The sequence below is a fragment of the Neolamprologus brichardi genome, chromosome 22, assembly GCF_056152115.1.
Source record: "Neolamprologus brichardi isolate AB-2024 chromosome 22, ASM5615211v1, whole genome shotgun sequence".
NCBI lineage: Eukaryota > Metazoa > Chordata > Actinopteri > Cichliformes > Cichlidae > Neolamprologus > Neolamprologus brichardi.
This window is the reverse complement of record NC_142124.1, coordinates 34344410-34416498: the sequence shown is the minus strand read 5'-3', so window position 1 is coordinate 34416498 and position 72089 is coordinate 34344410. Positions and strand designations below refer to the sequence as shown.

Genomic DNA, 72089 nt, shown 5'->3' with positions numbered 1-72089 from the left:
GTCCACACTTTTCCCGTCAGTTGTTCGTCTGTCCTGCTCACATCTCCAATGGTTGTACACGTTGTCATTAACTTCACTCCACAGCAGCTAAAACACCGGTGTCGGCACATAAGGATGCTGTCATCAACCACGTTGATTAGCTGCGTATATACGAATGTGAATCACATCATTGGCTGGACTTTGGGATAAGGTGGCATCGTTCTGATCCCATACAGGAGCAGCCAGTCACTGACTAACACTGCAGAACAGAATTGTTAAAGTTTAATTTTAATTTCAATTCATGTTTGATTTTTTTGTGTGTGCAACACAGATTTTCTGTGTGCAGAGACGTGCCAGCAGTGCACAATTGCAGACGTGCACAGCTTAGAGGGAACATCAGTGTGGACGTAGCCTCAAACCTACCTTTAATTCCTACAGTATGCTCCAATGTATTCAATAAAATATTGTGGTCAACCGTATCAAACACTGAGTTGAGCTGAGAGAGACAAGCACAGAGATGAGTGCACAGTCAGAAGGCATAGGGAGATCATTGGTAACCTTCACTAATCGGCTCTGTAGTGGAACGAGTTGTGAAAGCTGACAGAAACTCTTCATCTTCATCACTTACAACAATCAGCTACTACACTGATTGGCCTATAATTAGTTAAGAATGCTGAGTCAGGTGATGGCTGTTTAAGTAACTATTTAATACTGCTGCATTAAAATCATGTGGTATGTAAACCATTCATACAAATAGCATTAATATGCTATTAATGGCTCGTGGCTCAAGAGTTGGGAGTTCGTCTTGTAATCGGAAGGTTGTCGGGGTTTTTTTTTCTTTTTTATGAAGGTTGTTGGCGGCTGTGGCTACAATGTAGCTGCCATCACCAGCGTGTGAATGTGTGGATGATTGTGTATAGTGTAAAGCGCTTTGGGGTCCTTAGGACCAAGTAAAGCGCTACACAAATACAGACCATTTACCATTTAATATATTTAAAATGGAAGCATTAACAGTAGGACCAGGAAAGGGCTCTAATATTTATGCTGATGGTTTGGAGGAAGTGATTACTGAAATAAACCCAGAAAGATCAGTCAGAGATAAAAACTAAATAAATATCAATCGCACTGAAAGTAGTTGTACATCAGTCCATTAGAGCAAGCAAGGCGAGCAGTGCTTGCAGAGCAGCGTGCGATCTGCACTTCATATGAAACACAGCCAGCATTAGCAAGTAAACAAACTTTAATGGCTTGGCATCATAACAGAGGGGTTTCCTCTTGCTAACTGCCGTGGCCAACATGTGTGATGTGGCAAAGCGTGAAGAAGTAACTCCAATGATACACTAAGGAAAGCAGTACCTGTGGTGGAGAGGGGCCAGCAGCTCTGACCATGGCCAGTGTAATAAAACATGGACATTGACCAGGTGCTGGTTAGACGCCACCTTCAGATTAGCATCTAAGTCTGAATGTGATACGTTTAAGCAGCTTGTTCGTCAACACTAAATCTTTATTTCCATTTTCTCTGTAGATAGTGACAGTTAACCATGATGCACGCTGATCAAGCTTTTTATATCAGCTGATTTGTTTGTTAATATTTTAATATGCTTGTTGAAAACTCAAGTCGACGTAGGTCTGTTTTTCAGAGATATGTGGTCCTCACATTACAGCCACCACAAACATGTGATTTATAGACTATGATGCTGCAAATTAAAAACAAATACCACCCTGGGAGGCCACTTCCAGGCTGTACTCGGCACAGCGTTTCCTTTAATAGGCAGGAACATGTAGGGACGTCTGTATATACTGAGTGTATGGTTATTACTTTAATATGTGACTAATACATTTTTCAGGTAAATTGGCTATAAATGCTAATGTTAGTAAGAGTTTATTGCTTCACCCTCATATCATATCACCCTATTAGAGCACTTCGCTCTCGCTCTGCAGGCCTACTTGTTGTTCCTAGAGTATTTAAAAGTAGAATGGGAGGCAGAGCCTTCAGTTTTCAGGCCCCTCTTCTGTGGAACCAGCTTCCAGTTTGGATTCAGGAGACAGACACTATCTCTACTTTCAAGATTAGGCTTCAAACTTTCCTTTTTGCTAAAGCATATAGTTAGGGCTGGACCAGGTGACCCTGAATCCTCCCTTAGTTATGCTGCAATAGACGTAGGCTGCCGGGGATTCCCATGATGCACTGGGTGTTTCTTCTTCACTCACTATGTATTAACAGACCTCTCTGCATTGAATCATATCTGTTATTAACCTCTGTCTCTCTTCCACAGCATGTCTTTATCCTGTCTTCCTTATCTCACCCCAACCAATCACAGCAGATGGCCCCGCCCCTCCCTGAGCCTGGTTCTGCTGGAGGTTTCTTCCTGTTAAAAGGGAGTTTTTCCTTCCCACTGTCACCAAAGTGCTGCTCATAGGGGGTCATATGATTGTTGGGTTTTTCTCTGTATCTATGAAGCGCCTTGAGGCGACTTTTGTTGTGATTTGGCGCTATATAAATAAAGTTGAATTGAATTGAATTGAATCAGCTCATCTGTACCAATGCTGCCTGTTTTTATTTCTGGTAATCCTTTTAGAAACTCGAATATTAAAAGTAATATGTAATAAAGAATAAAGAATGGACTCCTTTTAGAGTCAAGTAGAGAACCAGCCAGAGCACACACTCATAATACAACTACATGTGTGTTACTTGTGATTATGACTTCATTTGCTAGTTATTATGTCAAACTATGATGTCTGGGTGACCATCACAGCAAATCCTAAAAATGTGAAAAATATCCGGTCCCTGTAACTAATATGTATTCTGATTACAGTCTTGATATCACACAGCTGGAGACGTGCTTACAATATCAATCTCAGTGAATCACTTGAATCTGCACTTTTGTGGTATTTTGTGAGCAGTTATGACATCACTCATGTTTGCCCAGTTTGATCTTCACTCCACCAACACCAACACTTTCACTCAAAGCTTTTCCATCATCTGATGTAGTTTTCATCGATCTGTTTTCTCTCCTTCTTGTTTAACCATCTCAACATGGACTCAACACGAGAACAGCCAGCAGTGCAGTGTGGCTACAGACAGAACTGCACTGACTGTGTCTGTATAACATAATACATTCAAGTTTAAGAAAACCTGAGCTTATTTACTTATTTTTGTGTCTGTTTTTTCTCATCGTAGAAACCTTAGTTAATTTCTGTTGTTACACGTACAGGCGACACTCAGCTGGAGCCACTCGCTTCAGCACTGGCTAACCGTTCCTTTAACCTTAACTAGTAATGACTTAACAAAATTTTAACCATTAGAGAAACAAATGATTCAGAACCTCACAGACAGAATAGTAGTATAGTAATAGTATGTACAGATACTTTTAATACTATTGATATTTATTTAGATTCTTTTTCTCCAATTGATCTGAATTGACCATCACAGCGCAGAAACAGCTTTAGTGAAGGTTACAAATGATCTTCTTCTGGCCTCTGACAGTGGACTCATCTCTGTGCTTGTCCTGCTTGACCTCAGTGCAGCGTTCGATACTGTCGACCAGTGTTGGTCAAGTTACTTGAAAAAAGTCATCAGTAACTGATTACTGATTACTTCCCCAAAAAAGTATTTTTTTTCTTTACTGATTACTTATTTTCAAAAGTAATTAGTTACTTAGTTACTTTTTAAAAACACGATTTACAACCTGAATAGGTGATAAAGTGATAGATCTTTCAGCCCAATTCTACTTTTTCTACATAATCATCATACAAAATGTAATCAAATGAAAAAGTCTCTTTTTAAAACTTGTTTTATTAGTTTTAATCTTTTAACTTTATGCATCAAACAAATATTTAATTATCTGCAACATTCTCTGACTGGAAGAAATTAGTTTAACATTTAAACCTATTTTCTGCACATTCCAGCACATAAAATATTTTTTGTGTGTTTACACTCAGTCTTTCAAATAGATGCAAGTAAAACACAGCAGAAAATAAATAAAGTCAAAGACTAGCGGTCCTGTTGCTCTATTTTCACCTGTAAAGCAGGAGTGGGGTAGGCGGAGGTTTACCCTGGTGCAGGTGTGCCGCGGTCAGTGGAAGAATCCGCGAGTTTCTCTGTGAGTTTCCCATTACGTCGTAGCTACTCGGTGCTTGTTTGGAAGTTTAGGGGTTTTTACTGTAAAAAGAAGTTTTCTTCCCACGCACAACGGACACTAATGTTTTTGTCACTTTTTATGGAATCAAACTCAAAGTAAGGTCAGTACTTCCACGCTTTAAACGCTGCACGCTCATACTCTCTCTGCACTCGATATATGATCCATTGTTGATCTGCACACAGCTGTTGTCACGAACGCCGCACTCGCTTACGTCACTGTCATGAGACATTCTCGCAAAAAAATCACGGTTTTAGTAATGCAGTAACGCAGCGTTCCTACGGGAAAGTAATGGTAATCTAATTACCGTTTTTGCAATAGTAATCCCTTACTTTACTCGTTACTTGAAAAAAATAATCGGATTACAGTAACGCGTTACTGCCCATCTCAGCTGTCGACCATAATATCCTATTAGAGCGATTAGAACATGCTGTAGGTATTACAGGTACTGTGCTGCAGTGGTTTGTATCATATCTATCTAATAGACTCCAGTTTGTGCATGTAAATGGAGAGTCCTCTTCACACACTGAGGTTAATTATGGAGTTCCACAGGGTTCAGTGCTAGGACCAATTCTGTTTACATTATACATGCTTCCCTTAGGCAGCATCATTAGAAGACATAGCATACATTTTCACTGCTATGCAGATGACACCCAGCTCTATCTGTCCATGAAGCCAGATAACACACACAACATACTGGTCTTTGTTTGTTAGATATTTTTTATTAAGTGGAGGTTTTTAATACTCACACCCAACATACTCAGCTCTGCTGCTCAAACCACAAATGCATTTCCTTTACAAATGTGGCATTTAAATAGAAATTAACAGAGTGGAGCTAATCCACAGATCAGAGGTTACTGCGGGGGGGTGATAGAGTACAGGACAACATTCAAGAGCATCTGCTGAATAGAAGGAGTGAGGCAGGAGTGAGAAGCTGTTAAAATCTTTCACTAAAAACAATCATCTCACTCTGAAATCTGCAGGTTCCAACCACAGGAGGAAACCAGTACAATATACTGCATTCTCATCACTTACTACCAGAGATGGGCAAAAAAGTAATCGGATTACAGTAACGTGTTACTGGAAGTACTGACCTTACTTTGAGTTTGATTCCATAAAAAGTGACAAAAACATTAGTGTCCGTTGTGCGTGGGAAGAAAACTTCTTTTTACAGCAAAAAACCCCCTAAACTTCCAAACAAGCACCGAGTAGCTACGACGTAATGGGAAACTCACAGAGAAACTCGCAGATTCTTCCACTGACCGCTGCACACCTGCACCAGGGTAAACCTCCGCCTACCCCACTCCTGCTTTACAGGTGAAAATAGAGCAACAGGACCGCTAGTCTTTGACTTTATTTATTTTCTGCTGTGTTTTACTTGCATCTATTTGAAAGACTGAGTGTAAACACACAAAATATTTTATTTTATGTGCTGGAATGTGCAGAAAATAGGTTTAAATGTTAAACTAATTTCCAGTCAGAGAATGTTGCAGATAATTAAATTTTTGCTTGATGCATAAAGTTAAAAGATTAAAACTAATAAAACAAGTTTTAAAAAGAGACTTTTCCATTTGATTACATTTTGTATGATGATTATGCAGAAAAAGTAGAATTGGGCTGAAAGATCTATCACTTTATCACCTATTCAGGTTGTAAATCGTGTTTTTAAAAAGTAACTAAGTAACTAAGTAATTAATTACTTTTGAAACTAAGTAATCAGTAAAGTAACGGGGTTACTTTTTGGGGGGAAGTAATCAGTAATTAGTTACTGATTACCTTTTTCAAGTTACTTGACCAACACTGCTTACTACCAACTTAATGTCAGCTACAAGCAACCCCAATAGCAAGACTGGACCCAGTCTCTTTCCTCTCTGCTGGCTCACACAGCAACATCTCTTCTGTTAGGTGTTTCTATTACTCCTCCTCAGACTGTGAAACTGTTTTACCTTTAATCTATGAGATGACAGGAAGAGGAAAAGGAGCACTAACATTGCTTGTTAACAACATGTATGTAAAACTCACTTTACCTAAATGTGTCTTTTATTTTCCTGTAATATCATCAGCAAAGTTAATAAAATATGAATTATATTCTTATACTGATCCAGACACATTTCTGTGAATGAAAAATGAGCTTTCACGTCGTCTGCCTCCCCCACACACGTAACAATCAACTTCAACATCAATTAGCATTCAGAATCTCACAGTGCGCACTGAGCTTGAGCCGCAGATTATTGAGGGGATAATTATTGCCTCGCGGTGCTTTAAAGTCGCCTGTCGACTGACTGACACTTATACATAAACATACATGAACAGTAATTACTAACAACCACATAAAGACACATAAAGAATAAGTGACACTGACGATTAACACACATGCACTCTTCTTTCCGATGCCTTCCAGAGGGCCTGTTTACACCACATTCACAATAATCCATCTCCATTAAGTCGATACAGGGCTCCGTCTCTGGAATTGTCACACTCACTAATTACTCTTAAAGATAATCAGCCCGTGTGGCTGGAGATGCAGCTCCTTTCCATGGCTCCGTCTTCTCGGGGAATGAGAGGTTTAATCTGTGGCGAGATCAGAGCTACTGGGAGCAGGGGAAGGAGGGATGGGAGGTGGATAGAGGGAGGTGGGTGGAAATGAGAAGGAATTTGGGCATCTTAACAAACTCTTAATTACATTCTCTATCCTCCGCTGGTGGCAGGCGTAAATGGCGGTCCCCGGGGAGCCTCTGATCCACTTTCTGATCTGCAGAATGCACAGCCGAGCTGCTGATCAAAAAGATGGAGCAGCCTAGATGCTTCAAACACATGGGACCTTTTTCCAGCGTGGGACTCGTAGCTTGTCATTGAGCGGAAGTTTGAATTGTTGAAATTCATGCTCAAAAAAGAAGAAAAAAACCCTCAGTTCTCTTTAAAGAGATGGAAAAAAGAGAATTTGAAGAGAGACGGGAGTGTTCAGTGGCTCCATGAATTGATAATGAGCATTTTTGCAACGTGCTGTAGGCGTTTGTCCCATATATGAGGCAGAATTCATTGGAGATGACCTCCACCCACATTCTCGCTGTTCTAATATGCCAGGCGCAGCTTTGATGTTGGCCATCAGCTGAATCCCAGGGGAAGCTCTGCTGTAATAAACCACAGCAGTGAGCACATTTCAACACACTCACCAGCAGGAAGACCCATCAGCCCTTCCCCATGGCTCTCTGGGAGCTGCATGAGGTCAGGAGGCCAATGAGAGTGGATCATGTCAGGTTATTGTACTCGTTGTCCTCTGCTGACCACATTTTATCTCCTGCATATGAAGCAAAATTTGATGATAAGAAACTGTGATAAAAGGGTTTTGTTTGTTTTTATGTACAGCCCCATGTGACCATCGCTGACCAGCCCGCATGAAGTCGAAGGGAAATTCAAAAGGTTAAAGCCAGAGCTCATACATGGAGAATGGAAAACAGAGCTTTTGCTGTTGATATAACTTTTCAATTTGTGGCTTTTCAAATTTCCACAGATTCTGTTAATCTGGACATAAATCTTTCAGTGGGAGAAACTGTGACACTGAACCGGACTTTAATTCACTTGTTTAAGACCAAAACAAGCTGGATTCCTTTTACTGAATAAGAAAAAACAAACTGGAAAAGCAGTAGATCAAGTACTACACGCAGAATAGAAATACTAGATGATTCAGAGTTTGTATTTTCAGGGAAGTCGATGAAATCGTGATTGAATCCTGGCATCCTAACTCAACGTCTGCTCGTACCAGTAATGGCTTATAAAGAGAAATGATAAAAATCATTTTAAGGAGAATTTAGTTCACCTCAGTAGTGCCAGTTTGTCATGTGGCCCCTTGGGAAAATTAATTGGCCACCCCTGGTTTTAGAGAGTAGTCTCCTTATTTGGGATAGCAGTATCACTCACTGGCACAAAAGTATCATTGTCTTGCAGGTGTCTGCTCCCACGGCACACATCGAACAGAGACATGAATCACAGTTTGACTATTCAATTAAATTCAATTGAGTTTTATTTATACACTCTCATACCAGGAGTTGCCTCAAGGTGCTTTATATTGTAAGGTTAACCCCTGAAACTGTAAAACCCCAGCAATTAGACAATCTAATAATAATAATAATGGATTTATATAGCGCTTTTCAAGGCACCCAAAGCGCTTTACAATGCCACTATTCATTCACTCTCACATTCACACACTGGTGGAGGCAGCTACAGTTGTAGCCACAGCTGCCCTGGGCCAGACTGACAGAAGCGAGGCTGCCATATAGCGCGATCGGCCCCTCTGGCCAACACCAGTAGGTGAAGAGTCTTGCCCAAGGACACAACGACCAGGACAGAGAGCCCGGGAATCGAACCGGCGACCTTCTGGTTACAGATGTGCTTCCCAACCCCCTGAGCAACAGTGGGAAGGAAAAAAAGGGAGATGGGAGAGAATAATGACAGCATAGGTTTAATTACTCTGGACGTCACTTTAAGGTCTCTTTGGACTGGTTTTCATCCTTGTTCTTGGCTTTGTGTTCTGTAACACTAACTAAGGTTACGGCAGGTTGTGGTTGGGAGAACAACAATGACCATCTGTGCCCCCACCCTATGGATCACCTTGAACCTGAATGGCTGGAGAGCCAGATTCCAGCGGGTGATTCAGGCAAACACCGTCTGGCACTGCTCCATCCACTGGACCAGATGGAGCAGTGCCCCTCTTCTGTGGAACCAGCTTCCAGTTTGGATTCGGGAGACAGACACTATCTCTACTTTTAAGATTAGGCTTAAAACTTTCCTTTTTGCTAAAGCATATAGTTAGGGCTGGACCAGGTGACCCTGAATCCTCCCTTAGTTATGCTGCAATAGACGTAGGCTGCCGGGGGATTCCCATGATGCATTGAGTTTTTCCTTTCCAGTCACCTTTCTCACTCACTATGTGTTAATAGACCTCTCTGCATTGAATCATATCTGTTATTAATCTCTGTCTCTCTTCCACAGCATGTCTTTATCCTGTCTTCCTTCTCTCACCCCAACCAATCACAGCAGATGGCCGCCCCTCCCTGAGCCTGGTTCTGCTGGAGGTTTCTTCCTGTTAAAAGGGAGTTTTTCCTTCCCACTGTCGCCAAAGTGCTGCTCATAGGGGGTCATATGATTGTTGGGTTTTTCTCTGTATCTATGAAGCGCCTTGAGGCGACTTTTGTTGTGATTTGGCGCTATATAAATAAAATTGAATTGAATTGAATAGTTCTGGAGCTCCCTTTCAGGAGGTTGGTTAAGAGATTGCTCAGCTGCAGTTAGTTTGGGACGGGAACGTTGGAGACAAACCTGTGGGAATAACAAGCCAGCCCCATGAACTGCCTCACCTCCATTTTAGTCTTGGGAGTGTATTAGACCATCTCCAGCATACCAGCCAATTCCTTCTTAACTAACTGTCTCTTATGTTCAAGTTACCGAACCAGGGTGAGTTTCAAAATCCTGTGGAGGCCTGGGGCTCCTCTGCACAGCAAATAACAAAGGGTCTAACCACTAATGCCAGTTGCATTCATCCTTGTGAATGAACTTGCAAATTAAAAACTTTAGAGATTTATTCAGTTGCTTCACTAACCTTTTAGTCTGTGTGATGGACACTGGTCCTTTTAAAGTGCAAAACATAAACAAAGTCCCCTGGTTACTATCTGTTTTTGGGACGCCAAGTCAGGAATTGATCCACAACAGCATCTTTGCCACACTCTTTGCAGAAATGCTGCTCAGTGGCACAGTTTTCGATGTTGCATTGCATAATCCACTCAAACTGTGATGTCCACATGCACTCTGGTGAAATTGCTCGGTAAGGTCTACGCCATCACATTCAAACAGGACCTTCAGTAATGGCGATGGAGCCAAAGGCTATCTTGGAATGGGCCATTCTGGGCCAACAGAATTGGGCCATAATTTGCTCCAGAGTTTTATTATATATCGTGGGACCAGCCGTCATGTTACAATGAGCTGCCTGGAAATGTAATTCCTGATGGCTTTTTGGCACCAGCAACTTGGTGAGCTTGTTTCCTGTACAACACTTAGACTCATCCCCTTCCCCGATCCCACGCAGTGTAACTGCTAGAGCCAGAGAGAGAGCTGGTGGTGCAGGAGAGGACCCAGACTGAGCAACCAGGTTCTCCAAAACGTGCATCTGGCACTCAGCCTGTGTCTCTAGCTTCTCAAGTGATCGTTGGTAGGTGGTCGCCTGCTCCTGATGGTTGCCTACCTCACATACCAGCTCTGCGACCATGAGCTCCAACACAACAGCTACATTGGCTGCAGGTCCAGCTGTCGCACTGGAAGTTTGGGCATCACAGTAACATTAATATTACTACAGGTCCAGCACAACAGACACAGGTTATAGTTGGTTGCACGTTTTGCTTTTATTTACATTTTTAGTTATTTTTCGGGCCTCAGTAGCCACGTTCCTTCTGACAGTATGATTGGACGATCACTGAAAGTTGCACCAGCCACACTGCATCACTTTTAAGTTACGAGTAATGTTTAATACACGGGTGTTGAGTAACTACCTCAACACTGATCACAATACGGAAAAAGCTCGACAAATACCTGAACTCTTGAAGTCCTCTGGAGGCCCATTGATGTATCTGTAGCATGAAAATACTCACAACCATGCTGTTGCAGAATCCACCAATAGAATCGATTGGTGGATCTTTTTAAAGCAGATCTAGAGGTAGTCGTAATAATCTGAGAAAAAATGTGTGTTTGCTTTTTGATGTTGGTGGTATTTATATTTTCATCTATTTGGAAACATTTTCTCATGAAACAAACTTGTTCTTTTGTTGTTGTTGTTGTTTTACATATACTGAATGCATACGTTGTAGTGTAATTACAATAGAACATTATTTTCTGTCATAATTTACTTGCAGTTGACTACATCAAACTACAAACTACATCACTGGACTGTGTGATCATTTTCAAAGTACTTCCTCAGGGTGAATGAAGAATTTTAGTCTGCAGTTTTTAGTGACAGTCTTTGCATATTTTCCAGCACCATACACTTTATGTTGATATCAAACGCTAGTACAGAGCTCGCATATCAGCCTACAACCTTTGTCAGATCACAAAATTCCATATTCTGTGAAATATGAGGACATTTCTAAACTAGCTGCAAAGGAAACTGGGAGATTAGGGTGGAAAGTGCATTAGGATGCTGTGGTTGTAAATATATATGAGGATGGAGAGAGGGAGGAGGGTAGGTTTTTAAGTTGCTGTCACCACACTGTCACCGTGTCTGTCAGAACAGATCCATCAAGGCTCTGACACGTCAGGTTTCACATTTGCATGGAGTGCAGCAGGAGCGTGTCCTTATTATGCATCCTGTCTCACACTAACCTTCCTCTACCAGACGAGCTAACTAGCAGCGAGAGAGGCATATTTTATAGAATGAGCTGGAAATGATGGAGAGCTGTTATTGTGTGTGTGTGTGTGTGTGTGCGTGTGTGTGTGTGTGTGTGTGTGTGTCTGTCTGTGTGTGTGTGTGTGTGTGTGTGTGTCTGTCTGTGTGTGTGTGTGTGTGTGTGTGTGTGTGTGTGTGTGTGTGTGTGTGTGTGTGTGTCTGTCTGTGTGTGTGTGTGTGTGCGTGTCTATCTGTCCGTCTGTGTCTCAGTGCCAGGTGCCACCATCTTCCAGGTGTATAAAGATCAGCCATCTAGTCAGCTGAGTTGCCACTAACTATGTATTGCTTTGCATTTTTCTCTGCAGGCTCAGACCTGGATACAGTCATGTGTGCGTCTGTGTGTGCTGCACAGTATGGAGATGCAGATGCAGTCGGTCCCTCGGTGGGAAAGCTTCCACTGGGACAGACACAGCTGTGGCACGGCATCAGGTTGCTAACGAGCCTTATCGCACAGGCCCTAGACTGTGCACACACACACACACACACACACACATGTGCATACACATGCATAGAGGCTGTCGTGCACAAATTCCCTTTTAGTCACAAAACCGAGGTCAGAGGTTTTAAAGTGTCCCACTCTAAGTAATAAATGCAAATATTTCCTCCATTGTTCTTTCACTATATGATTGCATCTGCAACTTCAATAAATTATTTTTATTGTCCTTTCAGTTATATATGAGTCCTTGCATTCACAAAGCTAATGGCTAATCTGTGGAAACAAAACATCAACACTGAGTGAGATGAAGTAAGAAACAAGTGAATATTAAAATTATTATCTTACTGCTGTTATCATAGTTCGTAGACTGACTTTGTGCAAATTGTAAATTCTTCAAGGATAAAGAGATTTTTCCCCCCCAGTGTATCAGGTTCAGTCGCTTTTAGTTTCTAACTTTGACGAAGCAGTGAACTCTCGGCTCGTTTAAAAATTCGCCAATAATCTGAACACTGGTGTCTAATGAGACATGAGTGTGAGAGCAGTTGTCACCCTTTGCCTGTTTCCAAATCTGGAAACAATGGCTTGTATTTATAGTGCAACTCTTACCACAGCTAAAACTGAAAAAGTAAACTAGCTCTATAGCATGCTGGTGTGGTGGTTAGCACCACTGCCTCATAGCGAGAAGGTCCTGTGTTTGCATCCACCATCTGGCCAAGTTAAAGATCCTACAGTAACACAGAGAAAACCCAAACAGTCAGATGCCCTCAAACCTCTCTGAATAACGTGGCTTTTGTTTCTTGTTCCTGGGCTTCTTCCAGTCTATCTGTAACTACAGTTGAATGTAACCTCCCACTCTTTTCTCAGGAGGTTTTTGTACTTGCTCCATTCTTGCCTCAGCACTCCATCTTCTCCTTCTCTCCATTAGAAACTGCTGAAGGTAAATGGACTGGTTCTTATATAGCGCTCTGCTCAATCCTGAGCACTCAAAGCGTTTTACACAACTTGTGCATTCACCCATTCACTCAAGCACATTTTTCTTAGTGCTTTCTAACTTTCTAACAGTCACACACATTCATACTCTGATGGATGCATCCGAGAGCAACTTGGTTAGTATCTTGGCCAAGGATATTTGGCATCCATACTACGGGAAGCCCCCTTCCAATCAGTAGATGACCTGCCACCCAGGTCATCCATACCTACCCTACCCACCCAGCTCGTGAAAAAAAAGTTTAGAGCCACCTGTTTTTGGGTGCCAAGCACAGTATCTACGTCATGGTGGAGATTTCAGGAGACATTTACTGTGGGAGAGCTGGACAGGACTGGTATCTGCTCCTTTGTGAAAGGATGAACAGACAGAGCACTACCAGAGACCTGCAAAGTGACCTCCAGCAGGCACCGGTGTTAATGTCTCTGACCAATCAGAAATAAACACCATGAGGGTGTCCTGAGGGTCAGACGCCCTCTAGTGGACCCTGTGCTCACTGCCTACCATGGAGCCCCATTAGCATTTGCTGTAGTACACCTGAATTGTCAGGTCTACCACTGGAACCCCCCACCTGGCTTTTCACATATGAGAGTGGGCTCACCTTGACCACATGTCACAAAAGTGTGTGGAGAAGCTGCCCGTAACGTTTTTCAACATGCCCTGTCTGTTGGTGGGTCAGTGATGTCTACAGAGACATCCATGGAGAGACAAATTGACCTCTACAGTCTAGGCAACAGCCAAATGACTGCCAATTGGGTATTAGGATGAAATCCTTGGACCTGAGCTTGGAAAGAAAAGTGTCTGGACTTTAAGTTTCTTGAAGACTTTTCATCTGAGAAGCTTCTTCAGTTTTGGGAGCGATTGGTGAAGAGCCCCAGATTTTAAGCCCAATTGGAGTGTCCCTAAGAGGTCCTGGACCCCCTATTGATCCTCTGCCTAATCACAGCGTGGGTCACAATCAGCCAAGGCTTCAGGTGAACCCGTTTGGAGACTTTGCCCCCCCTATCGACCATTTTGAACAGAGGCAGTGGCTTACGACACCAACTGTCTGTCATCTATAATCCAGTTTTCAGATCCCTTCCTTAATGTCTACTCACATCCTGGGCCACCTGTTCTCAGTAAGTCACATGATAGGGTGGGGCTGGGTGATCATTCAGTGGTGCTAGCTTCAGTCATTGTGTAAACGAACTGTTGGAGGGTTGGAAACCTGCAGTCAGCTGAGACTGAAGAAGTCTCCCACTGAAAACATCCTGATGAACAAAACCAGCTTTTTGACATTTACTTACCTGGATGATTGAGCATCAAAACGTCTCACAGTGGGTTCACCTGAAAACTTGAAACTTCGGAAACCTTGGAAAGGAAACGCCAAAAACGCCAAAACACAGACTTAACAATGTGGTGTATGCTGTACAGTGCAGCGAGGAATGCCCAGACCTCTACATTGGAGAAACCAAACAGCCACTTCACAAGCGCATGGCACAACACAGAAGAGCCACCTCCACAGGACAAGATTCAGCTGTCCATCTGCATCTAAAGGTCAAAGGTCACTCTTTCGAGGATGCCAATGTTCACATTTTGGACAGAGAGGACAGATGGTTTGAAAGAGGAGTGAAAGAAGCATCTATGTCCACTGTGAGCGACCATCTTTGAACAGAGGCGGTGGTTTACGACACCAACTCTCTGCCATCTATAATCCAGTTTTGAGATCCCTCCCAGACGCCTTAACGCCCACTCACATCCTGGGCCATCTGACCTCAGGAAATCACATGATAAGGTGGGGCCAGGTTTCACAATGAAATCACCCGAAACCCTGGCTGATTGTGACCCACACCCAGTGTCACACCTTGGCTCAGGCGATTAGAGGATCATCAGGGGTCCTCTTGTCCCTCTGTGGAGGGAAACTCCCACTAGGTTTATATCTGGGACTCTCCACCATTTGACCTTAGAACTGAAGAAGCTTCTCGGATGAGAGGGGAAACGTCTTCAAGCAACTTAAAGAAGTCCAGACGCTTTTCTTTGCAAGCTCCTTAGACCTTGGAAAGGAAAATACCAACATAAGCAAAAACCACATTTTACTGTATATCAGCCTATAACTATATTTTTCAGTCCTTTAAATTTAGAGATTTTAAGATAAGAGTCTACAGTATGAGGATTACCGTCTTTTTGAACTGCAGTTTTTGCCACTTGTTGGCTTCAACACTAGAATCAAAGGTTATTATCCTACAGAGGGCTGAATTCTTAGATACCCCAAAAATCAAACTGAAAAAATAATGTGGCAGATTAGTCAAATTTACTGAAATTTCATTCAAGCAATTCCCAGAGGTATTCAGCATGGTCTGACAATGAGTCCAAGGATTGTCTGCAAAGGTTCTCAATCATCCAGGTCATCAGGAGCTTGAAAAGAAAAACATCTGGATGTTGTGAGCGTGTGCATTGCCTTTTGGACTATTTTAACAGATTACCTGACTAATGTTGAGGCTGTATTATGTGGTAAAACCAAGGTTTTTGTGCTCTGACCTAGAAAGCGTAGAAACATGGTGTACAACTAGACAGTTATTCTGTCTTCCAGTAACACTGGAGCCAGGCACCTCGTGGGTGTTCCAGCCCAGCCCGTTCTCACTCCCGAGGCGTAACATGCCGACGTTTTGTCACGTCCCGCGGCGTTCCTGAGGAACGTGAAAGGAGACCTTCGGCGTTCTTATGGTACGCGGTGGGTTATGGCCGAAATCCAGTGCAATGACACTCCCGCGGTAATAGACGTTCCAGCCCTGTATCCCTAGCCCTAACCATAACCTTTTTCCTGACCATAACCAAGACTTTAATGATGTTAAATAGCGTGTTTCTAAGCGATTTGAAGAAAAAGAGCGAACATGTGTAGATTGAGTCCATACGGTTCTCGTATTTCCTCATTTTTCCGAGGTCGTCATTTAGGATTGTGGTGGGTAGCCGAAAACGTAATATGTTGACAATTTGTCACCTAGCGTAAAATGTTACGCTTTGGGAGTGAGAACGTGTTGTCCAGCCATGTCCTCCTGGGAGGAAGCCCGGAGACCTGATCATCAGCTGGCCTGGGAAACGCTCAATGTTTCTCAGATAAGCTTGTGGAGGTCACCCGTCTTCAGATAAGTTTTTGTCATTAATTTTCAAACAGCGTGCATCATTAATAATGCACGGCACGATGCAACGCGCTTTATAGTTGCGCTTTTTAGTTGCGCTTTTTGTTTTATTGACGTTAATTTGTCATATTTTAATATCACGTGAACATTTTTTGTAGTAACATGTTTTCATATTATATTTGTGCCTTGAGAAAACTGTTGTGTATGGCGCTAAATAAATAAAATTGAAATGAAATGAAGAATTTGTGCTTCAGGTGCTTTAAACTTTCTTTCGTCACTCTAAGGTCATTTCTGGCTCCAAAAAACCCAAAATGCTAATTTTGTAACTTCAAAGGAATCCAAAGTGGGAGTCATCACAGTTACCATTCATACATTCACCTTCATTTATACACTTTCACTATAACATTTTTGACTATTTGGATCAATCAGAGTCAAAATAGGTTCTTTATTTTTGTCAGCTTGTTTTATTGAAAACAAAATAATCACCTAGAAATTCCTCAAACATACTGAATTATTTATAGCATTATAATTTCTGTTATCTTTGCATAATTATTTGTTGACTTGATAATATTAATATTGCATTATTAGTATTAACCCTTTAAGACCTACCATAGAACCAAGTCCGCCAGAGCTTATATTATATGTTTACATGCTGTGGAGCCATTTTTGGGAGCATTTCAAGTTGCTATACATCAATACAACCATCACAGCCTAAATTGTAATAATATGTCTGCATTAAGTGCATAGTAATTACATAAATTGCAAAAAAGTGCAATAAACTACAAAAAAATTGAAAATCGTTTTTGTTTTTTTAACATATATTTCTAGTTAGAGAAATTTAAGAGGCTTATCCCTCAAAACTGTAAATACAACAAAGTTGCACAAAATAGTTTCCCACCACAGGAAATTTATTTTGAGTGCCTTCATAGTTTTATTTTTGAAATACACCAATTTTTATACACTGCAGGAAAAACAAAAATAAATATTATTGTGCAAATTTGCAAAAAAGCAGCATATGCATCAAAATAAACTATTTCCAGCAGTGCAATATGAGTCCTAAGCATCCCAGAAACCACACAGAAAGTCATAAAGTCAAACATAACTTTTAAAAACACCAGTATAGGCTCATGAGGCCCTGATGGTAAAAAACTACATTTCTGTAAAATGACGTCACTTCCGGTTTCGGGCAGGTCATGGCGGACATGCAAAAGTTTGCTCTGACATCTATTTCAATGTAGGAAGTGTTACAAACAGCTGATCGGATCGGCAAAGCGTGTTTCTGGAATATTATGTTTTTGTTGCTGCAAGTGCTTTTTATGCAGTTTTTGCAAAGCTATATGTGGAAGGAAACTGTGACCGAGGACAAGCTGATGGCATAAGATGTAAGTACAACTCCTCCGGTTTCATATGCAAAAAAAATTATTGCGCTAGCTCACGTGGTTGCAGAGCTACCAGGATTTAAAAATAGTTACGCAAAACAGAGCGTGCTGCTCTGACCGGCTTTAAAGGGTTAACATTGTTAATATTCACAGTTAGTCACTGAAATTTGATTTTCCTATATGAGTTCTGTTGGCATCATCAAAAATCTCCAGCCAGTGAATTACTCGTGATCTTATATGACTTTATATTTGATTTTTTTAATCTTGGAAAAGCATGAACACAAACTAGAACTAAATATGTAAAACTAGTCCAATCGAATCACAGAGACACAAAACAAAAAGGATTGTATTTGATGTTGTTTTTTATTTTACAGTCACCAGAAGAGCAGATACATCATTTTAGAAAAGAAATTGATATTTGCAAAAAAATTATAATACAATTTTGTCAATATAGATTATGTACATAACGAAATGTCGTCGAACTGAAATAGCTTTCTACTTCTTCGTCATCAAGGAAACAGAGAAGTGAGGGGTCTGGTCCTCCGTAGACCCAGCTCCCTAACCAATAAATATAAACTGTATATATTATCTGGTGCACTCAGCCAGGCATAGACAATACCAGGGCAAGTTATTTCTCAATAATATTCCCTTAATCAGTTCTTGTACATCACTGTGATACACGCTCGCACACCCACGACAAGCTTGACACAATTGCACACAGGCCAGAGAACAAATTACAGTTGAATTACAACAATGGGCTATCTTAACTCCTGAAAAGGAATGAAAAAATCAAAAGAAATGTGCATGGAAATACCCGTCATTGTCCTTGATCACCAGGGAGAAGTGGCTTTCTGGTCAAAGCTCGCTGGAGCTAGCTGAGTAGCACTTGACATTTGGCCTGATTGAAACAGCCAATTCCAAGCTAGAAAATCTCTTACGGTCTTAGAGATCCTACCTACTCATTCAGCTCTTTTCCTCCCTCTTAGCATCTCTCGATATCCATCTACCTTCCTTCCCTCTCTTGTCCCTATTCTCTCTATCTTGAAGGGGACAGTTGCCAGCACGAGGGCTAGCAATTGCCACCCTTTGCCTGTTTTCCCCACTGCGAACAAAGAAAATAAAATGCACACAAAAGCTCCTATCCACGCTGTACCGAAACAGGACAGACAACTGCACGATCACAGAACAAGCACGAGAAAAGACAACAGCAAAGTAACGCTATGGCCGGGATGGGAGTCTTGTAAAGAGGATTCTTGAAGGACATTGCGAGCATACCGTTTGCCAGCCGCTCTACCTCGTCGCTGGGTACCACCTCTCAAAATACGCCCTGCTTGTGCTTTGTGGGAGGTGGAGAGAATTATGACTTTGTGCCAATGAGCGAATACACACACTTGCATAAATCATCCATCTTGTTTGGCGGTTAATTACTCTTGTTTACCCTCCGAGTAACCTCGGGATGGGGCGGCGTGATAGGAGGGAGCCTGGGAAGAAGAGATAGCACCAAATAGTAATCTGCTGACGGTGTTCATCAGTGAGCAATTCACAGGAGTAAAAGCACATAGTGGGCTTGAACCTGGGTGTTAGTGAATTACACAAGGTTACCTGGGGTCTGAGGACAGCAGCTCCATCAACATGCTGGCCTGACCACACTTGCTCGCTAAGCTATTCTCGGGTCAGTCGGTGAAGGTGCCACGCCGAGGCGATGAGGCACAGGCCAATCAGAGAGCCCCTCAGGATGCACAGCAGGCCGTGATCGTTGCTTATTTCATTATGGGGAAAGCTACATAAATCCACTAAATGGAGAAGAAGAGACACAGAGGGAATATTTGCATTTCTTCTCTCCTATCATCCCCCCTCAATGCCACCCCACTCCCGCCCTCAAAAATCACCCATTTCAATCCCTCCCCCGTTTAGTGCAGAGTGAGTTTAATCATCACTTTTGCCAAAACACATTAAGCCAATGTGTCCAGAGTTGAAGAGAAAGGGGGAGGTTGAAAAACTACAGAGTGGCGCATTAGATTTGCAATAGTGATGCATCACTCTGGCATTACTTTGGAGATTAAAGAAGGGACGTTGCATTTCAGTGCTGAGCGTTGTCCTCCTGTCCTCCTGTGCCGAGCCTGAAACGAAACACCGTTGTGGAGTTCTGGAGTTCCCCTTTTCTATACCTGCAATTTCCCTCTTCTTCTAAAAACCTTTTTTCTTTAAACTTCAAAGCCTTCCCTTGACTTTTAACCCCCGATTTGAGAGCACCTCCCCACTGAAGACATTTATGCAGCTGTTTGATCACGTTCTCAAGTCAAGAACAACGCCTCCTTTAATACTGTAAAGTGGATTGCATACATTAAAGTTAAGCCAACACACAACATGACTTTGCCTGGTCTCTGTGTTACTGCAGTTGTATGAAAAGATGGATATAAAGTGCTTGGAAGCTTAGGGACAGGCAGAATGAGCTTGGGAATAGAGAATAAAAATATAAAAAATGAAAGGCGGCGGGGGGAGGGGTTGCTTTAGCACTGTGCTAACTGGGGGCAGGTTCGATATGGAGACAGAAGGCTTTTAAGAAAGAGAAAGAGCACAACATCGGAGTGTGGGGAGTCCCCAGAAAACAAAATGATGATACAGAATCACAGTCAGTCAGTCAGTCCAAGGCTACAGCCAAACAGCAGCCCCGCCCAGGGAATGAGCTTTCTGGTCACGAGTCTGTATGTATGGGTGTACGTTCACCCTGGCACCCAGCTCTGGTTGCTGTGTGAAGGTGGGGGACATGCAAACGCCCCTAGACTCATGCCCATGCCCATCCCCACTCCCTGGGACAGAGAACCGTCAAAGTTGAAGTCCATGTTTTCTGTATTCATAAAATCACTGAGCAGGATAGAGTCCACATCACAGTCTAGACTATTAGGGACATTCTCCATCTCCAGGTCAGCAGCCATTCTACTCTGGGAGTTTTGAGGTTGGTAACCAGCATTCCCTGACTGGTGATTGTTGGGGTAGAACCCATGCCAGGAGTCAGTCATGCCCTGATGGTGAGCTCCAGGGTAAGGCTGATGACGAGGGTGAGGTGCGGATGCCAGGCGGCAGGGGTCCTGGGGAACACCCATGACGCCAGCAGGGTTCGGGGGCAGAGAAGGGGATGTTGGGAGGTGGGGACGGGGTCCATAGTGGTTAGAGGTCTTGAGACTGTAGGGCTGCAGGATGTCAGTGCTCACTCTCGGGGAAAGAGCCTGGTGGTGAGGCCCGCTATGCATAGGGTTATGAGGGTTGTGGGGATTGTGGTTGTGCATGTGACTCTGCGTGGAGTGAGGGTTGTGATCATGGCTAGGATTTACTTTACTGTGATTGTGATCGTGACTCGAACCGTAGTCGTGAGCCGGGTGGGGCTTGTGACTGCGTGCGTAGTCGAGGCAGGCTTGGTGTTTGTGACCCTGATTGTGGTTCTGATGGTGAGTTGTGTTCTGGTCGTGGTCATTGTGTAGACTTGCATTGCGAGCATGCTCTTGGCTGTGGTTCTGATTGTGGCTGCGATTCTGATTGTGGTTGTGCTGGCTGTGAATGCCATTGGTTCCCTGTGTCATTAATGTGTGTGGTTCCCGTCCTTGGCTCAGGACTGTGTCTTTGTTGCAATATCGAGGACCTCCAGTGAGCAAACTCTGCAGGGCATTGTTCTCTGAGTAGCCCCTCACTGGGCGCTGGAAGCTGACTGGCTTGTTCTCCTGGATGGTCTCCATGGGAGTGTGGTGGCGCAGCATGCCCATAGAAGGCTGTCCGTACATTGGCGCACAGTAGGAGCCCTCTGCCTTGGGTCCAGGCACATAGGGATAACCATTGCATTTAATTTGTGGTGGCTGGGGGTAGCCACTCTCATCTAGACTGATAGCCCCAGTCAGGTCAGTCAGCTGAGGCAACTCCACCGTGGGACAGTGGCCTCCAGTGCCCAAGGCTGGGGAACGCGTGCTAGTGGGGCTTGGGTATATTCTTGGGGAAGCTGAATTGGAAAGCCCACCCTCCTCTGGTTCATCAGCCTCGGCCTCAGCTAGGATTGGAGATAGGCAGCCGCTCAACGTGGAGCCAGAAGATGACGTGCGGGAATGGAGGTCTGTCCAAGTATCGTACTCCTCTCCACCTATGCCCACACCTCCTTTCGCCGCTGGACTGCCGTGCTCTGGGGAGCCTTGCATCGCTGGTCCAGCTGCCTGACCTTGTCCTCGTTGGAGCCCCATGGCCCCTGCTCTCTTCCGGCTGATGCGACCCTTCGTCTTCAGGTAGCGGGTGCCATTGTCTATAGATGCACGTCGCCTCGGTCCCTTTCCCATCTTCCCGCCTTCTGGGTTGAGCATCCACCAGGAACTCTTCCCCGTCCCTTCATTTTGCACCCGGATGAAGCGACTGTGCAGCGACAGATTGTGCCTGATAGAATTCTGCAACAAGAAAGAAAAATAGGAGAAAGGCAGAGAGAGAGAGAAGAAAATTGATAAATGTTAACGCCCAAGGGAACATTTAGGGTTAAATAATCATTTCTTGAGAAAACAAAGTCATTTCGAATTATTTCGGCTAAACTATCGAGGCAGCACTGCGAGTGAGAAAAAAGATGGATAAAGAAAAAGCAGATGGAGGGGTGAGCAAAGAGGGCAGGGAAAGTGAAGGGCCAATCAATATCTCCCTTGACCTGCCTCTCCTCTCCACACGCGCTCAGTGAGTCATAATATGGACATGGGTGCAGCCTCTACATCAAACCATCACCAAGGTTACAGAAATGAATCACACAAGGCAACCCAATCACAGACAGCCCGTATCGATTGCAGGGCCTCCAAATATGAAAGCCTAAGATCCAGCCAGAGAAGAAGAGGGGGGAGGCGGGGGATTTGGCACGAGGTGCTGTGGAAGAGCACCAGAATAAAAAAAGAAACACTACTACAGAGGCCTGGAATAAGTTACAGTGGAAGTAAGTGGGAGGACGGGAGGGACCTGCTCATCTGACCTCTTTTAAAAATCATGGCACAATTAGCACGTAGGTGACCACGGCTTTATAATGAAGTCCTTCTGCAAGTCGCTTGAAATGGAGACGGATGTAGTGACTGTGGGTGGGTGTGGAGCGCTGTGGGGTGGGGGGGAGTGTGCAATAAGCCTCTCCAGACCCCTGTTTAAGTGTCTGAGTGACGGCTGTATAGTTAATCCAGAGCTCTGCAGCAGCATTTGAAACTGGTGCCAACCTGGAGTGAGTTGATGAGATCTAAGCCTGCCTAAAGGAGAGCTTAGCAGGGATACACATCATCTCAGCTGGCCAAGTAAGACTAAGTACAGCATGTTCATCCAAATCTTTCCGGCTTGTGTCATTATTCACACTCGTTCCAGTTTTCCTTTTCTGCCCTCTCTTTCTTCCCTTTGGTTTTTGGGTCTTTTGGGAGCAACAATTCCTGCAAACATCTACCCCGATGCCCGCAATCACACACTTTTCTTTTTCCTCTCAGGAGATATCTATCTATTTCTGCCTTGTTTATTACCTGCACATAGCTCACAATCTCTGTCTCCTGATATCTCGAGCCGTTCTCTATCTTCATTCACTCCCCGTCCCCTGTCCAATTTTCCTGCTCTCAGCCCCATTCATCTCCCTATCTGTGTCCCAGCCTCTCTAGATCCTGACATTGCTCATTTTCTCTCCCTCTCTTATTCTCTCTCTATCCTCCCATCATCTCGCAAAACTTCGGCTACCACCTCTCCTCTATCATTCACTCGCTCATTTATTCATACATGCATATATTCGCATGTAAAAGCAAATATCAACCAGAAACAAACCTAAGGCTAAATATTCAGTGGTGTCTATAGATTCAGCATATGTATAGCACACACACAGTTAACTGGCTGCAAATTGGACAGCACATTATGAAAAGCACAGCATCCAGAACGGCAGGTAATGGGTTTCACAGGAAGAATTCAGGTGTATGTGAGTTTGGGATCAGTCTGTTTTCATTCATGCAGAAGAGCCCACCCATCCCCACGGCGTGACTCCTAACAGGTAATGCTTACCTATCCTCCACTCACATCACGCTGCCGTGACTAGACTCTCCTCACAGATGTGGAAATTGGCTACGAGAGCTGTATTTATGGTTTTTTCCTGCCGTTTCAAAGTGTTCTCTCCAAAACACCAGGTCAACAAAATTGCACAAGCTCAACATTTACCAAAGAAATAGAGCGACTGCACTCCTGCGCCGCAGCTCGCTATGGAGAGCAGACTTAATCAAAGCCAAATTGAACGATGACACCGTGTGAAAGAGGCCACCGGTGGAGGCGACCCGCATCAGGTGATCTGAGAGCGGCACCCTGACAGGTTCCTCCGCAACATGACGGCTCCGGCTGAGCGTAGCCATGGCAACAGAGTAAACCAAAAGAGGCGTAGTGAAGAGAGGGGAGGTGATGGTAAGGAGGAGAAGTGGGGGGAGGAGGCTGATGCTGTTTGATGCTGCAGGCAACTCCAAACAGCCTTTTATCTGAGTCTGTCAGATTCCTGCTCCAATCCACCAGGGAGGCTCAATCACCAGCAGTCCCAAAGCCTCACTACCTGTACCAAGCTGTGATTAGTGTGTGTGTGTGTGTGTGTGTGTGTGTGTGTGTGTGTGTGTGTGTGTGTGTGTGTGTGTGTGTGTGTGTGTGCGCGGTGGGGGAGGGGCTTCTGTGCACCTACAAGAGCAACAATTATGCCACAACAGCCGACTGCTGTTCCCGTTCATGTGGCTGCTTACATATAATGATTCCTGATTGTCATTCATTCTGAAACAATAACAGCACAAAGAGTTAAATCCTGAAATTAACAATTATGTAAACTTACTTCAGCTTCTTGCACCGCGCTGCCTGCATTTTCAAGTTTAGACTTTTTTGTGTAATTCATCAAATGAAACCTCAAATAAAGAAGTGTGTATGTTCTGTTCATCAATAATTGCACACAGGATAATAGATAATAAAGTATCATGTTGATCATTTTTTATATTCAATCATCATTTTATCAGTTGCACAGAGCTGAAACTAAGGCTGTCCTGTAAATGATTTCCCCTACGGTGCAGCGGTGGTCTAATGGTGATAACTCAGCCGATCACTCTGGAGTCTGCTGTTTGTTGTGCTGTTGAAACGTGCAGCACTGATTCATTTATTGGTATTTATGTTTAAATCAGTGTGAGCTAAATAACTGAAGGACTTTTCTCAGCAGCATTTCCCTTTAATCTTTATAAAGTCATCATAAACCGGTGGTCTCATCCCACAAATTAGAACAATTTGAGATATGTTTTTAGCATGGTGTCAATTTAATTTCACTTTATCTACTAGAGGTGGGAATCACCATACATCCCACGATACGATATTATTGCAATTTTTAAAAATATTTTGCGATATTCAGATTCTGTACATAAAGGTAAACTTTATCAATATTCATTTTCTCTAATATCAAAGTCTCACACTCAGTCTTTCTCTCATTTCAGTTTGATTGTTGACAAACTGAACGGTTTGTATTACAGTCTAGTCCAACTTAACTGAATCAACCATCTGGTACAATTATAGCTATTCTGAACTATGCAGTTTATGAAAACTATGCAGCCCCTTCAGCAACTGAAGAATTTGAAAGTAAATTAAAACAAAATATAATTTTACATTAAATAAAAAAGTTTTAAACTTAATTAAAATAAAACATGTCTTAAATTAAAATAAGTAAACTGTCATGTTTATTAAACACATTTGGACAGTGAAGGAATGTCAGGATTCTTGCTCAGAAAAAGGATCAACATGCTCTGAAGTCAGAGCACAAAAACCTTTTTGTAACAAAATATCGATTTCTGCTGTCCCTATATTGATACATTATTAGCAAACAAAATATCACCATGCTACACAGTATCCATTTTTCCCCCACCCCTATTATCTATACAGTACCAAATCTCCTCAAAGCCCTTTATATCGTAAGGCAGACCCTACGATAATAGAGACAAACCCAACAAGCATTTTGGGTCCAACACCTCTCCTTGACACCAAAGGCTCCTGTCTCTGTGGGACCAGCTGTCCAATGTGTTTAATGTCAGACATGTCTTTGACCACACTACACTGGGACTCTGGACAGTCTGCAGGTTATAATGGTAATCACATCTCTATAGCTGGGGTGAAATCCTCAAGTGTAGCCTTTGGCTAGAATAAAAACAAGTAAAAATAGATTCCCAGGCTTATGTGGGCCATAGCTGTGTTTATATTAAGCTGCCAATAAGACTGATCTGACGTGGAGGAGCCCGCTCCCTTTGCTCTCTGCCTTTCTGCTAATGCTGACGGAGATGGACGGCTGCAGAGAGAACAATCACTGAATCTGTCCTCATCTCCACCCTGCTCCTCTACAGGGAATGCACTGCACTGTAGCACAGCTGTATGTTCTACCTAAATACTGAGTATGATCCTGGCACTTCCTTCACTGAATCAGGGAATATCAGTCCAGTTGTTAGCTAATGGTCCATAGACACACAAATCTGTGCGTGCACAGATGTCCTGTTGTTTCCCCGTTAAAAACACAGTTCCAAACAAGTACTTCATATTTCTCTCTGTGAGATTAAATTACAGAAAAGATGTCAAATAGAAGTAGTTCAAACTTCACATACAGCATGAAAACATTAACAGGAGGGGAACATCTGCAGTCAGTGTTGGGAAGGTTACTTTTAAAATGTATTCCATTACAGATTACAGATTACATGCCCCAAAATGTATTCTGTAACGTATTCCGTTACGTTACTCAATGAGAGTAACGTATTCTGAATACTTTGGATTACTTAATATATTATCATGCTGTTTACAACTACATGAATGTACTATTGCTGTGATTTATTACTGTTACTGAAGGTCCGCGGCTCTGAACCGTAGTAAAGGGACCTCTGGCTAATACGGTGGGTTCTGTGTCGGCTCGTAGCTGAAAAATAGCTTTACTTTGTTGTCTGGGTCAACTTTGCTAGCAGAGACAGAGAGAGGCGTTGAAAGGCTGCTCCAACAGAACTTATTGTTTCAGAGGAAAACACGAACACGGTGTACAGTCGAGTCTTAATAGCTTACTTACAGCTGGGCTCGTCAGGCTCTCTTCTTGGCTGCAGTGGTTATTATTATATTTACATGCTTCCAGCTCCCGTTTCTGCTCGATGACAGCTCGTACTTTTCCTTTTTCTCCCTCCCTCGCTCACAGACACATAACGGGTATGGCAGTCCATTCTCCCTGCAGCACGGACTACACTGCCCATGATGCTACATTCTTTAGAGCTATACCTGTAGCATTCTGCCTGTTAGCTTAGCACAACAACAACAACAAGGCCTCTCTCACCCAGGAAACACGCAGAGAGAGAGCGTCACCCTGTAACCATGGCAACCGTAACGCTGCCTGGAACAACAGAACGTAGCTGTCAAACAAAACCCAAACAGTCCTGACCCGCCACAATATGAAACAGGGAAGTACCGCCGTGTAATCCATTTATTTCAACAAAGTAACTGTATTCTAAATACCACCTTTTTAAACGGTAACTGTAACGGAATACAGTTACTCATATTTTGTATTTTAAATACGTAACGGCGGTACATGTATTCCGTTACTCCCCAACACTGTCTACAGATCAGAGATATGTTAGTCAGTGACTCTGGATCAGACTTGTTTTGTCCATTAATGTTTTCAAAAATCTCGCCTACGATTTCTGTGACTGTTGTATTTATGATGGAACAACAACAGACAGAACTGAAGCAGAAGAAACTGATATGATACCTTTGCTTCACAGTGCAAACCAAGCTTTAACAGTACGTTTCCCATGATGCAACAGTAGCATCAAAATCAAAAGCTGACCTACAGAGGACGTCTGTTTAAACAGGCTGATCAGTGCATCCCGTTCTGAACAAATCAAACTGTAACTACTAGGGGTGCAATGATACTCGTATCGATATTGAACCGTTCGATACAGTGCTTTCGGTTCGGTACGCATATGTATCGAACAATACAACATTTTTAATTTATTTTATCAACTTTCCTTCTGACGGTGCTGTCTGTGTTGAGCGCTCAGTGGATCTGCGCTCGACAGTGCAGCCTAGGCGGAGTAGTCGAACACAGATTCACTGAGCGCAGGGCAAGCTAGCAAGACAGAAGTTAAGCTCTCGTTGCAACATGGCAAATTGAACCTCCCCCACCCTCATTCAGATCTGGCGTTTGGAACTATTTTGGTCTTCATGTGACGTATGACCCTGAAGGTAAGCGTGTCATGGAGTAAAGTAAAACAGTATGTCAGATGTGCCACGCAATGCTCAATTACATGAGTGGGAACTAGTGCGTTAGCGCAGTTAGCTCTTTAATGTGTTGATGCTGTCCAGCCCCACACACGGGGCGATCCGCGGTAGCTCGTTAACGGAGATTTGCCGTGTTGTGGCGTTAACGTCATTTCAGATTAACGCTGACAGCACTAGTGGGAACACAACGAATATGACTGCACATTTACTCCGACATCATCCTCGTGCAAAGACAAGTGGAAGCAGACAAAAACAACAAGCACGCATACAAACTTTACCCGAGTCATTTAGACAGCCGTTAGCACATGATTCTCCTTATGGGGACCTGATATGTTTAATATGCTGCTGAGAATATAGCCCAGAAGAAGCGTATAGTAGAGCTTTTATTTTGGAAAGAGACATTTCTCCATAATAAACTCTCTTTTCCAAAGATGAGTGATTTCTCAATCAGATACAGGGCTCGCAAAATCGCTAGCCCAACGTCCCGGGGCTAGCGATTTTTCCAGTCGGGCTGCCCTGCTCTGATCGTCGGCCTATCGTAGGAAGGAAAAATATATGTCAATGCTTTTGCATTCTTTCAGAAATGTAGCTGGGTAATTATGTCATTGGCATCGGTGAGCCACTGTCAATATGTGACATATTGAAATCGCGTTTGAATTTACGCTTGTTTTTTGCTTTCACTTTGCAATCGCGTGAACTGTGTATAGAGAGCGACAGCACTGATTGGTGAGTGATGATAATTTGCGCACCAATTCCTCTGACATCATCTTATCAATCGTTAGCTTACTATGCAAACATGACAAGTGAAATCTCCCACAGCTTAAACATGTGAGAGGTTGATCGCGCAGAGAATCGCTGAGCGTTATGTTAGTGCGTGTGTAAAAGCAGCAGGATATATATTTTAGTTCTGCTGAGCCAAACAAGACAGGTCAGGGTGAAGAAGTGACAGCCAAAGAAAAGCTTACCACAAAACGGAAAGGTTATGACAAATCAGACTATAAGGAAAAAAGAAAGTGCAGCTTTATGGTTTCATGGACAAAAGAATTTCTGTGGCTGCAATATGACGAGCTAAATAACCAGGGCTGCACAGAAGTGGTCCGCAGGTGTCGCTGTCAAAATAAAAACCCGCACAAGATAAGAAGTTGCAACGCGTGTTTGCGTACATAAGATTTTCAGGAGGAGGACAGACATTTGTTTAAAACTCTTAAAGATGTTGAAGAAGCTCCTTTAAGCAATTACTTTGGTGTTCCTCCACCTCCAAAGAAATGTCAGGAGTCCGAACCACAAAAGAAGCGCGTATTCTCGGAAAAGTGGTTGCAGGAGGTGAGCTGGCTTCAAACAAATGATGAACGCACAGAGAGGTGGTGCAGAATGTACCGTGAAAATTTAATAAATGACAAATTAATAAAAAGGCATGAACATTTTTTTTGTATCGAAAAAATATCGAACCGTGACACCAAAGTATCGAACCGAACCGAACCGTGAATTTTGTGTATCGTTGCACCCCTAGTAACTACAGTTTGGCTTCCACAGTGAGCGTGCAGACGATGTCGTCCCTGCAGTCTAAGTCTAGTGCAGTAGATCAGATGATGCTCTCAGACTGCAGCAGGTCATGTCATGCTGCTGCTGTTTTGTCTGCTATGCAGCCACATTTTTTCCTGCAAATAGCATTTTGAAAGCTCAGAAAGCATGCGTCGTCTTCAGCTGCATGCCGACATACTCGGCATGCAGCTGAAGCAATAACAGCAATAACAAAATAACAGCAATAACAGCCATTGCTCAGCAATAACAGAGCGATGGCTAATTTTCTTGATTATTATTATTTCAACCCCCTTGTCCTTCTTCATTCTGGGTGAGCTAGCTAACACTAATTACATGTATTGCAAATTATCCAGTTTGTGTTGCGTAGCAACGCAAATGACTCAACCCATTCTGCTCTCTTCCCTCTTGTTGCCTTTCTAATATTTCTATCAATGAAGCTATACGTGCGTATAGAGAGAAGCCTTGTTAGCTCTGTGGAACAGAAAGTAGCAGCACACAAAGAACAAACATATTTAAACATCTTTGCACGTTAACTCTGTCCGTGCTTTAGATCTGTTATTAAAGCCAACCAGCATTTGTGGTTTGCAAGTGTGGCACATTAAACGAGGCCTCTCAGCATTACTGTCATTCAAATGGATGCTGACTCCTTCATTAAACTGCATTGTTTTTGATGATGAGCAGGCGTCAGAGACAAAGCTGTCCCTAACTTACAGTTCTGATTTGTAAAGCTGGTGATGTGGACTCTCCACTTTGCTTTTGCATCTTTATATTTTAAATATATATTTTTGATGTTGTTCTCATTGTTTTAAATCAAACTTAATATAAAAAAAGTGTTAATGTGGTCGGAGAAAGTCAGGAAAAGACGGCAGAAGAAGAGAAGAGAGCAAAATGAGAAGCAAAGTGATGCAATACATCTGTAAGACACGCAGGCGATTTGTGTCTCTTCTCTCACTCGGTCTTGCTCATAAGTTGGAGCGAGGGAAACCTTTTACATGTCTGCTCCCCGGGGCCTGTAATTTCATTATCTGGCTACAATTGTTATTATTATCTTCAATCTACTGTAATTTCTTTATTTCTCCTCTCTCGTGTCATCCTTTTGTTCGCTCGTCCTCTCTCTGAAGCGCAGCTGCGTTTTGTAAAGGTGTTATAAATTGATCAACAACAACATTAGATGCCACACATGTAAACGCCACCATACGTACGGTGTTTCACAACTCGCCTCGCCGTGCGTGGGCACAGACTTGCACAAGGCGCCCCCACCCCACTCTAAACTGGCAATCATACTTAATCCCTCTCCAGCCTGAGTAATCCCCAACAATCCAGGGCTAATCCTGGTTAATTCTGGGCACTCCTCAGCTGGGTTTCACCCTGAAACCACGGAGACAGGGTGGGGATTGGTCGGATCATGGCGACTGAGGGTGGGCGCACCATTGATAGACATAATTGGTCAGACGGTTATTGGGAGTCGAGAAAAACAAGCACAGGTTTTCGCGGGTCTTCCGAACACATCCGGATTGACCCCGTGCTGTTTGTCGCTGCTCCTGGTAGAAAACATGTTTTTCTCCCGAGCCCACGTTAGCGTCTCCCTGCTAATAAAAGTGTGCTGGTGATTCGCTGCTACTGAAACGTGAGCCGTGTGTGATTTAACACAAGTACCACAGGCAGCACCTACAGTATGAGCCATTCCTCTGCTATAAAAGGCTTCTGAGAAGTCATTAGCCTCTATTCAATCAGCTCTACCTAGCGAAGCTCCTAGCTCAATTCTTCTTAGTGGCTATTGATCCTGATTCCATAATGAAGCACTTAAGACGCCTTGATCAAGCTGCTCCTTAATCTAGCGTTAAGGAGATTGAGACCTTTTCACCCCGTGTCTCAGACAGACTTATTACTCCGGCGCACGGGTACAGTGGCAGCCTCGGGTCTCTTTTAAGCCCCGTTGGTGCAGCAGAGGCAGCGCGAGCACTTTTACTCTCTGCCACTTTGAAAAGCTGTCAATATTCCCGAAGCCAAGAGTGTTAATGAAGCAATGTGTCGGTGACAGGGGATGGATGCTTCAAAAACAAGGAGGCCTTTGCTGTTTGCAGGCTCGACCGTGTGCAGGATGTGAACCGTGGGTATGCGCGTGACAGCAAAGAGGAAACTGATTTACCTAGGGATACCGATACTGGTATCGGTATCGGTATCGATACCGATAGATTGTCATTTCTATTGTAGTTTTTTAGATTGGCCACTAGTGGGCCAATTATTATTTTATTTATTATTTATTTTATAATTTTTTTATATTTTATTATTTATTTAATAATAATTATTTTGTTTGTTTGTTTACAATATGGAGACTCTGCAATAATTTAAAAGTTTATTTTATTCCAAACAGAAGTGTTTATTTATTATTCTGAAAGCTGGAGACAGTGCCAATAGTTCAGTGATATTTTCTTAAATTACAATGTGGAGACTCAGCAATAATTTAACAGAAGTGCTTATTTTTCACTTGAAATTTTTTTGTGGTCATTTTTATTAAGATTTTATTTATTATCGGCAGAGAATAAAATAAAACCTGTCTTCCAATTCATTGCATTTGTGTGTGTGTGTGGTAGAAGTATTGTTTTTTGTACTCTGTATCAGCAAGTACTCAGATCCAAGTATCGGTATCGGTTTGAAAAAATTGGTATCGTTGCATCCCTAGATTTCATTTTTAGATTTAGCTTCAGCTGCGGCGAGACGAGGGAACACAGACGAGTCCAGCTTCTGGACGTTTTTGCTTTTACCTCGCCGTCCCCGCAGGACAGAACGCCTCTTGAAGAGGATTGAACAGAACGTCATGCAGTGGATTTGATAGTCCACACATTTTAAGAAGCCCACCTCTAATTTATAATGCGTCCCACAGCGCGTTCATGCAGACTGTTGCATTTTACATTTCATGCAGTGTCCCATTAGATGTGGTCCAGGGGGTTGTGGGTTGTTCTACGCGCCGTGTTGAGAAGGAGCAGGACGAGGCAAAGCCGTTTGCTCAACCATTATTTATTAATCCATTTCACACAGCCAGGAGTCATTATGCACGGTCCTGTCAATGGGTATCTCTCTATGCCGCGCATTTATTTGATAATAAGCAGGAGTGGGGAAAAAGATAAAAGCACAGACTGCGTTCATTGTGAAGCGTTTTCTGCAGGCGGGGAGACTTAAATGAGAGCAGCCAGGCTCTGTGTAGGAATGGCTCTTGTGTGCTAAGCCTGTCTGGAGGCAATCGATGGAAATTAGTCAACGCTAAAGATTCACTTCCTGTGACTGATGTCACGGGCTGTGCTTGTCTCTTTGAAGGGAAATAAAGAAGTGGGAGGCTGAGGGATTAATGGGGTTGGAGAAGGTGTGAGCAAGCTGAGTTTGGGTGGGAGCTAAGCTGGGAAAAGAGATGCCATTCTTCCCTCTCTTTTCTTGACTGCAGGAAAATAACAGGTCAGAGAGACCAGTGTAACTTTAACGTGTAAGACAATGCGTGGTTGTGCAGCACAGAGCAGAGAGCTAGCAGATTAGTGCAGGAGAAACATCACATAGGAGATCATCGACGTGTGTGTGAAACCTCGTTGAACGTAGACGATGCAAACAACAGTTAAGAAAGGTTTTAATACAGGAGCTGGAAACAAAGCAAGCTGTTCATTTATACACGTCTGTCTCATCGGGCATGTTCTTTGGGTCGTGATGTGAGCAGCCCATCAAACAAGAATCTCTTTCTGTGCTCAGGATGCACCACAGTGTTTACACTGCTAGCAGCAGTTTCCGATGTTCCTGTTGTGGCTGTGACAATTGGATCAGAGTTAGTGTCTCCTGCAGTTGTGCTGAGACTGCCTGAAAGGTGCAGCAGTTAGCTTCTTCTGAAAGTGCAGCCGAGGGACTAGAGCCGGTCCTCAGGCGACAGAAGGCCTTTCACTCCCCCTCACTCCCTGTGGAGCTCCACGAGCTCTAGAGGGGTCTGGTGGGGGGTGGGGTACACTGGGAGAGAAGGGACTAACCTGAGAAAAGGTAGACAAGAAAAGAGCCTGAGGGACTGGGGGCGGACAGCAAGCCCAATTCCCAGCGAAGAGGCCTCTAATTGGAGCTGCCGGCCTGCTGAGGCTCTCCCTCTGCAGAAGGACATAAGGAGCCGAGTGAAGGCGGAGAGCCCGGGGGCGAGAGGAGAGGGCAGATAAAAATAGAGCGGGCAGATTAACGAGCATCTGAAAGCGGGGCAGGGGATCAGAAAATCCTCCCTGCGTGCCAGAGATGCCCAGTTCATGGGCCGGAGCCAGCGCTGTACAGACTGATGCAGCCACAGTGGCGCTTCCTTCCTGTTGGCCGTCCTGACATCACAGGGCGCAAAACCAGCGAGTTTACATTTACATAAAGCACTGTAGGAGTCATCTGTCTGCTCTAAAATGCTCTTTTGATAGTTTAGATATCACATAAGGAAAGCTGCACCGTACAAAAAAATCCTAAAAGAAGAGTAATATCCCAGCAGCCAAAATAATAACAGAAAATAACAGAAAATAACAGAAAATAACAGAAAATAACTTTCTCATGAAAATACGGTTATTTTCAGTAACGACAATACAGTTTGTTGCACTACTTTTACATGGGATTTTTCCTTTTTCACGTGCTTTTAAACATTAAATCAGGAACAATTTAATGTGATTAAACAATGAAATTACCTGTAAACAAGGTCAATGAATGTGGCAATATGAATCATAATACTTAAATGTACAGAAATATACAGTTAACTTAAATAATAATGGATTGCATTCATATCGCGCTTGTTGAGACCCTCAAAGAGCTTTAATTCCCCTCTGACATCACCAGCAGGTGAAGTGTTGCTCAAGGACACAACGACCGAGAGCGTCCGAGCCGGGGCTCGAACCGGCAACCTTCTGATTAAAAGACGAACACCCAACTCTTTGAGCCACGATGGCCCTAAATAACAGTAATAATAATTATTATTATTTGATGTAAAAAAAGTTTATATATTTTTCCACAGCATCACATTTGAATTTAACAGTTCAATCTTTAAAATAACGGACAGATATTTGTGAAATTATGATGCATTTGTGAATTATTTTAACAATCTAAATATGCTCTTGTACAGATACGTTTAAAAAACAAGAAAATGATGTTTTATTACATTTACAGTGATTTTACGTTAATTTACATTTGAAATGTGCATCAATTTTACATCAATTTTACATCAATGCTGTAACTGCAATAAGTTAGTTAATTAACCAATTCGCACTACAACTTGGTTTGCCTCTTACCTGTAATTATTTTTATTTAATTTAATAACTGTACAGTACTCTCTGTTTATAGTAACCATTGTCCTTAATGTAAATATGTAAGAAAAATTGTGTATGTTTCTGTCCTGTGTCCTGTTTGTTTGTATATTTGTCTTTTTGGCTGCTGTTACAACCAAATTTCCCCTTGTGGGACAATTAAAGGATTATTCTATTCTATTCTATTCTATTCTATTCTATTCTAAATGTGAAATCAGTCTATTTATGTGAATTTAATGATGTTCTAGAAGAACAGAACAAAACTGTAAAATACTTTTTAAATACTTTTGTACAGTGTATCTCACCTCTGCAGCGCATACATTTTTATACTGATCATTTTTTAAATGTTTGTATTTGGGGGAGTCACTTCAATCAAACACATATGACTGAATCCTTCTCTGGTTTCATTATGCTAACGTTACATCATCATTACAGATTTCATGAGTTTTGCTTGTGACAAAAATGAGGAAAAATTGATACAAAGAATGAAAACGCCCCACATGATAGTAACAAGAGCACATCACCTCCACAGCTGACTCCTCCCCCCTGAGACACAGCAGGTGTAACCTCGTGACGCCTACGAGAGCCAAAGGAGGAGCTGATAAACTGATCACACCTGCAATCAGGTCTCAGGAGAGCGCCTCCTCCCAGCGCTCAGCAGGTGTGCTGACCCACAGTGAAGAGCTGATTCAGGCTAACGGGGAAAAAAGATCGACTTGGAGAAACAAAGATGGAGGACCCCGCCACACGCTTTCACCGCCTTTCATCGCAAGTGTGAAAAACACAATATTGTAGCCTTGAATAACAAACTCGTATGGAAGAGGTGATGAGCTTTGGAGACGTATGATTCAATCCAAAGTGGCGCTGAAAAGCCACTTGATCGTGACCATGTTACACACTTTATACTGAATATTCATCATTTCTTTGAACAATCGAAGGTGTCGTTGAATATTCAGAGCCCATCACACAACATTAACTGCTTCACCAACATCACCACAATAACGGCCAGTTGCCATTTTGTTGCACTTCTTCCTATTCAGTGATGTTAGCTTTATTATATTACACCTGACAATGACGCACGAGTCCTGCTCACAGTGTTAGTGCAGCCAGGAGCATAAAGATATCTCTTTATATAAAACAAGTCTAACAAATAAATGTAGTATCTGTACGAGATGGTGTAAGAAACTCTGCTGACTGTAGGTGGACTAAACCCTCGTTCAACAAACAGGCTGTGCATTAAGATGGACTTCACCCCGTAAGCCCCGGGTGTTATAGCTATAACCATCCTTTATGTGCAGGCTGGGCTTTCTGTGGATCAGAGGCCTGTCACATCAGCAGCCAAGGAGAGAGAAAATAGCAAAGAAAAACTGTTATGTGTGCCTGATCAACAAATAAATGAGCATTAGACCGTAAATAACAGCTTGGTAAGAGCGATGACACCAAACCTGCTCTAAAAGTTTCATCTATGAGACCAAATCACCTGAAATCACACTCATTTCAGTCCCAGCAGTGCTACACAGCATCACCAGAAAACAGGCCGATGTTCATGCTTTGATACAGGATGGATCAATGACAGCAGTTATTCTGACGCTCAGCCACAGGGACACTCGTGCACTCATTATGGCCCATAGTTACATTTATACAGCGTCCTGTGACGCACAACATGTTGTTGTTTGGTTGTTCATTTATTTCAATCATGTAAACAATACACAAGGTTCAATCTGGCTTCACCTGTTCGGATTCAGCTACATATATTTAATCCCGCCCCCTCGCCATAAGTTAGCGGTTAGTTGCTTCTATGATGTTTGTCTGCTGACCTAAAAATGCAGTTTGTTTGTTGTTTTTTAAACCTTCCAGTAGCTTAAAGCTAACCGAACACTTAGTGAGAACAGAAGAATGAAACAATGAAAAGTCGTGCATGTGTTCAGTATTATTATATATATATGTATATGTATGTATATATATATATATATATATATATATATATATATATATAATTATATATAATAATTATTATATATTATTATATATTATAATATATATATAAATATTATATATATATATATATATATATATATATATATATATATATATATATTTCTTTTCACATCAGCAAACAGCCAATATGATCATGTAGACGTGTACATGCTGATTACTTAGTGAGTAAATGTGCATGAATTATAATAACTCCATAATTCTATATAATAATAATAAATAATAATAAAATAACTATATATAATAAGTACCTGACAGTAGAATTTGATTCAATTAGTCCTTTAGACTCAGATTCAAACCCACCAGATAAGATTTTTTCCCAGTTCACACGGTCACACTCTCCAGTGAGCACGTCTCCTGTCAGACACACTCTGTGGAAATATTTCAATTTTAAAGGGGGAAAATCACACTAAAATATGTGGGACATGTTGACTGAAAGAATAACCAGGGTATCCATTTCTCCTTCGTGGCAGGAAATTGAAGAGACGCGGGGAAAGACGACGAACGTGTCGTCAGACTTTACAAAAGTTGTCATTCTGCTTCATCAGTTGACATCACAGCACTCTGACTGCGTGAATCTCACCCTGCAAACACAAAGCCACACCGACACGCACACACAAACGCACACACATCTCGCGCTCCGCAAGCATGGCATGCTGGGACGGCTCATTACTACAATGCCAAGCTACTAGTTGCTAAGGAGACCTGAGGGAGAGGGAGGGTTCCTGTTTCCATGGTAGCAAGCTCGCATCCTGCCAACTGTCTCCTACCCAGGAGACTCGACCATCGTAGACAGAGAGAGAAAGAGAGACGGGGAAGAAAAAGTGAGGGCAGAAGGGAGTGAGGAGAAAGGCTGGAGGGGTTATGGTGAAGATGTGAGAGCCTGCAAAGATGCCCGTGAGGCTGCGACATGTTGGAGAACCAAAGAGGCCGTTGCATTAATGCAGAGGGGAAAGAGAAGGAGGGAGAGCCTGGGGGGCCGTGTGGATGCAGCTGTGCTCCCATGGCTAACAGGTCGCTGCGTGGCTAAAACACACCTCGATCTAAGCACTGAGAACGACAACAAAACGACACTTTGCAGCCCCTCCTTCAGCTTCCACCTAATGTCACACGTGTCCCGAGGTGAACTGCCCGCCTCCCGGCGTGGAGATCGGACAGAGCTTTTCCACAGAGCCCATCCATCATGGAAAATCTGCTTTTGTGAGAGTGTGCTGTAACGAGCGACGGATGGAGAGAGGGAGAGCATGTGTGAGGGATGAGCAGAGAGAGATTAAACTGATTGGGGAGTGCAGGAAAAGGGCGACGAGGAGGTCGTACGAGGTCAAAGACGAGAGAAGAAGTCCTCAGTCTCAAATTCAAATTAGCTTTATTGGTTTTCAAGGACAGGGAATTGTTTCCATCCTCTGTTTCTCTCCCCCTCCTCCCTCTCCCGCCAGCACATCTCTTTTCTTTTTATTAAATCATTCTTTTCATTGCGCAGGACTGGTTTGTCACTTTGAGGAATACATGTGTGCCCGGGGAACGAGAACTGCAGCAGCCACCATATATTAACACCCAAAGCCTTACAGGCTCCCCACGCTGCAGTGCTGCTACAGTCCTGCATGTTAGTTTGCTTTAGATCAGGGAAGAGACGTTTCTGTGTGAAGCTTCAGAAGCTGAACAGGTTCGCTGTTGGTTTGTCATCAAGATTACACCAAAGTAGGGATGCAACGATACCAATTTTTTCAAACCGATACGATACCGATACTTGGATCTGAGTACTTGCCGATACAGAGTACAAAAACCGATACTTCTACCACACACACACACACACACACACACACACACACACACACACACACACACACACACACAAATACAATGAATTGGAAGACAGGTTTTATTTTATTCTCTGCCGATAAAAAATAAAATCTTAATAAAAATGACCACAAAAAAATTTCAAGTGAAAAATAAGCACTTCTGTTAAATTATTGCAGAGTCTCCACATTGTAATTCAACAAAATATCACTGAACTATTGGCACTAACTCGAGCTTTCAGAATAATAAATAAACACTTCTGTTTGGAATAAAATAAATACAAATTAGGTTTGAGAATAAAATAAACTTTTTAATTGTTGCAGAGTGTCCATATTGTAAACAAACAAACAAAATAACGAAAGTATTTGTCACTGACGAACTCCTCATCTGCCCGTGGATCATCAGTCCACTGTGCCGTTAAACCAAGAACTGACATCGCGCACACACTGCTTGTCTTTACCTCTTCAGAAAGTTTTGGCACCATTATCTCCCTGATGTGTGGGCGGCTGGGAATTTCATATCGCAGCTCGAGTACGCTGAGAAGACGGTGCAATCCTATGTTTTCCACGACCGGCATTGGCTGGTCATCCAGAGCGATAAAATGAGTCGAGCCTCTGTTATTTTAACTGCCCGTGGATTTTCTCTTGACATTTTTCATCGCTTTTCCAAAACCTGAGTTAAAGTTGGCTGTGCCACACTGCTGACATTTTGTTTAGCCTAGCTACAGCAGCCTCCAGTTTCTCTTTTTTATCTGGAGCTGCCAGTCTCACTCGCCTAACCCTGTGCCTGTTTAGTGCAGGATGTCCCCCTAGTGGCCAATCTAAAACACTACAACAGAAATGACAAGCCACCCTCTGATTAATGAAATAAGTTGGTATCGGTTAACTTTTACGAGTATGAGTACACACACATTTTACAGTATCAGCCCCGATACCGATACGGTACGGTACTGGTACCAATACCAGTACTGGTATTGGTACCAGTACAGATACTGGTATCGGTACAGTATCGGTACCAAACCTACCAGGATGGACTCCATGAAACTACCTGCAACAACAAAAATGCCCAAGAGACATGTTTACATTTTTAAATGTAACAAATTATAGCTATAAATGTGTAATCTGACAAAAAGTAAGGGGACAAAGTCAGCTTCTAAAGAAACAGCTGTACCTGTAGAGACTGAACACTAACTGTGAGCAAACCTTAGCAAGAGGTTTGTTCAACAAGCGCATTTGCAAATGCAAATAAATACAAATATAAATGTACTTTTGACTGATTTTATGAGCAAAATTAACTCATTTGATTTATTTTGTCTTGGAAAAAGAAGCATTAAAACATGTAAGTGGTGGATTTCTGGTCTCAGTTTGAGAGCGCTGCAGAATCCTTACACGTGTGCAACATATTCCCACAAACTTCCACACAACATCCAGACATGTAACTGTCCCAGCGACGTGCTGAAGTGTGTGAGCCTCTCAGCCTGTTTCTCATTGTCAGCGCGGCGTCTGTCTCTTTGTCACAGATGCTGGGAAACCAGAAGCCTCATCACCCTCATCTGATCCTCTTCTCTTTACTGACTCTCACCAATACCCCCACACACACAGACACACAGACACACACAGACACACACACAGACACACACAGACACACACACACAGTTTTATTGACTTATTCATGCATGGGTTAGTTTCGGGGGCAGAACTCCTGTCTGCCAGTCTGACAGACAACCAGTGAACCCTTGAGACTCCCCTCCCCATCTTTGTCTGCACACACACACACACACACACACACACACACACACACACACACACACACACATCTCTGTCACACCCCTACCCACCCCACCTCCCGACCCCCGAGTCCCCCTCACCCCGAGCAGGGCACACGGGTTATTTGTAGAGCGACCCAGGTTTATCCTACATCGCTTCCCCTCCCTTCGTCTGTCGTTCTCCACCTCCTCTTCACTTTCGACTTCTCTTTTCTCTCTGCTGGGGAAGGTATGCCCACATTTCCCAGAACAAAGACAGCCCAATTAAGTCAGTTTGAGTTAAGGTCTGTGTGGCAGAGAAGGATCGGAAGCGAGCAAGGTAGAAAGCGACGGCGGAGGAGCGAACGGCAAGCAGAGGGGAAGAGAGAGACGGTCTAACAAACGGGGGAAAGAGGGGGTGAACGAGAAGTGGAAAGAAAGGAAGAAACGAGGCGCGCGACTCACTTTGTAGCGGAAGCGGGTCGACTTTGTTTTTAGTTCCTCCATGGGAGACTATGAAATATTAATAACTGCTCCAGCCATATACTTCAGAGGCCTATGGTAAAACTTAAAGTCTAATGAGACGCCGCTCATGAATTGCTAATGGGGATGCTGCAATGTGTGTTTTTTGTGTGTCTTTGAGTATCTGCACATGTGTGTGTGTGTGAGTGAAGGGAGGAGGGGGGTCAAGTTGGTAACTGAGGGGTGGAGTAAAGCGGAGCTTTCAGTCTTTCAAAGTGCAGACGAGAAACTTCATTAGAGGCTTGAAGTTTTTCCTGCTGCACATCCAAGTGTTTCCTCTGATATTTGGCTTCACTGCTCTCAGCGCAGCTAAAGTTTCAAACCATCCTGTTCATTCAAACAACCAGACTGGCTTGTTTGTAGCCAGGCTTCCTTTAGTCATGGCTGGAGTGGATGTATGTCTGAAGGACAAAAGAAAATAGGTTCAAGAGTTGAACTGGATTTTTTCCAACCGTAGTGTTGGTGTGTTTGTGTGTTTGTGTGTTGGTGTGTTGGTGTGTTTGTGTGTTGGTGTGTTGGTGTGTTGGTGTGTTGGTGTGTTGGTGTGTTGGTGTGTTGGTGTGTTGGTGTGTTGGTGTGTTGGTGTGTTGGTGTGTTTGTGTGTTTGTGTGTTGGTGTGTTGGTGTGTTGGTGTGTTGGTGTGTTGGTGTGTTGGTGTGTTTGTGTGTTTGTGTGTTGGTGTGTTGGTGTGTTTGTGTGTTTGTGTGTTTGTGTGTTGGTGTGTTGGTGTGTTGGTGTGTTGGTGTGTTGGTGTGTTGGTGTGTTTGTGTGTTGGTGTGTTGGTGTGTTGGTGTGTTTGTGTGTTTGTGTGTTTGTGTGTTGGTGTGTTGGTGTGTTGGTGTGTTTGTGTGTTGGTGTGTTTGTGTGTTTGTGTGTTGGTGTGTTGGTGTGTTGGTGTGTTTGTGTGTTGGTGTGTTTGTGTGTTGGTGTGTTTATGTGTTGGTGTGTTTATGTGTTGGTGTGTTGGTGTGTTGGTGTGTTGGTGTGTTTGTGTGTTGGTGTGTTTGTGTGTGATCTGGTTAACAAAAAGAAATTATTTTAGCCAAAGGTTATTCATCTGTTATGTCTGTGAAGGTTCTCAGTCGGTCTTTCCAAGCTCCTTAGATTATTAATCTGTTATAAATCAGTAGAAACTAAATCTCTGGGCATTAGTTACTGTAACAGTTCTGTGTTTTGTACATGTTCATGTTGGGTACATTTTTGTTACTTTAAAACTCTTCTGTCGAGCAGTAAAACCAGCGTGCAGGCTTTGGTTAAACAGGTTTTAACAGCATCATTTATGTGTTTGTTTACATGTTATAGTACAGGTGTAACGTTCGTTTTGATGTTAAGTAAAATTAATTTAAGTGTTTACTAAGTTTATGCTGTTTTCCAACAGAATCATACTGTGACCTCGAACACGTGTTCAAACTGGTACGTTTATTTAAAGTAACCTGTTCCTGTGATGTACGAAACAAAAGTCATATAAACTAATCAGCCATGCTCAGCACGTATCTCACACTTACATTCAGTCGGTCTGAAAATTACCTGTTTGACCTGAAGGGAGAGGTCAGAGGTCAAAGGTGACATGACATTTTAGATCTTTTGTATTGTATTTTCTATACGTCAAGAACGCACATCATAATTATAACAATAAATCCTTCTGCTGCGCTTGAAGCTTCGGTGGATGTGCTCCAACCTGACCCCACTCTACACCCCTACATTATTTGGGGGGAGCAGCTTGTAAAACTGTGGGTGGTGTCGATGTGGATCCTACTTGATCTTTCACTGAAGTCCGTCGCTGTCACTTTGGTGGATTCATGTATCGGCTTATTAAAAGACTAAAGACTGTATTCAGGGCTTATTGCTGATTTATATGTTTTTATTATAATTAAATGCCATTAGCTACAGACGTATACACTTTAACATGTGTTACAAAAGAAGGAGGCTGATTCTGCTAAAACACAACAGGGTGAAAGGTCACTGAAGTCTCTGCTCTACCTGAGAAACTGCCTCGTGTTCCTTTCTCGCACAGATATTCAGTAAAGCGGTGAACTACCCGGCCGAGTCTCAGACCCTCTCTAATCTGTGCCAGAGCCTTGTGTAACCCCCCCACCCCCCACCCCCCACCCTGGCTGAGCATGATGGCAAGCCTGAGCCATCAGCTGGGGGACTGTGGGCTGTGTGCATGCCGGGTCCAGGGGGAGCCCACGGGTGTCACACGGCATCGCAGGTTTGCTCACTGACCTCATTCCTCACCTCACTGAAAGTCCCTCGGCAGGGCGCTGCTGCAGAGCCGAGCATGCTGAGATTATTAAAAATCAAACATGAAGCAGTCAGTGATGTATACACTGGACTGGCCGCAGAGCTGATCGATGCCACACTGGGAGTCTGTGGGAGTGAATTATACTGAATTGATTCAAATGAGCTGTTCTGAACAGATTTCCATATGCATGACTGTTTATTATTAGCAAGAGCCAATTAGAAATTAGGAGTAAGAGCAGCAGGAGAATACGGAGCCAGTGCTGGAGCACACACTGATGAAAGAACGAGATATTCAGTTATTATCTTACTGAGAAACTAGGCTACTTCACCGAGCTTCACTTTGGAGGTGTCGCAAAATCTGTGAAGTGGCAACAATTTATCTGTGAGCACCGCTGAAGTGTTTTCGCCTCGTCGCAGGTTAATGTGTGAATAATAATATATGTGTTATTATTCAGGCTTTTAAGTCGTAACGAAGGTTTCAAACCTGAGGCTGGGACGAGAACGTGAGACTCGCGTGGGACAGACAAGAGGACTCTGTGTGTGAGTAAAAGCAGACTTTAAAAAAAGGTTAAATTAGTGCTAAGATTACTTTACATTATCAGTAAATTCACCTTAGATTTGAATCACTCTGTCAGACTGATAACAGCTGAGCTCTCCATATTTAACATTAGGCAGCATAAAGACTGGTTCAACTGTTGGTCAATGTAAACAACTATAACTATAACACACTATAAACACAATGAGCTGTGTGTTACATGTCTTTGTACATGAACATGTTCACGTGTGTCAAATAAATCCAATAAATCCATTTCAGCTGTCGTCAAACTGCTTTTTGTCAGCCTGACAGAACTGCTCTACATTTTATTATCAGCAGTAGTGTTTATGTGCTGGGACAACCAGAATTATGATTCACACGTTAATCATTAAAACGTGTCATTTAAACATCCACACATGACAGTGCATGACTGAAATAAACGCTCCTATAATACGACATCCTGAAAATGAAAACTTCACCATCAGCACTCACTGTGACGTCTCCTGTGTTTAAAGTATTAAGTCGGAAAAAGCTGATTTTGACTTAATTGATAAATTAATTATAATCGATTATTAAAATTGACAAAATAGACCCGCCTTCAGATGCCTTGATGAAATAAGGGCCTGGATGGCTTTGAACTTTTCACATTTTAATGAGCAGAAAACAGAAGTGATGGTTTTTGGTGGCACTTCTGAGACCACTACTATAGATCTCGGTTCGCTGGCACAGTATATTAAACCAGTCATCACTGATCTGGGAGTTTAAATGGAGGCAGATCTTAAACTTGAAAGCCAGGTCTGTTGTAAGATCTCGCTTTTTTCATTTGAGGAAATTAGTCAAAATAAAGCCCGTCTTATCGAAACAGCTCTTTGAGACAGTAATCCATGCCTTTGTTACTTCTAGGCTGGATTATTGTAACACACTTTATTGTGGGGTTAGTGATGCGTCCATTAGGCGCCTGCAGGTTGTGCAAAATGCTGCAGCACGTCTTTTAAGTGGAACAAAAGCACATTACCCCAATTGTAATTTCACTCCACTGGCTACCTGTACATTTTAGGATTGTTTTTAAAATTCTCTTATTTGCTTTTAAATCTCTTAATGGCCTGCCCCCCCCCCCCCCCCCCCCCCCGCCCCCCCCGCCCCCCCCGCCCCTACCTCTCGGAGCTACTACAACCATATACACCTGCCCGTTCCCTTAGGTCCGCCAATCAGCAGCTCCTTAAGGTACCGAAAACTAAGTATAAATTTAAAGGTGATCGTGCTTTTGCTGTAGTTGTGGAATGATCTACCCATGCATGTTAGGCCTCTTCTCTTTCTGAATTTAAAAGTCTTCTTAAAACATATTTATTCGCTGAAGCTTTTGGCATTGATTAGAGGGGTTGACTCAATTTGTTTTAACATGTTTCAATTTATTTTAGTTTTTTAGTTATTTATTTTATCTCATTTTAACTTTCTTTACTTATGCTATTAGCATGTACAGCACTTTGTGAACTCTGGTTTTATGTTAAAGTGCTTTATAAATAAAGGTGGTATGGTAAAATGAAAAGTTACACATTTACTCTGAGTATTAACCAGCTTCTTCTTCTGCTGTCTGAACAGAAGGTTTTAAAGCTGCTGTTCAGCCGTTCTGTATCAGGTTTGCATGTTTGTGCTGAATCAGTGCGACTGTGTGTTGTTGTCTGTCTCTTTGTGTTGGGCCCACTGACTGAGCTCGTACAGGACTTGCTGTAGTTTTGGTCACCAAGAAGCTGCTGCTGAGAGCACGACTGTGGTGAGCAGCTTGTATGTGGCTCTGGGGTCACTCCTCCATATCTGAGAAGTCATTTTCTGATCCATGAACAATTCCAGCACCAACACAAGCACAGCTCCTCTCGTGCTAAACATGAACTCTTGAACCACGACTAACGCAGCTGCTGAAAGGCTAATCATGTCAAACCCTCACCATGTTTCTAACGTAACAGAAGTATTCCCGTCTCTACTTATATCACATTATTTATATTATTTTATCATCTTTTGTCCCCAGGTGACATAAAAGTGTGGGAATCCCACTGAAATGTGCTGCTTTCTATTCAGTATAATTCAGTCGGTCATGGCAGCGCCAGTAGAATTCAAGTCACATCAAAATACAAAATAAAAAACAGCCAAAGGGAGGCGAGAACCCGCTGTACTACCAGTGCCAGTCCAAGACTGGGTAAATGGGACGGACTGCATCCCAGAGGCTGTCTGACATAACATCAGGGTTAACAACAGCCGCCTTTACCAGTGAAACTGTGCTGCTGGCCAGAGACAATGGAAGAGGAGAGTGACGAGGCGATAAGAGAGGAGGAAGGCTTGTGGAGATGTGAGTAAGGGGGGTAGATGTATCGTGTGAGGGGGGGAGACCAGATGGAAGCATGAGGGGTGGAGTCAAGCTGTTCTCCCACGGTGCAGACAGGAGGAGAAACTGGGAAGTGTAAGCTTGAAGGAATTACTAATCTTACCATGTCAAGTAATATTGTGCAGGTGATGAAAAATGGCTGCGCTGCATGCATAGGATGGAGGAACATAGGGTAACATATAAGACTGGAGGAAGTTGCACATAGTTTCACTACATCTTTGGCAGAAGGTCTGGAAGAGGAGACTGAAAGGTGGGGACAGGGAATGTCGCTAGGCGTGGTACATGTCAGATAGTCGTCTGGCTTTTAGACGTCAGGAGGAGGGAAAGGGGAAAACAGGCTGTAGGTGGCAGGGAAGAGTTACTAGATGACTGGGAAAGGACACCTGTAGAAACTGCCAAGAAGTTTTTGGTGTATCGTCCAGAGGGAAGGAAAGCAGACAGGGAGACCTGGTGGTGGAATGAGGAAATACAAGGAAGTGCTCAAAGGAAGAAGTTAAAGAAAAAGTGTGATAGTCAAGAGTTAACTCGCCCCTCGCTGAGCCTGACTCTGCTGGCGGTTCCTTCCTGTTAAAAGGGAGTTCTTTCTCCCCACAGCTGACAAATGCTTGCTCAGAGGGCCTCAGCTGATTGTTGGGGTTTCTCTGCATTATTGTCTTTGCCATACAATATAAAGTGCCTCGAAGTGACTGTTGTTGTGATTTGGAGCTTTAAAATACAATGTAATTAATAAAAATAAATTAAAATCCAAAATATTTAATATAAAAGTTTAATTGAACTGACAGCGGTGAAGTGCACGGTAGGAGTGACAGATCAGTTGAAGGCGGGGGTGCCATTACATCAAGGATCAGCTCTGAGCTGCTTCTGATTGGCTAATTATTATTATCATAAATTATTATTATTATTATTATTATTATTATTATTATTATTAAAACTGAATTTAACTGGACTGGGAAGAGAGAGTGAAGGTACATGAGTTAAAATCTGTAGGGTCTCCATGCAAAACAATGGAAAGTGCAAAGAGAGGTGATGGAGAGTGGTTGAGGAATATTGGGGTAATGTGTGATAGAAGAAGAGTTTACAAGATGGTAATGAGATCTGTTATTCATACAGAGCCAAATCACAACACCAGCCACCTCAAACTGCTTTATACTGTAAGGTTGACCCCACAGTAACACATAGGACCTCTGTGGGAGTAGAGTCCAGGTAGCTGCTCTGCTCTGCGTTGGCACAAGGCAGTGAAGAAGACAACAATGGGTGAATTATATCCTTTAAGTTCAACCACAGCACTTTCAGAAAGACATCTACTGTGATGACGTCTACTCGCCACTGCTGTGGGATCCATGAGGATGGAGTGAGAAATCAAAGGAAAAGCTCAGGTTGGGCTTTTTGGAAAGCTGAACCTGAGCTGAACCTGTCTTACGCTGCTAACCTCTGTCTGCAAGGTCTGTCTGCATTTCCAGAGGAGGGACAAAGGATACAATGGACAAAGCATGTTGAATATGAGACTGGCAGGCAGGAGGAACAGAGGAAGACCTCAGAGGATGTGGTGAAGGAATGCATGCAGAGGGTTGGTGTGACGGGACACGATGCTGGGATAGGCTGTAGGCAGATGATCCGCTGTGATGTGAATAACATACACATGCTCTATGGTCTGTGTGTTGTCATCTGCTCTACATGTATATCTGCTGGCATGTAACTGAACAAATGGGCTTGATTAGTTAATATAGATCCATTGATCTCACCGTGAGCACTTATTCATGTTGGCGTGCATGTGCACGTGTGTCACACGTGCATGTGCACGTGTGTCACACATGCACAGCACATATGCAGCATTGTGATGTGCAGGAGTTAATTTCTCGTTTTGTGCATGTGTGCGCGCGCGCGTGCATGCGTGTGCGTGTGCGTGTGTGTGTGAGAAGGGGAGCAAGACGAGCAGATTTCCACATGAGTGGGGCTGTCAGTAGGCATCAGTCAGCTAGGCAGCGACAGGCGGAGCAGATCATTAGCAGAGACAGAGAGGGGAAAGTGAAGGAAAATGGAGAAGAGAGAGCGCAGGGAGGGAAGGCCTCAGTGTTACGTCTTCAATATCCATCGTGCCAGAATTACACAAACAGACCTGAGCACTGCTCAGTCACGCAACCGCATCAGTACACCGCCATCCCCTAACTGCCCGCCTATCAGCTCCAGTACTCAAAGCTTAAACTGACATCACATCTGTCAATATCTCCGGGGCGAAGCTGCAAATTGACAGCATTTAAGACGATGCTAATCAATCCAGAACGATACTTTTTCTTGCAAGCTATTGTGAGCATTTTGTAAAATTTGACCCAATAATCTCAATAATCCAACCCATTGTGTTGTGTGAAGCCTTAACTTCCCTCAAACAGATTGAATTCTATGTAATAAGCAAGCAGTGATGCTTTTTTAGCAGTATAGTAAATGTATTATCATCATGCTCTCATTTTAATTTAACCTTATTCAACACCACAGCCAATTAACAACACGGCACAAAGTCGTCTGTGATGCTATAAAACAACCTGCCACAAAGTGAGTGCTTTAAAGACACCTGGAAAAAACACGTATGATGTTTAGTGCAGGCATATTTCAGCAGACTCATTAGCTACCCATTAACAGCATCCTAAAGAGATGGGAATGAAAGCTGCTGGTGTGATCTCATCAATGTAAAATGAGAATCAGTTATGATACATCCTTAATCAAAAAAAAGAAGGGTGCTAACAAACACACTATCACCTCGGGGATGTGTTAACCCACACCTAGCATCCTGGTGACACCCTGTTGCTAACTCTGACAGCGCAAGCCTAAATGTTTGTATTTCCTATCATCTTATCTAACCAGTAATTATTTATCCTCTGCTGTTAAGTGCAAAGGAAAACCTTGTGTAATCCTCTGCTATCCTACATATCACCAGTTTTGCATTTTGTCCTTTTATTGGACCCATAACTCAAACTTTAGCGTTACATCTTGTGGTGACCACCTTCTACTCCAAAGTAGAGCAGAGTTAGACGTTAGCAGGAAGTTAGCTCGCTAGCTTCCACCTAAACATGATATAGCATGTTCTGAGTGAGAGATTTCTGAAAGAATTCAAACGTACAGCTCTGTTATCACTTCCAACATAAATGAAGACAGAAAACTAAACAGCAGTGACGTTTGTAGGGTTACTGAAGTTGGGCTAGCTGGTATTTAATGATATGCTACGTGATTGCTAGCTACACACAGTGTTGCCAACTTAGCGACTTTGTCGCTATATTTAGCAAGTTTTCAGACCCCCTTAGCTACTTTTTTTCTAAAAAGCGACTAGTGACAAATCTGGCGACTTTTTCTGGTGTTATTGGAGACTTATTTATGACAACTTTTTGACATGAAAGCGTGTATCGCTCTTACTCTCAACAAGCAGCGGTGCTGCCGTGGGCACCTCGCCCATGCCAAAGCGCTCACGGGCGGAGGATAGTCCTCCCCCAGCTGCTATCAGGGCAAAAGATGTTCACACCTGTGCGTCCGAACTGCAAATGAATCGCGCAAGAGCGAAGCCGCTGCTCCAGCACTGACTGTAACGCAGTCAGTTCTTCTTTTACTGTGATGCTGTTTTGTGGATCAGGTTTAAAACACACACACACACACAAAGTAACTCCACCAGAGTGCCAATCTCGGGTCACTTTTGCCGGTCCAAGCCCGGGTAAAGAAGCAGGGTTGGAATTGTGACATTAAAAAAACAATAATTGCTAAAATAAATATAATTTGTAGTTCTAAATAAATTCTAAATGCATTTAGGACGTTTTTTACTCACATTATGTGTCTTCCACGATGTTATTTCTCTCTCCAACAACGTAGGTTACAATTATATTAGCATGACCAATTATGCAAATTAGGCGATGACGTCATTTAGCGACTTCTAGCGACTTTTAGGACAGCCAATAGCGATTTTTCTTACTGAGGAGTTGGCAACACTGGCTACACAGCTATGTTAGCATAACATAAACACAGTGAAGCTGGAGGATGAACGCCAACTTTTTTCCACTCGATAAAAGTTAACGTGAAGGTTCCTGATGGTCAGGAACAAATGTAATCGCATGGCAGGATGCTGTAAACGGACCAAACTTCATACGAGGTTAGTCATTAATATACTGCTGCATGGGGCTGTAGCTACACCGTAAGGTTTAAAAACTGAGCTTTAAAATGGACAGTGGTAATAAAAACCTGAGAGAGGGCGACAGTGATCACTGACGGTTTTTAGGGGCTTGTTCAGAATAAATAGAGCACGATACAAAGCATGTTAAAAACAGAACAGCCTTAATAAACACAGAGCAGTTTGGACCCAGAAGCAGGATTCATAAGTCATCACTTAAAGACCGGATAGCTAGAATAAATAAAAAAGCCAGTTTGCACACGTGGTTTTTCTCAGCTTTAAAGATGGCTGTGATGCTTGCAGAGAAAAACTAGTGTTAGCAACACACAGAAGCATGTTCAGAAGCTGGTATTAGCTTTGAGCTAAAGGCTAGAGTACAGCTCTTCTCTGGTAACAACAAATTCATTTAATGGTCTTTAAGTAACTTTTTCAAAGTGTACATTTATCAGATCTAACTTATAGGTGTCTTTTTATTTTGCTGTTAGCTTTACATTTGCTTCACTTTTGAGATGGCAGTAGTGAGAGATGATCATACATAAAGATGATAAAACATTCTGCAGACCCTGTTATTGCAGCCATGGCTCAGTTCATGAAACTTTGCAGAGCAGTTTTTTCTGTTGAAAGCAGAGAAAAATACTCAAAACTACGTCCTAAACAGGTAAATTGTATCAGTCTGCTGTGGATTTGAGTGCAGCTTCTTTGAAAGAGCAGGCTTTTAATCTTTGGCCAGCAGATCTGAATTTCTTTACATGAGCTTGAAGCGACAGCAGGCACAGCAGAGACAGAGAAAGACGGGAGAGTGTCTGGATTAGACAGGAAGCAGGAGGGGAAAACAGAGAGCCAGAAAGGGTGCAGGGTTCATCTGAGGCTAGCTGTCATCACGTGCAGCGTCAGCCATCACATGACCAGAATGCTAAATGCAGAGCTCGGAAACCTGACCTATTTTCATCAAACTGACACAGAAATCCACCGAGAGGCTGTGCTACGCTGCTAACCTCTGCCTGCCTCCTGGACCACCTCCAGCATGCCGTCACACACTTTGCACATAGCATAATGTAAATCTGCTTAGCCTTCATTTTAAGCAGTTTAATGATATTTGAAGAATATTTTACAAAATGACGAGATTTTTCTCACTCATTCCAGATTTTTTCAGTTCACTTCAGTTTTATTTATATGGCACTAAATAACAACAGCAGTCACCTCAAGTACTGAAAGGCTTTTATTGCAATTTGACCAAATATGTCATTAGACTGATGAATATTCAGTCCTCGTTTCGACCCATCTTTGTGCTGACAGCAGGTATTTAGCTCTTTCTCCACCTCGGCTCCGCCTGACATTGTTCACAGACACCTTCCCCAGAGCAGAAACTGTTCTAACAGACATTTTGCAAAGACAATGGCCAATTAATTCTGGTTAAAACACAGCAAATGATCCTGCTCTTAAGACACTAATGGCTTTAATTTTCAACAGGCTTTTATCAGCTATGATCAAAGTGCAATAACAGACATCTTTAATGAAAATGGATTCAATTGCCTGCAAATGAAAGTGAGTTGATTGATGGTGAACATCACCTCGCTGTGACTAAACTACACTGAGAACAATAATTATCACGGGTGAGTGATAGTACAGTAAAATGACAGAGTGGAGCTTTTTACTCTGCTGTAACTATGGCAGGCGTGAATCTGCCTCACAAATGTCAGACTTTTCATCATCCGTCAGTACAAATGTGTTTCTTCTTCCTAAACCGAGCTCCTACAGTGCAGAGACCACGCTACACCATCGGCCGTGGCATTTTGGAGAGACTTTTTTAGGCTTTCTGAACAAAGCAGTTTAGATTTTTTTTAAAACAATAGTATTCATCTTATAGTCTTTTATTTAATCATGATAGAAACATGGCTGGATGAATTGCCATACTGGTCTCTCACCTACTTTAGGTCAGAGTTAAATATATATCTTTGAGCTAAACAGCCTGAGGATGGTTACAAACGGCTCTGATGATCCTTAATGGTTTCAAAATTGTTACTATTTTCAGGTCTATCACTTTCAAAAGTCTAAAATGGCGTTCATGCAACATTCAAGAAGTATGTAGTAGTAGGGAACTACTCCGATGACGGCACGACTTTCATTTTGGAATTCTTTTCCAACCAAGTCCAGAAATGACTCAGCCAATGGTTGTTCACCTCTGATGGGTTTGATGGGGGACTTTGTTTGATCGGTCCACCAGTTTCTCCAGCCTGAAAAACTGCGCGGCCAGTTTGTCCCTATTTAAAAACATGAAACACACGTGTGGGAAACGACTTCTTCTGGTTTAGCCAACAACGACAAAAAGACGCCACACTCAGCAAAGGTTCTGGATTTGAGTTGCATTAATAACAGCGCTTTACCAAACCAGTCATTCACACACTGGTGATGGCAGCTACATTGTAGCCACAGCCACCCTGGGGCGCACTGACAGAGGCGAGGCTGCCGGACACTGGCGCCACCGGGCCCTCTGACCACCACCAGTAGGCAACGGATGAAGTGTCTTGCCCAAGGACACAACGACCGAGATTGACCAAGCCGGGGCTCAAACCGGCAACCTTCCGATTACAAGACGAACTCCCAACTCTTGAGCCACGATCGCTCTCCTTTGTCAAAGCAACGCTGAGGGCGTCAAAACGACTACATGTAAGCGACGTCATCACTGTATTGTGTTGACTGTACGTTCAGACCGAACTAATAGTGAGTGCAGTTCTTTAGGAGGATAGTAGGCACGTTTAAACTTAGCCAAGATGTTTTTCATAATTCTGCTAACTATTGCAAGCTTTTATAAAAGTCACTGCAATAATTTCAGTATTTTCACACAGCATACGTTCTCTAATTCAAAGATAAACAGGTAATGAGTGCGGATTTAGGTTTTTTAGCTTGTTTTCAGAATATCTACATAAAATGTTGTGTTTCAGTGCAGCTATGTTTCAGACCTGTCCTAATTGTAATTATTATAACTTGTTGAATTTTCTGCCGTTTTTCAGTTGGCAGTTTTCTGATTTCCCATAAGTCCTCCTGACTTGCTCCTTCCACGCCAGCAAACGGGCGCAGTGCCGTCATGCTCCAGGTTCAGTTACAGAAGCCAAGACAAGGGCCTTCTGCTGCCCGGTCCATACAAGATGCTCAGTTTACATGTGGAAAAAGGTTTTTTCCTCCTTTCTTTGTGCAGTTAGGGAAAGGAGAAATCTATGATAATAGTTAAATGAGAAACAATCACAAATACATATGTTAGGAAATTGTCATCCACCTGGGATCTACACATACATATTCTCTTACCCTAACCCAGGGGTGTCCATCTCCAGGCCTTGAGGGCTGGTGTCCTGCAGGACCTGGAGTTGTACACCCCTGCCCTAACCCAATACCCAACTTCTCACTGTGGCTGTAGCACGCCATCTACTAATGGGAAGGTTGCTGGTTGGATCCCCAGCTGCTCTGGTCTACATGCCAAATATCATTGGGCAAGATATTGACCCCAAGTTGCTCTCGGTTGCATCCATTGATGTATGAATGTAGATAGAAAGCGCTTGTATGGGTGAACGAGGCGCTCTGAGGTAGAGTATATAAGAACCAGTCCAAATGTGCTCTGTGGGACTGGACTGACATGCAGGTAGAACAGAAATTCTTCAGCGCTTCTGGAAATTTGTGGTGGAGACGCTGTGATCCAAGTTCTCCAGTGTGGTGCTGAGAGCTCCACTCTCCAGAAGCATTAATCACAAGCCCGCTGTCCCCCAACTGATTACCTCCCATCAATCTCAGTTTGCCGAGCCCTCGAACGGGAGAAAGCCTTCACGAAGATCTGATTAAAAATGTAACTGACTCATAACAGGAGAGCACGACCGGTCTCTGAGTCGATGCTCTGTGACAGAACAAAGGCGAGAGCACAACTTATCTGCTCATCTCCAAATGTACGTTCATGTGATTATGCAGAGATCCAGGTCTGATCCCACTGAGGAGACCTGCTGCAACTGGGAGGTCTGGAAGAGAACCAGTAGAGGTCTGTCGGCGTGCGTGCATCTGTGTGTGGTACTGCAGACAGGAGGGGGAGTGACTTTGAGAGTGTCTGAGAGGCACATCCTGCCTGCAATTAAGGTGGAATCAGAGAGAGATCTGTGCTGCCTTGATAATGAGCCTCATCTGAATTATTAACTAGAGCTGTACCCCCTGGACCTGGACTCCCATCAGCCCCAGCCACACCACAACAACAGCAGATGCACACATGTACACACACAGAATCTTCAGATCCATACAAACCTCTATTAAATCCATTTCGGCATGTGCAGGAACTCCAAACTAATCCCATTTGCAAAGAAAATAAGGGCAACACATTACTTGGAGTGGTCCTCGTAAGGCATTATGAGGCATCAAAAGCTCTTATAAACTGAGTGCATAATGATTTATTAAAATTGATGCATAGTATAATGAGTACAATATGCAGAAAGTTGGGGTGAATACTTTATGAGGCAACTCTCTCATTAATCACATTAAAATTTAGTTCAATTTCAGATGCATGATTACATTAGAACGTTTTCTCTGATTCCAGTGGGATCGTAATCAGTTTGATGCTGCTGTGAACTGATGGACTGACTGCACAGTAGCACCCTGTATTATGTTTCGCTATGATGGTAAACCTAAAACTGGTTTTAGTTTTTAACGTCATTATGGGATAATTCACCGACTGGCTGGAAATTTCCTGCCGTTTTCATACAGCTGTGGGTGTTTTAGCGTCTTAATACAGAGCTCTTCATGTCACGTTTCAAAAAAGAAAAATGTCGTTTTGTAATAAACGGAGGAACATTGGTCGCAGTGCATATACACATCACACATCAGCGGTTTGCCAACATTTTCTTCTGGTTTGTATGAAAATTAGAAATTCCAAAAATTTGAAGTCCTGATGACCAAATGAAGCCCTGGCTGAAAATTGAAATACATCTTTAATATGAATATTACTACTACTAATTATACTTATTATTGCTTTTTGCTGACTGTTTACAGCTGTCTAAGCATCGTGAGACACGTGCCTGGAATCAGAACCGTAAAACAATTTAAAAACCAAAACGATTAAATAACCTGTAAAAATATAAAAACAAATACTATATTTAATACTAAATATATTCCAGTATTTCTTGTGTTATCTTGAATTATTTGATCTTTTATTAAAAATCCTGCATGTTGTCTCCACTGTCCCACAGATGCTGGAGGATGAGGAGGGTTTCTTTGTTTTCTTCTTTTCTTGTAGTCTCTTTGTCATTTTTCATACTGTGATTCAGATTTTTTTTCCTTGAGCTATGGTGATTTTTTATTTTTTTTATTTAAAATGATCAATCAAATATTTTGGAAAGTGGCCCCTCTCCTGGTTTCCTCCGTGGACCTCCAACACTGTTATTTAAGTTTCTCCAGTGTGATATTTTCAGTGTTTTTGCTTTAGTGGTGTAGCCTTCTCTCTTAAATTATCATCAACCGCAAAAGAACAAAATTATTCAGCATCTGATAAATCTGACAGTGATTCTGCGTGGGAACTATTTTTCCCCACACATGTGTTAGTAAATCAGGCACATTGTCTCCATGTTTACAAGAAAATGTCACAAACTGATCCAGCTCCAGATCTCCTTCTGTATCTGAACATTTGATTCGTGTAGGAGGAGTAACATTTAAAGAGTAACATTTAAAGAGTAACAGTTAAAGAGTAACATTTAAAGAGTAACAGTTAAAGAGTAACAGTTAAAGAGTAACATTTAAATAGTAACAGTTAAAGAGTAACTGTTAAAGAGTAACATTTAAAGAGTAACTGTTAAAGAGTAACAGTTAAAGAGTAACTGTTAAAGAGTAACATTTAAATAGTAACATTTAAAGAGTAACTGTTAAAGAGTAACATTTAAAGAGTAACAGTTAAAGAGTAACAGTTAAAGAGTAACAGTTAAAGAGTAACATTTAAATAGTAACAGTTAAAGAGTAACTGTTAAAGAGTAACATTTAAAGAGTAACAGTTAAAGAGTAACAGTTAAAGAGTAACTGTTAAAGAGTAACAGTTAAAGAGTAACATTTAAATAGTAACATTTAAAGAGTAACATTTAAAGAGTAACTGTTAAAGAGTAACATTTAAAGAGTAACAGTTAAAGAGTAACAGTTAAAGAGTAACAGTTAAAGAGTAACTGTTAAAGAGTAACATTTAAAGAGTAACATTTAAAGAGTAACAGTTAAAGAGTAACAGTTAAAGAGTAACATTTAAAGAGTAACAGTTAAAGAGTAACAGTTAAAGAGTAACTGTTAAAGAGTAACAGTTAACAGTTAAACACTTTCCTGTTCTTAATTTTCCTCTGATTTTCCTGCCACCCAGGCAGCCGTTGCTCTGCTATTGAAAAACCAGTGCTTTATTTTCCAAGCACCCATGTTTGTATTGGGTCATCAAGCCAGACAGCTGCTGTCCTTATGATAATACATAGACATTAATGGCTGTCTGGAGTGCTAGACATTATAAATGTGAAGATGAATGATCTTTACTGGACTCACTTTCCTTAGTAACACTTAGGGTACATTTACATCTATTTAAATGAAGATGTGTTAATGAACAGATATAACTTTTTTATTGACTTAAGTCACCATCATCATTATTATTGTTATTTTATGTATTTTAATCATGGGATGACCTGACATGTCTGTCCTGCATTAACTGTGTCATCAAGACTTGATAACAAGTGGAACAAATGGCTTTACAAAGCTAAACCTTACTGCTATCATGCAAGAGAAGCTTTGCATGAGGCACATGTGTAAGTTATATGACTGAGTCTCATATCATTAAACCAACGGAAACCAGCAGGAAGGTGAAAAAGGTCAGAACAATCGTAACAACACGTGAACTGAAAACATTGGCTGCTTACAGCAGCAGATGATGATATATAACCACATTTCAAAAAAGCAGCAGCATTGATGAAAGTAGCTAAAGTGAGTAAAATCTCTTCTAAGGTATTGTTAGTAACGCCCCGACTTTACACGCTGCTGTTATCGGACTGTTGTCTGGCGAGGCCTCTGCTCATCATCTGAGCCAGAAACTGGAACATTTTGAAGGTCTGGTAGACAACACAGGGAATGTGTACTGGGTCGGCATTTTACGACACCACCAGGCACGATTCCCAAGATCCGCCTGCCTCGCTGACTGTGCTGTGTCTGGACTCTGTTTTCTCTCTGGAATTTCTGTCTGAAGACAGTTCCTTAACAATTTATTCCAGCTGATTGAAGTGTGAGGGCTGAGAGCAAGCTATTCCAACCACTATGACTCATTTGGGCAGTGAACACCCCGCCTCCACTGCTGGTGCATCCCTTGTTTACATCCCAGTCCTTCTCCAGATTGAAGCGATATCTACTCAGATGCCTTTTGTAGAAACTGACAAGGCAACTGATCCCTTTGGACCAAAATCAGCCTCCTTCCCATTCAGGCCCTCACCAGCTCTTCCCAACTGTTTTCTCTCCATTCACAAGACTGATCAGATGAGTTTACCACAGTCTCAGACTCAACCACCAACCCCCCTCGCCTTCCAAATTCCTCTTCTCGTTTCACGCCCCCAGTTAACCCAGCCCCAGGCCTGCCAACTCCAGAGCTGCCTCTCCTTCTGCTGTGCCTTTGTGATAATAACAATAACTGTGTAGTGGTGCAGAGGGCTTTCTGTTGAGCTAGCGCCAGGCCGGCTGGCACGGGGAACCCTCTAAGCTTGTTTCACCATCTCCAACCAATTCCCCTCTGTCTGGGCTGGCACTGGAGCATCACAGGCATTAAGGCTGCTATCAATGTGCTCAGCAGCAGGGGCCATCAGCACCACTCACGCACTCGCTCTATCTCTTCTCTTTCCACCTCTCTCTTCCTCTCCCACTCAATATGGAATCCAGTTCAAAAAAAGGCTTTAATGGCGAGACAAATAATACCTTGTTCTTCTCTCTTTTCTGCTTTCTCTTTCTCATCTCATCACCTTGTTGTCCTCTATCACCCACAAGTGGATCCTCAGCAGAGCACGGTGACCGTCCTCAGCCTGGGCAGTAATACAGCAAGTGCTTTATGATCCAGATAAAGATTCACTTTTGCTCTCTGTAATCAGGGACACAGATGATAAGCTAATCTAAAGTCAGTTTGACTGTTTTAATGCGGACATTAGTTTGGATTCAAACTGATTTCCAGCAGGTGAAAATGCAGCCCAGAGGAAAGATTCGATGGATGTAATTTGCTTTCTTTTCTTGTCTGCAGGAGTTAAAACATCATTATCAATACTTGTTGTGAGTTCTCTCATAAGTCACCGTGTTAAAGTTTTTCAGTTTAATCTGTGTTACTGGAAGGTCACTGATCCTCGTGTCTACGTGCTTTCAGACAGGATGCTGCATATGGACAGATGACACGATCGTGAGCTACTTTATTAGTTACACCTGTACGTTAGTTACACCTGTACAGTCTAAAGCAGCGGTCTCCAACCACGGACCGGTTTATGCCCGACAATATTTTCATGGACCGGCCTTTAAGGTGTCGCGGATAAATACAACAAAATAAAACTAGTACCAGTACTGAAAAAGAAGATTTATTCATAAAACACGTGAGAAGACCCAGGAAAACCGAGTAAATGATAAAAACGATAACAAAATAACGCTGAAAACCGATAAAAACCCTGAAAACCAAACATTTCACACCTGAGCCTCAACTCTCGCGGCCCGGTACCAAACGACTCACGGACCGGTACCGCTGGTCTAAAGCAACCCAGGTTTGCCTCATTTTATCAAACACTGTTGATTTTACTGAAAAGATTTTGCTTTGGTGTTGACGGCATGGGCTGGAATTTGTTCTTTAAAAAATATATTCTGTTCATATTTAAATAAAAAGAGCCAAACGATACGACTCCACCTTTACAATGGTCCCCAGTGACAAAACTCTAAGATACGTATATCTTCATATTCACTCGCTGGGCCCACCTCCTCATTTTAGGTTTGACAGCGTTTTAGTAGGTAAAGGTGAAGCTTGGACATGAATTGAGCTGCGGTTTGGGGAAGGCCTCGAAGGGGCGACGGCTGCCGGGCCTGGCAGATCCCCACGTACTAAATAGAAAAGAAGAAGTTAAAGAATTGAGAACAAGGAGAGAGGGAGGGGCACGTAAACGAGAATGAAAATGAACAGCTTGCAGAACTGGGGGAGCGTATATAGATGAGACCCGGAAGGAGCGTATTTGGAGGTGTGGCCCTGCTCCTGAAATTCCGATACATTGTCTCCAATTTTCATCAAAGGCTGAAAGATACGAGCTGAGGAGCTTAAACTGAAACAGAATCCAAATTGTGCTGTAATATATATGTAATATATATGTAATATGTATTACATATATATGTAAATATTACATATATGTAATAGATATGTAATAGATATGTAATAGATATGTAATATTTACATATTAGTTACTGTCCTCGGCATCGTACTGTTTTACCCGACCATAACACTGGAAACACAACCCTCTGCTCAACCACGCTGGTATAGTAAACAAACCTTCCCCTACATCACGTCAGGTGTTTAGCAGAGCTACTCCAAATTCAGAAGACCTGGAGCTTGTTCTAACATGAAAAGCATAAATATAACTGCATCCCATTTCAACTAGTCCTAGTACTAGTTATTCTGTGCAACCTGCTTGGCTTTGGTGAAACTTTGTGAGGATTTTTAAAATGTGTCTCATCAGGTTCAGATCAGTTCTAAACACGTATTTGATCTGCGTTCATGTGTAGATTGCTGGGAAAATATGCCTCCCCTAAACTGAGTTCACTCATGAAACTCTACAGTTGTTCTGGTGCTGAATATACCAACGGAAAGAAACACTATAGTCTCTCATGACCAGTCTCTCACGAGAGACAGAAAACAAACATTAATACACATTAAGTTGCTGCTTGTCTTGTGTTCGTGTCATTTTATCGCGGTCTGATTACCACAGGCGTACACCCACAATGAACCTCTAACATGCTTCTTCGTAAAGCCTTCAGGTAGAGTCAGATCGCTGCTGCCTACCTGCCTGCCTGCTGCCCAATCTGTGTGCAGTACAGCCTGCAGACAGGCCACAGCTCAGCACATCCATTCCCACGCAGAGCCACTTGTGAAATGAACATAACAGTGTGTGTGTGTGTGTGTGTGTGTGTGTGTGTGTGTGTGTGTGTGTGTGTGTGTGTGTGTGTGTGTGTGAGACAGAGAGAACGCACCCCCCCCCCTCCCCCGTCACCACCAGCAGCACCGAAACCACCCACAGAACTGAACTCACTTCATACAGCCAAACACAGCCTCCCACCTCAGAGCCAATAACAAACATGGCTGAAACACTTGACCACAATTACTGAGCCACAGTCAGACAAATCCATACATAGTCAGCAGTGCAACCCTGCTGCCACACACACACTGCCTGTGTGTGTGTGACAACAATCACAGAAATCCACATACGTATCATTGGAGACAAGCAGTGTGTGAAAGCATCTGATTGGCTGCTGTGGCCTCAGCACTTCACACTTAAACGAGTGAGTGACACCTCAGCAGCGTTTGTCTGAAGGGTGCACGGGAAGCTGCTGGCCTAGATATGGAGCCGCAGCCCAGTGGCTGAGCAGAAGCTCTCAGACGCGATTACACAACAGCTCTTACAGACTTCTTTTAGCAGCAAGACTTTGATTGGATCTTATTTCCTTCCCACTCGTCCCATTCACCCAGCCAGTCATACACTCCCAACCCCTCAGTGTGAGGGTGTACACATATTCTACTGAAATGTCAGTGCCTGCACGTTTTTATGTATCATACACCTATAAACACACCGCGTCTCTCTCTTACTCTCTTTTGTTGATGAGACTTATTGTGATTGAATCAAGTTGTTGTTTTCACGCAGGAGTCCGTCTCTGCACCAATCACCTATCTTGCCACATCGGCCAATCAAAACCTCCAAACAAAGCTTCAGTGGAGGTCAGCCAGGGATCACGCTGAGCATCCCCCGGTCAGCAACAAAAACAGGGAATTAAACCCTGCATATCCAGGCTTGTTTATCATTGGTTTACGTTTCTTTGTTGTTGTTCTTTCACATTTTTACTGCATTAATCTGCAGCTCGGTTGCGTTCAGTCGTCAGCTGGTGTAGAGCTGAAGCTTGAAGCAAAGAGTTAGACAAATAAGAAGAAAGACGCTCACAAAAACATTGTAAGAATAGGATAAAATGTCCCACACAGATTAATCCCACTATGACCCTGTTTCCTCTTCTTCTGCACGCCTGATACAGCATCCTCTGGGTGACCCACTAAAGCAAAAACACCATGGCAACAAAGCGCTGCTTTAAAAAGCATCCAAATGTCTCCTCCACCTGTTACAAACAGGACTTTCAATTGACTGTTAGGGGATCATTTTTTCAGTTGTATGTTATTAATGCAGCTCTGAGGGGGCTTTAAAGTTTATGAAGAAATCATCCTGATGATGTCATAGTGATGTCGTCAGCGTGTACACAGTAGAGAGTTTTCAGTTAGAGCCTCAACGATGACAGAAGAAAGTCTGTACGTCTCATCCTCTGTAGCTTTAATTATGAACTCATAAACATAAACTCTCTCTCTCTATATATATCTGTATATCTACTGCAGTCTTTCTGTGGAGACTGTCGTCATGTTTAATAAATACATTGTGTGTTTTCACGGCGCCTGTGAACCTGAGGCCTCGTCCATGTTCTGTTACAGTCAACAGTGTGTTTCACTTTTTAAAGCGCTCATTAATTGCAGCACTGACCCTCGCATCCCACTGAGGGAACTCCCACTGAGACCATAAAACACAAGTGGAGACGGAGCCAATCAGGTCTCTAATGATGCAAATGTTCTTGTTATTTACGATCAAATGCAGTTTCGTTACTTTTGTGTTTAATGTAACTTGAAGCCCACTCTGATGGTCTCCTGTCGGTTTGTACACGAGAACGTTGTCAAACAGTAGCTACGAAGGAAAAACCCACGTGTGAGGCGTGGAAACAAAAGACTAGTAATCCTAACACAGAATAGGTGATAACCTTAAGTAGATTACAGCTAGCAGAGATTACCCTGTATTAATTTGAATGATAATCTGTAGTTACATCTGTTTGCTGTGACACCCACTGTCATCATCTCGTGTTATCACCCTTTAAGCCTCTCTCCTTGTGCCATGCTCTCCCACAGCCTGTGCGTAACTCGGCGTGCGCGCAGTGGATAGTAGGGGGCGGGGTGGCTCCAAAGGGTTTATCCCCGCCACGCAACCGACGGCATAGGTGACAGAAATCGGACAGGAGGCTCACTATGTCCCCGATGTGACCGTGGGGAAATACAAGCTTACAAGCGCAAATGCGTCACGGCTCGCCTGCAGGAGGAACCGTGAAGAGGGGAGTTTGGGCTCCGTGTGGCTTCTCCTGTTTGCACACGCTGGAATTCCTGAATGCATGAACCCAGTGAACCCTTATCCAGCCACGCTCTTGCCCCTGCTCACACACTGTACTGTGGAGTGACACGAGGACACGCCACTGACATAAATTGCTGGAACCAAGGGTCAATTATGTGGCTGTGAGATATGCAGGAAAGGGGGTGTGCTGCAGACACAGCTTGAGGCTAAACATAGTGTAGGCTAGTGTGCACTCAAAGCTTCGCTGTGTGGTGACATTCTTGCATGTGGCCTACCTTCCACCCGGCTGAACTGTTGCTGTCGCCTTTATCCTTAAAATAAGGAACAAAGCGAACCATCCAGTCGTATATCTGGGACAGGGTGAGCCTCTTCTCCGGGGTGCTCTCGATGGCACGGGTGATGAGATCTGCATACGACAGGTTTCCCCACGCGTTCCGTCGGGAGGACTTGGCTTTGCGTAGCTGGCCGGCCACGTCGAGGGCAGCCCCGGACATGCAGGCGGGAGCGGCCACGACCGGAGCCGGGGCGCCGGCCGGATGCTTGATCTCGGCCGGCGCGCCGCCTTTCCTCTCGCCCCGGCACGCCGGCACGTTGTACTGCTCCACTTTGACCGCCGCCAGGGCCAGACCTCGGCTCGCCTCCTCTCCCCCGGGGAAGTCTTCCGGACACGGCAGCGGCCAGGTGCACGACGGCGGCCGAGCGTGAGGCTCAAATTCCGAATCGATGTCAACCTGATGCACGTCCGCGCCGCTGTTCTCCATCATCATCAGCATGATCTCCCGCTGAATAGATGTCAAAACCGGGCAAGGTCACAGTAACAAAACGCGTGTCAGTGTTGACGTGACAGTGAGTGAAAATGCCCAAACTGTCCAAACGGGCTGAAAAGATGGATTTGCACAGTTTCACACACACGGAGTATCAGCAGCTGTGTGTATTCTCATTCTCCTCAGCGCAACAATGTGGATCACATCAGGACAGATGAAGGTGTATCCGAGGCATCAGAAGCAGTATCAGTCTCTCTTCCATGTTAATTGCACAACACTGGCTGTGTGGCTGCATGCACAGCCGAGTGACGGTCAAACATCCGGTGAAAAAGCCAGACACTTGGAGAATGTCTCTGCTCGCGCTCCGGCTGCAGCAACAGTTGATCCCTGACAGACGAGTCCAGAATTCTTATCAAACTCCCCGCAAATTAATTGACTTCAGATTTTTCTCCGGGCTCTGATCCCAGCTCTGCTGGCGCGTTTTGGCAGGTTGGCCAGTGAAACAGAGGCTATTCACTCCTTTAGAAATCAGAACAGGCTCTCATGAATCATTCATGTGAAGCCGTAAATTTCCAGATGAGAGAAAAAAAGAAGCCTCTCGTGGGTTTGTTTGGGAGCATCCTCTGTCTCCTCTGCGCGCAACCTGACTGGTGTGGTAGAGATTTCTACCTTTGTCTTCAGCTTTCCGCGCACATGTCACATGGGTACCGTCGCTCTGTCTGTTGCTCTGCCTTTATTCTACAAGTCTGTGTCTCTGAAGGCTCCAAGCCACTCAACTGGAGCCTGGAATAAAGTGGAATAAGTGCTGCTTCCATATAATTGGACGCCGCCTGGATCAAGTCACTCCCTCTAGAACAGGTTTCCAGAGAGGGAGGAGTGTGTGTGTGTGTGTGTGTGTGTGTGTGTGTGTGTGTGTGTGTGTGTGTGTGTGTGTGTGTGTATGTGTGTGTGTGGGGTGAAATTCCCGACAACACTCTAAAAGCAACCCTTTCTATACAGCAGACAGTTTCATTTATAGACTTTTATTTTAAAATAGTCACATGTTTTTCTAATTAAAGAAACAGTTGAACTGACGGACTTTTCTCTAATCTTACAAAGTCCATCAGAACGAGCCAGTCTAGAAACTTCTGCCAGGTTCATGTTTGAAAGTCCGACTGCCTCTTATTAGGAAAGCAAAACTAATAATTTACCACGAGCAGTGTTGGTCAAGTTACTTGAAAAAAGTAATCAGTAACTAATTACCGATTACTTCCCCAAAAAGTAATCCCGTTACTTTACTGATTACTTATTTTCAAAAGTAATTAATTACTTAGTTACTTAGTTACTTTTAAAAAGACGATTTACAACCTGAATAGGTGATAAAGTGATAGATCTTTCAGCCCAATTCTACTTTTTCTACATAATCATCATACAAAATGTAATCAAATGGAAAAGTCTCTTTTTAAAACTTGTTTTATTAGTTTTAATCTTTTAACTTTATGCATCAAGCAAAAATGTAATTATCTGCAACATTCTCTGACTGGAAGAAATTAGTTTAACATTTAAACCTATTTTCTGCACATTCCAGCACATAAAATAAAATATTTTGTGTGTTTACACTCAGTCTTTCAAATAGATGCAAGTAAACCACAGCAGAAAATAAATAAAGTCACAGACTAGCGGTCCTGTTGCTCTATTTTCACCTGTAAAGCAGGAGTGGGGTAGGCGGAGGGTTACCCTGGTGCAGGTGTGCAGCGGTCAGTGGAAGAATCCGCGAGTTTCTCTGTGAGTTTCCCATTACGTCGTAGCTACTCGGTGCTTGTTTGGAAGTTTAGGGGTTTTTTCGCTGTAAAAAGAAGTTTTCTTCCCACGCACAACGGACACTAATGTTTTTGTCACTTTTTATGGAATCAAACTCAAAGTAAGGTCAGTACTTCCACGCTTTAAACGCTGCACGCTCATACTCTCTCTGCACTCGATATATGATCCATTGTTGATCTGCACACAGCTGTTGTCACGAACGTCGCACTCGCTTACGTCACTGTCATGAGACATTCTCGCAAAAAAATCACGGTTTTAGTAACGCAGTAACGCAGCGTTCCTACGGGAAAGTAACTGTAATCTAATTACCGTTTTTGCAATTGTAATCCCTTACTTTACTCGTTACTTGAAAAAAGTAATCAGATTACTGCCCATCTCTGACCACGAGAACACAAACTAGAACTGAAATCATACCTATAATTAATATTTTCTCCCATTTGTTTTGCATTATTATTTTTGTAGTTTCATCCAGTGAAGTGAGTGAATGAAACCTCCATCCACAGGAGGCATTTCTGCGTGTAAATGTTATGAACGGAGTTTAAACACGGTCTGAACTGAAGATAAAACACAGCTGATCTTTTCCTGATGAATCCTGATATTGTTTTACATTTTTTAAATGTGGCTACAAGAACGATCGTGGCCATCTTGTTATTGTGTGATTAGTGTTGATTGGTTACAGTTAAAAGTTGTTATCAGTCTGCTTGTTACTAGAATAATAGAACATAATGCAGAAAAAGATTAAACACAAAGGTTTGTGTCCGGTAATTAAATCCCTGCAGTAATTATAAGAGCAGCAAAGGTTGTGTAGTGCGTGTCATTACGCTAACATATCTGCTGCCTTCTTTATTTGCTTTCCTCCCATCGTAGCTCCTCCCAGTGTGAACGTAAGAAAAGACGCGTCTGTCCCAGTATCTCAGGCTGGGACGTTTGCACAGGTCACAGAGGGGCTGTGGGATTACAGCCTGCAGAGATGTACACGCAGCCAGTCCTCAAAAAGTCAAAGCATGCTGCCCAGCAGCAACACTGACACTAAGTGCAGGTATCTGAAAAAGTCATGGCTGGGGGCGGAGTTAATTTGAACAGATAGTGGAGATCACCACAGCGAGGAAGAAGCAGATGAAACGTGAAATATCAGAAAACAACAGCACACAGAAGACTTTATCTACAAAGACTTTATTTCTTCAGTCTCCACGGCAGCGGCTGAGACCAACCACAGACGCCATCAAGGTGATATTTTGCTGTCATCTTGAAGCTTTGAGATCAGGAGGGTTGAGACCGTGATGAGCGACGGAGGAGCCCACCCACTCAGAGGTCCTGGCAGGGACGTCATTCTGGATCCGGAGCTGGCTTTAGATTTCAGACCCGGAAACTTTCATGCCGTCTATACGAGCAACGTTAGCACCAACATAAACGAGCATGTTACTGCAAGTGCCTGCACACAGAAACACCCTGACTACTGCTCTGTGGGACACTTTGCATTTTGATTTCATTGTATTTTCTACTGCGTTACATTTATCACATACAACAGAGCAAGAATCTTGAGATGTAACTGTGAGCTGGTATTTTATTATCTGTTAACCTCACACAGTGTAAGTTCTGATTCACTGTGTGAGCATCATCACCTGCATTTCCTCACAGTGTGCTGTGCTCCTCTCCTTCAATGAAAGGTGGAATCTGAAGATCGCTCATTGTGGCAAAGGCGACACGATTTCTATCACGAGAGGATTCAAATAAAGAAAAGCACTGAGTGTAGTTTTACTGTAAGGCGAGGTCGAGGTGGGTGAAACACTGAGTTTTAACACAGGAGAGCGCTGTGCATGTGAGTGAAGAAGAAGAACTAAGGTTTCATCACAGCCATCCTCCTCCTCATATATCCGTCTAAAAGTAGACGGAAAATCCAATGAGAGAGTCGACAGAGGAGCAAATTCCTGTTGTTGACAAAGTCCAGATGATCAGTGTTGTAATCTAGAGTGAGGGCCAAAGGAGGACGCTTCCAAGTCTCCTCGGTGTGTTTCTCACACGCTGCTGTCTCTGGGTGGCTCTGAGTCCATAAAGCTCGCCCCATCAATGGCCGCTCTGTGTCTCGTAAGCTCCTTTGGAAACCCCCAACGTTGATAGAGGCTGCCACTCTCTGTCAGCCGGTTGTCAGTGACAACCATAAACCTCAAACGCACATAAATGGAGTGCTTTCACGAGAACTAAATGGACCTATCAACAGAAAGAGAGCCAGCGATCAGCGTTTGTGTGAGAGAGGAAAAATGAGAGCGAGCGAGATGCTGTAAATGGGAACAAAGAGAAAATTCAAAACACATGGCTCTGCGGTTTCCCGAGGAGATTTTTATGTGCCACAGAGAAGTTGTAACAGGAATGCGGCGTGACTCCTATCACATGGAATGAAAACACTGAGGCGGTGCCAGCAGGGTGGATATGGTGTGGTCTGCTGTGGCTCATGGCAAAGTCCTCGTCATCACGACGAGGTGATGTACCGCAGCGTAAACACGAGAAACATGAGTCACACGGCCGGACGCAGCGTGAAGGCAGACAGGGGAGTGGATTTGTTGAAGATGCCATGGCAGCTTGTGGGAAACACGGAGAGACTATAAGTAGAGGATCAACACTCAGCTCGTCCAACAAACACTTTATGTCATTGTTTCAGCTGTTATTTGTCAGATTAACCGACTGTACACGGTGGATTCATTTTCATCCATTATCCTTCTGTTTTCTCACCATCTAATATTCATGATATGCATATTGACTGTGTGTGTCACTTCCCTCACTCTGCCCGTTCTTATTGATCTCAAAGTCCACTGATCCCCAAATGAATGAAAGGCAAACGACCAAACGTCGCTCTCATGAGGTGTGCTCTCTCCCAGGGCGTCAGGTGCTGCTGTGCTGTCTCAGTGAAAACGTGCATGATAATTCAATTCAGTTCAATTCAGTTTTATTTATATAGCGCGAAATCACAACAAAAGTCGCCTCAAGGCGCTTCATAGATACAGAGAAAAACCCAACAATCATATGACCCCCTATGAGCAGCACTTTGGTGACAGTGGGAAGGAAAAACTCCCTTTTAACAGGAAGAAACCTCCAGCAGAACCAGGCTCAGGGAGGGGCGGGGCCATCTGCTGTGATTGGTTGGGGTGAGAGAAGGAAGACAGGATAAAGACATGCTGTGGAAGAGAGACAGAGGTTAATAACAGATATGATTCAGTGCAGAGAGGTCTGTTAACACACAGTGAGTGAAGAAGAAACACCCAGTGCATGATGGGAAACCCGCAGCAGCGTAGGCCTATTGCAGATTCAGGGTCACCTGGTCCAGCCCTAACTATATGCTTTAGCAAAAAGGAAAGTTTGAAGCCTAATCTTGAAAGTAGAGATAGTGTCTGTCTCCTGAATCCAAACTGGAAGCTGGTTCCACAGAAGAGAATTTAATCAGCTCAGTTTGTAAAAAGCTTGTTGCTCATTTTTTATGACTTAGATTTAAGTTTTAAAGTTAACCTAAAACGTGCACGGGCACTTTTGACTTCACTAGCTGAAAGTAAAACCATACTCATGTTACACTATACTCACTCTACATGTATATATATGTAGGGTCGACCTTACACTATAAAGCGCCCTGAGGCGACTGTTGTTGTGATTTGGCGCCGCATAAATAAAACGAAATGATCGTGTAATTCTTTTTGCTCTCTTGGACATTTTAAACCAAACGAGCTTCTCTTTTTACAAACTTATGTTCGACTGGCGTGTTTTATTTTGATAACAGTAGCACATATGAAACCAGCTGTGTGCTAACACAATCTGATCAGGTGCTGCTCCTGAGGGAGGCAAAGAGTCAGCGAGGTGCCGGGACGACTCCTGTGACTTTGAACTGTTGGGCATTAAATGCTTCTAATGGGGAATTCATGCCATGGGCCAAAATTAAAATAACAACATAAAAGGATCAAATAAAAAGAAAAGGAGACGTACCAGGAGGCCAGCAGCCTCGGTGCTTTGTCTGTGGATACATATCAGGCTATTTTCACAACCACTGACATGACCTGCATCGTCGGTATTTAGACCTGTTGTGAAAGACAGAAACCACAACGTCTTGTTTTCATGTTGTTTTCCTTCGTTGCATGATGAGGAAAGCTTTGGAGTTGCTGCAAGGCGTATTTGAAACATGAGCAGGTTCCCCTGGTTGTAGTGTTTGTTCATACATCAGCCTAAATGCTCTCTAAGCTCAGCTGAATTACATTTATACTTATCTTTAAGACAGCTGGCATTGTTCCACGCGTGTACTGGAAACCAGTGCATTCAAATGACAAATTAGTTCATACAGATAAACAGTACATGAACTGATTCTTATAGAGTTTCAACTCAGCACTCAAAGCACTTCATCTGTGTCAGATTCACACGTGGATGCGTTGGAGAGCAACACCAACTTGCAGCCAACTGGGCCTCATGATCCACCCACCTTTTACACCCGTCCACCTCAGAGTGAGCACTAACTGCCTCTTCACAGGTCTTCCTGCTTTATTTTCATGCCAGTCAGTCAACCTGCAGGATTATCGATGTGTTCACCAGTGGAGAGGGGATGCCACTCCCTGCCTTGGGAAACCCCGAGGGTTTCTGTTGAGTAACACCGGCGGCTGCTGCTGATGCTCCAATCAGGAAAGCTGGGATGTTTCCCTCTGTGCTCATGATAAGGACAAACACACCTGAGTTTGTGCTTCCTTTTTGGATTCAGCTGTTTTACTTGAACATAAAGCAGAGCCTGAGCCTGGGCTTCCTGCCAACCTCACAGAGAAGATAAACACCGAGACCCTGAAGCTGACTCACAATTGAATTCTGACTTTATAGTTAGCATTAGCAGCATTTACAGGGAGCACCTGTCCTCCTCTTTTAGTGCTGCTGGTGCCAGAAACCCAGTGATGATTCTGAGAAAAGATAATAAAGCAGCATTACAACAGTAATAACATGGTAATAACATTAAATTCAGAAGCCTTTACATGATATGAGTCTAAATCCTTCTGAATATTCCACTAGCACAAAGTGCTCACTGCACGGTGTTTAGCAGTGTTACTGTGCAGCACTCATTTATTTACAGTGACACAATAACGTACAGCAGTGTGGGAACGTGCAGGGATTGGTGGTGCAAAGGGTCGGGGTCAGGGAAGGGTCCAGAGCCTGAGCACAGGGAGACGGGGAGGTCAGGCAGTCCACAACGACCAGCGAGATCTCAAAACGCAAGCACGAAGAAACAATGGGCGGGGCATCACTGACGTTTAGACGTTCAGCGATCCACCACAGCCTAAAATAGCAGCGTCATCAGCCAGGTGATCGGCTACAGGTGGGACCTCACGAGGCGAGCACAAACAAGCGTGGGACGGGTTCGCCCAAGGCCACGAGGCAAAAACCAAAACACAGAGAACGAGGGCGAGAGACAAATGTAGAATACACATCGGAATCTCTTCGCCTTGAGGCGACATTTGTTGTGATTTGGCGCTATATAAATAAAATTGAATTGAATTGAATTGAATCTTTGCTGTTAAGTTTCATAACTCATGAAAAGGTCGAGTACAAAAAAGAAATATCACTCTCCAAATTATTAACAAAATAACAACAGAAATGACACAGACTGTGTGTTTCACTAACAACATCAAAGTAAAACATCAAAGTCTTTCTAAGGTGCTAACACTCTGCTAGCTTATGCTTACAAATGGACCGTGTGCCAACTTCGACTACTATCCGCCATCATGGTCGCACACCGCGCTGCGCTGCTCGCTAAGCTAACTAAGCTAACTAAGCTAACTAAGCTAACTAAGCTTTGGGAAACAAAAGAAAAAGCCGACACTGGTTATGTTACAGTGGCCGCATGAAGTCAGTGCATTATATTGAATCATTATCATCTGTTAGTTATCCGTCTGTGTCAGCGTGTTAGCCCTGCGACAGACTGGCAACCTGTCCACAGTGTCCCCCGCCTCCCACCCTGAGACAGCTCGGATAGGCTCCAGTCACCCCCCAAGGATAACTCCTCTTCACTGTCATTGACCTACATCAGTCGTCAGGTTGGTTTAAACAGAATCACAAAGACAGGAACGGCGGTTAGTGGAGTCAGGTCTCATTGCATCCTCAACCACTTGGAGGGAAAGTTGTTCAAGCAGCAGCGTGTGGCGGCCGAACACATCAGCAGCCATCGTCGCCTGGAACATTTCTGTGTTACCAGACTTCTTGTTGTTGTTGTGAGAACACTAATATCCAACTCTGTAAATCGGACATTAAAAACATTTGCAACAAGATTCTTAAAATGCCGACATTTTGATCCTAAACTTGTGGTATATCTCACCAGAAGTGGAACATCAGTAACACAATGTAAAGCTCTTACTAAAGAACTAACTTCAATAAGCAAACTAAGAGTCGACTAAGGCTACGTCCACACGTACACGGGTATTTTTGAAAACGGAGATTTTCCGTTTTTGTTTTAAAAAATAATCCCGTCCACACGTAAAGGCAGAAATGAAGGAAAACGCTGCTAGGAACATGCCAAAGCAGCAGGTGGCGCTATATTCCTAACCGTGTAGAAATGTTGGCCAATCAGAAGTCTAGAAGCCTCGGTGGGAAAAAGTAAACAAAGCTGGGGCATAGAAGCAGAACCGAGTCGTATGTGTGGAGGGACAGTAACTGTGTGTGTATATGTAAGCATTTAAACACTGCAGAGAGAACAATTAACAGTAACAGTATTGTAGAAATTCATTTCACCGAAACAATAACGTGGCGCACAGTGTGACGTCAAAAAGGCGCACACCTTTGACGCTGCGTTTTCTGCGTTTTCTCCGTTTTTCTCGTCCACACGTAAATGCAAAAACAGAGTTTTCACAAATATCCACCCTGGCCGGAGTTTTTAAAAATCTCCGTTTTCAGTGACCGAAAACGCAGTTTACGTGTGGACGAAAGGTGCAAACACATAGAAAATCTGCGTTTTCAAAAGTACCCGGGTACGTGTGGACGTAGCCTGAAGCTAACCTGAGTCCTCCTGTGGAAACTAAATGTTGGATCCATCTGGAGTCTGGAGCACGGTTGCGGATGTGGAGCTTCCTGCCTGAAAGAGCAACTAGAGATGCCAATTTGATTCTCCCAACACCGCTCAAAGTTCATGTGTGAAATTTGTTTTCTCTTAAATTTGTTATCTGTTGCTCTCTTTAGTAAAAACAGC

General features: G+C 43.1%; 1 protein-coding gene across 1 annotated transcript; it reads right to left on the bottom strand.

Moving 5' to 3' along the window:
• Positions 1-17819: 17819 nt before the first annotated feature.
• foxo6b (forkhead box O6 b) lies at positions 17820-63850 on the bottom strand. Its single transcript, XM_006808589.3, has 2 exons — positions 62609-63850; positions 17820-21884 (listed from the first exon to the last, which is right to left on the bottom strand). The coding sequence occupies exons 1-2, from the start codon at positions 63104-63106 to the stop codon at positions 20187-20189; spliced, it is 2196 nt and encodes a 731-aa protein (XP_006808652.2). The 5' UTR covers positions 63107-63850; the 3' UTR covers positions 17820-20186.
• Between the last annotated feature and the right edge of the window lie 8239 nt (positions 63851-72089).

Coding starts and splice junctions, on each gene's coding strand:
- foxo6b (XM_006808589.3), bottom strand. CDS start 63,106: ATGCTGATGATGATGGAGAACAGCGGCGCGGACGTGCATCAGGTTGAC. Junction 21,885..62,608: donor ACAGTTCAGCCGGGTGGAAG/GTAGGCCACATG, acceptor TTCTTGTTGCAG/AATTCTATCAGGCACAATCT.